The 69,552-nt window shown below is 37.5% G+C and overlaps 11 protein-coding genes and 2 pseudogenes across 14 annotated transcripts; 7 read left to right on the forward strand and 6 right to left on the reverse strand.

Annotated features, from left to right (window-relative positions):
- Positions 1-6,172: 6,172 nt before the first annotated feature.
- On the reverse strand, positions 6,173-6,261 carry BDCG_17079 (annotated as a pseudogene). The gene has a single exon. The product of its transcript is annotated as a tRNA-OTHER (tRNA).
- A 3,108-nt stretch (positions 6,262-9,369) lies between these two features.
- BDCG_17080 lies at positions 9,370-9,450 on the forward strand (annotated as a pseudogene). The gene has a single exon. The product of its transcript is annotated as a tRNA-OTHER (tRNA).
- A 22,034-nt stretch (positions 9,451-31,484) lies between these two features.
- BDCG_05166 (GPI-anchored cell surface glycoprotein) lies at positions 31,485-38,160 on the forward strand. The gene is made up of 4 exons (XM_045420831.1): positions 31,485-32,058; positions 32,273-32,460; positions 32,544-35,816; positions 35,880-38,160. Exons 1-4 carry the CDS (start codon positions 31,985-31,987, stop codon positions 35,927-35,929), a joined length of 3,585 nt encoding a protein of 1,194 aa, XP_045276854.1. The 5' UTR covers positions 31,485-31,984; the 3' UTR covers positions 35,930-38,160.
- Positions 37,429-39,663, reverse strand: BDCG_05167 (tRNA pseudouridine55 synthase). The gene is made up of 2 exons (XM_045420832.1): positions 39,401-39,663; positions 37,429-39,331 (listed from the first exon to the last, which is right to left on the reverse strand). The coding sequence occupies exons 1-2, from the start codon at positions 39,477-39,479 to the stop codon at positions 38,067-38,069; spliced, it is 1,344 nt and encodes a 447-aa protein (XP_045276855.1). The 5' UTR covers positions 39,480-39,663; the 3' UTR covers positions 37,429-38,066.
- BDCG_05168 (uncharacterized protein) lies at positions 39,628-43,142 on the forward strand. The gene is made up of 5 exons (XM_045420833.1): positions 39,628-40,075; positions 40,149-40,414; positions 40,497-40,655; positions 40,733-41,863; positions 41,914-43,142. Exons 1-4 carry the CDS (start codon positions 39,871-39,873, stop codon positions 41,852-41,854), a joined length of 1,752 nt encoding a protein of 583 aa, XP_045276856.1. The 5' UTR covers positions 39,628-39,870; the 3' UTR covers positions 41,855-41,863; positions 41,914-43,142.
- Positions 42,075-43,960, reverse strand: BDCG_05169 (rRNA processing protein). The gene is made up of 3 exons (XM_045420834.1): positions 43,621-43,960; positions 42,916-43,561; positions 42,075-42,820 (listed from the first exon to the last, which is right to left on the reverse strand). Exons 1-3 carry the CDS (start codon positions 43,789-43,791, stop codon positions 42,510-42,512), a joined length of 1,128 nt encoding a protein of 375 aa, XP_045276857.1. The 5' UTR covers positions 43,792-43,960; the 3' UTR covers positions 42,075-42,509.
- BDCG_05170 (uncharacterized protein) lies at positions 43,192-46,909 on the forward strand. The gene is made up of 3 exons (XM_045420835.1): positions 43,192-43,657; positions 43,762-45,473; positions 45,608-46,909. The coding sequence occupies exon 2, from the start codon at positions 44,233-44,235 to the stop codon at positions 44,665-44,667; it is 435 nt and encodes a 144-aa protein (XP_045276858.1). The 5' UTR covers positions 43,192-43,657; positions 43,762-44,232; the 3' UTR covers positions 44,668-45,473; positions 45,608-46,909.
- A 51-nt stretch (positions 46,910-46,960) lies between these two features.
- BDCG_05171 (MFS transporter) lies at positions 46,961-49,771 on the forward strand. The gene is made up of 7 exons (XM_045420836.1): positions 46,961-47,470; positions 47,623-47,981; positions 48,133-48,526; positions 48,596-48,691; positions 48,771-48,791; positions 48,885-49,154; positions 49,280-49,771. Exons 1-7 carry the CDS (start codon positions 47,367-47,369, stop codon positions 49,443-49,445), a joined length of 1,410 nt encoding a protein of 469 aa, XP_045276859.1. The 5' UTR covers positions 46,961-47,366; the 3' UTR covers positions 49,446-49,771.
- Positions 49,772-50,707: 936 nt separating this feature from the next.
- Positions 50,708-52,232, forward strand: BDCG_05172. 2 transcript variants are annotated; one of them, XM_045420838.1, is made up of 4 exons: positions 50,718-50,993; positions 51,089-51,200; positions 51,409-51,606; positions 51,692-52,213. In XM_045420838.1, the coding sequence occupies exons 1-3, from the start codon at positions 50,913-50,915 to the stop codon at positions 51,483-51,485; spliced, it is 270 nt and encodes an 89-aa protein (XP_045281154.1). In that variant the 5' UTR covers positions 50,718-50,912; the 3' UTR covers positions 51,486-51,606; positions 51,692-52,213. The 2 variants fall into 2 exon arrangements, with proteins under 2 accessions (XP_045276860.1, XP_045281154.1); XM_045420837.1 differs by having other exon boundaries at positions 50,708-50,993; positions 51,409-52,232.
- An 88-nt stretch (positions 52,233-52,320) lies between these two features.
- Positions 52,321-53,590, reverse strand: BDCG_05173 (protein disulfide-isomerase A6; the record flags this gene model as incomplete). Its single annotated transcript, XM_045420839.1, has 2 exons — positions 52,321-52,928; positions 53,059-53,590. The coding sequence occupies 2 exons, from the start codon at positions 53,588-53,590 to the stop codon at positions 52,321-52,323; spliced, it is 1,140 nt and encodes a 379-aa protein (XP_045276861.1).
- Positions 53,591-54,156: 566 nt separating this feature from the next.
- BDCG_05174 (posttranscriptional regulation nuclease) lies at positions 54,157-56,819 on the reverse strand (the record flags this gene model as incomplete). Its single annotated transcript, XM_045420840.1, has 9 exons — positions 54,157-54,246; positions 54,303-54,495; positions 54,546-54,777; positions 54,840-55,086; positions 55,147-55,233; positions 55,289-56,134; positions 56,200-56,297; positions 56,363-56,731; positions 56,813-56,819. The coding sequence occupies 9 exons, from the start codon at positions 56,817-56,819 to the stop codon at positions 54,157-54,159; spliced, it is 2,169 nt and encodes a 722-aa protein (XP_045276862.1).
- A 403-nt stretch (positions 56,820-57,222) lies between these two features.
- Positions 57,223-59,656, forward strand: BDCG_05175 (oxidoreductase). Its single transcript, XM_045420841.1, has 6 exons — positions 57,223-57,741; positions 57,833-57,892; positions 58,018-58,071; positions 58,185-58,201; positions 58,317-58,467; positions 58,648-59,656. Exons 1-6 carry the CDS (start codon positions 57,562-57,564, stop codon positions 59,335-59,337), a joined length of 1,152 nt encoding a protein of 383 aa, XP_045276863.1. The 5' UTR covers positions 57,223-57,561; the 3' UTR covers positions 59,338-59,656.
- Positions 59,657-66,804: 7,148 nt separating this feature from the next.
- Positions 66,805-68,688, reverse strand: BDCG_05176 (MYND domain-containing protein; the record flags this gene model as incomplete). Its single annotated transcript, XM_045420842.1, has 1 exon — positions 66,805-68,688. One exon carries the CDS (start codon positions 68,686-68,688, stop codon positions 66,805-66,807), a length of 1,884 nt encoding a protein of 627 aa, XP_045276864.1.
- Between the last annotated feature and the right edge of the window lie 864 nt (positions 68,689-69,552).

The following is a 69,552-nucleotide window of genomic DNA, read 5'->3' on the forward strand; positions in this document are numbered from 1 at the left end:
GAGACAATTACAAGAAGAAATAATCAAGAAACTCATGATTATAAAACATAGAATTATTAGATAGTTTAATATCTCTGATCACAGTATATCAGAGAAGTGTAGTTTTCATAAGAAAGTGAAGAATAAACTCATTCAAGAATGTATTTAATTATTTCATAAGCATTATTAATAATCATTATAAAATTCTGATTATATAAGCAATCACTGAATGAACTGAATGAGACTGATTTTAATCTTCAGTCTCAGTCTCATTCTGATTTTGAAAGAATGATTATCTTTTATAGTTTATTCTGAGAAATTACTCTCATTTCACTATTCTTGAATTAAATCTGGTCATTTTTCACATCATTTCCCTCAGAAATGATTCATTTTCAGACTTTTTTGAAGCTTGATTCTGATGAGACTCATGTCAAGAAATGTATGAGATCAGATCAAATGAGACTAAATGTGAAATTCATGATCTCATCAGTCAGTCTACTGCTGAGATATCACTATGACTATTCTTACTCATGAAATAAGAGAAGTGTATCTGCTTATTATCTATATAGAATAGCTAGATGCTGGCTTCTTATCAAAGAAGTCAGTGATTTATTTTTCTTCTACTGAAATATATATAAGAGTTACTGTGTTTCTTATACAATCTTCTTAGTATACTAAGTATTATATCTGTGATATTCTTGTAATAATTCTGTAGTCTATAAGCTCACTATTTAAGCAAGATAGTCAAGCTCATCTCTACAGCTTCTTAAATAACTATCTCTATATAATATTACTAACTAGTTATCACTTCAGTTCTATTATATTACAATTTAAATTACTTAATTTGATTATAAGTTTGAATCAGTCAAGCTCTATTAATGAACTAATATAATTCTATACATCTATACTTAAACTGATCTAATCTCACTCTCTGAAAAAAACTTCATATCATTCTCTAGAGTGTGTACATCTTTATCTCAGTAGAAGTTCAAGATTTCTGAATCTGCTATATACTTTGATATAAGCTCTTCAACTGCTCTATCATTGTCACAGTCTCTACACATCTACATCTATTATGAAGATAGAGAGATTAAGGTCAGAGATTCTCTGAATTACAAGAGAAATACATTATCTGAATTTTACAACTTTATTCATACTTTTAAACAGAAATTTCACCTTAATCTGAGCTAGTTTAACACTTATAAGATATAAGTAATATATATTATCAATCTTCTTGAAGGCATCTCTGTAACTACTTGAGCTATTAAGAAGAGAGAGCTTGAGTGTATTAATACTATTATATCTTAAGAAGAATTCAAGAACTTTCTACTGTATTAAATCAAAGATTACTGTAACTGCAGCTTCACAGCAGTGTAGTAATTTCACTCATTATATTAATAAGATAATGAGAATTCTTTCAATTTCAATGCAAGATTTAAAGAGTATTAAGAGAAATTAATCAATGATTTAAATCAATTAAAAATACAGCTTTATCTTATAAAGCTAACTGATAAAATATGAATAATAATATTACAGTATCAGAGTGTATTAATCAATTATACTGAGCTTATTAAGTTGACTTCTCAGATCTATTTGAATAATTAATACTCTGAGAAAAAGATTAATAAGATCTCTTCTAAGTAATCAATGATAAAATCTAAATAATACTGTGACAGCTTCAGTGCAGAGAAAGTAAAGAAGAATTTAAGTATTTCAATTCTTCACTCACTGTAAAGAAATATTAAAAAAGATTTAATAAAGATCTCTATTTTAACTGTGAAGCTGATAATCACTATACTAGTAATTGTAAGAAGCTGAAGAAGAGAAGAAACTGAGAAGATATCTTCTTAAAGTTAACTTCTCTTCTGACAAATATACCTGTGAAAGATAAAGAAGAGAAAGAAATGAAGAATTAATAATTCTCATATCTCTGAGTTTATATTACAATTATAATGTATACTCTGAATAAAGAGATATCAGTGAGATATCTACTCAACTCTGAGATAAATACTAATTTCTTATTTCATTTCTTTTCTTTGATAAAGAGTTAAAAGAAGATAGATCAGTCAGATTATATAAAATTTACTGATGAAATGAAATATCACTGTTTTAACATAATTCAAGTGAAGTGTATAATCACAGACTTAGAAGAAATCTTTAAGAAAAGTAGTCTGCTTCTTCATACTGTTAATATTATAGATAAGAATGTTATTCTAGATCTGCTATAATTGAGAGAAAATAATTCTCTTATTAACTGAGTTACTCAGATATAATAATATTATCTCACTGATAAAGAGACAGTGATAGAGAAATCTGAAGAGTTTTATCAGAAGAATCTTGAGAAAAAGATAGAGATAATATACTGTATAACCGTGCCATGCTTACTCACTCTCTGTAGTGAGTGCGCCACAGTGTACAGAAAACCACACTATAAAGAAAATATTTTGAATATAGTAATCTTCAAAAAGTAATTAATAATCATTATCATATCTATCTATAACATAAAGATTATCTATATACTCATTAGAAGATGTAGAATTCACTGTAAGTTGAGATTCTATAGAATTATCTTATTGTGATTGAGTGACTGTAGATTTTATAGATTTGATTTCAATTGATTGAAAAGACTTATTGAATGTCTTTTTCATCTTATCTGCTCTACAGGTTGTGATCTTGCAATTGATATTCTTAATAGTGAGAACTTCATCTACTTGCACCTGTCTATAGAAGAATTTGATAACTCAATATCTATTTACTCAATAATGATCTGCAAGTTCACTCTCACAGTGTGTGTTTAATTCTGCCTGAATCATGCTACTCTTGAAGATCTTGTTCAACTGTCTTGTTAAATCAGGTGTAAGAGTATTCTTCACATCTTCTAAGGCCTTGACTGCTGTATTCATTTAGTGATGTAGTTTTGCAACTGTCTCTGAAGAGATTAATTATAAGAAGACAGTTAACAGTCAATCTGCAGATGACAGAGTAAAGTAATTGCATACATCATTATCATCATTGTATATGTTGAGATCTGAGACATCATCAATGATAAGAGGTCTCAATTGATTGAGAATTATACTGTGATTAACTGGATACATTTCACAGTCAGCAAAGCCAGCTCTCACAGTATCAGGTTTGAATACCTACAGTTGAATGCTCTTCAGATTAGTAAGAAATTATCTGTCATCATACTACTCATATCTGTAGCAGACAGTCTTATTAACTATCTTTGTATGATAATACTTATACTGCTGAAAAGCTATATTATTAAGAGATTATAGAATATGACTTATATGAGATGAGAATCTGAACAGAATAATCTTATGAAGGTCACAGTATTGAATAAATTCTTCTATGAGATGAGAATTATGATTCTTCATTAATAGCAGTTAATAACTGCTCATTTGATGCTTTTTTATCATCTTATTGAATTGCTTGATTCATTCAAATTCAATCTCATCATTTGTAAAGCCAGACTTAGATGCAGTGATGATGTAGTTGTCAGATAAGTTGAAGTATGTATATCAATTCTCTAGATCAATCTTTGATTTCATTATAATTAATGAATTCAATACTGTGTTATCTGTACTGACATACTTCATCACTGTTATTAATCCGCGGGAGTATGATGACTGTATGATAGAATTCATATCTTTAAAGATGATTATAACTCACTGTCTGTATTCTTCTTCTTCTTGAAATTCAATCTCATCAAAGTTGTAGATATCACAGTGAAAAAATTGATATTAATTGAAGACAGCTTCATATTAATCAAATCAGTTGATAATGAAGCTTATATTCTCACAAGATACTCATTTTAAATTCATGAGTTTTTGCTTAACTTATTTGTAATCTGACAGGTATTTGATAAATCAATATATTCATATCTTACTTACTGTGAGAGATGCAGTCTCTGAATCTGTATAATACTGTCTTAACATGCAGTTCACAGCAGCTTTGATATACTCAATGATGAATGAATAAAAATTAATGTTTAACTGATGAATTCATATCTTAATTGTCTCTTTCTGACTGTCATTCAATGCTCAATTCAGTGAAACTCTCATAGTTCTTAATTTCTTTTCATTGATTCTCTTATACAAGGTGGCATATAAGACTTTGAATTCTTATGACAAAGATGTGATTTTTAATTTTGAATTACTTTTATATGTATTAACAGCTCTTTGCAACTACTTCTCAGTGTAATTAGAAGATTTAGACATGATTATAATTAATTGTGACGGGCTGCGCCCGATCAATTATATAGACTATTTCATTACACTTCACAGATTCCATGTACACTCTGATTCTCAGCCATTCTCAATCATCAATTCTCAGCCGTCACTATGATCAATTATATAGACTATTCTGTTACACTTCACAGATTTCATGTACACTCTGATTCTCAGTCATTCTCAATCATCAATTCTCAGCTGCTATAAATGCATGTATATTCTTCTGCTCTGAAGCTTCACCGCGTACATCATCACATATGTGTATAAATATTCATCTTAATTGCTGATTCTCACACTTTCTCTTTCTTTCCTTCTCTAGTGTTTTTATCTTTGTTATATAAGACCTATCAATATTATACTGATCTATTCAGTGTAGGCCTCTTACACTATAAAAACACTCATTGTCTTCTTATTAGAAAACAATTATTCACGCATTGTCTTCTCATCAGAAACAATTATTCATTGAGAGATATCTGAACATGTAACAACGCGTAACAAAGAGAAAACACAGTTAAGTGAATATCAAGTTCTCAGATAGAAGCTTACTCATCAGTTGCTCTGACTCTGTAATAAGATCTTATAAAGAGAGTAAGATCTTACAAAGAGAATATCAGTGAAAGACCTGAGAGTTCTGACACTCAGATGTATAAGAATACAATTACACTTCTTCAGATTTCACAGATATTATACATTCAATGATTGATATAACCATGTCTAATAATAATATAAGAGAACTCTCAAATATAAGCATAGATGCAGTGCCACAGTGACTCTGAGCAATGTTGAAACTATAATAACAATAAATAGCTGATATGCATGCAACTCAACAATGTCAATATGAAGAGATTTAACAATTATCACAAGAAACTCATGTAATTTCAACATCTATAGAATCAAATACAAAAGCACTGAAAGAATACTTAAGTGCTTCTGTATATTTTAATGCTTTCAATCTCACTCTCTACTCATCATGAAGAATGAAAATGCTCATGAAACTGAGTATAAATGAAGATTTCATCAGTTCATTAACTAATCAAGATTAATATATCAATGAATGATTGAAGAATTGCATATAACAGAAGTTTTATTCATGAATGAAAGCATGTGAACCAGCATTGTGAATATCTGATAATATTATGAAATATCTTGATATTCTGTTCTGAGACACTGTCATACAACAGAAAGTATTAGATTAATTACAGAGTGCTTAACAGAGAAACACTTCTCTTATAATATTCATCCCTGACTTCAACATTAAGATTCTAGAAGCAGATGATCAGTCTTGAGAGAATTAAATGAAGATTAACATGCTCAAGAAGGTATTAACTTTTGAACTCTTACAGACTCTTATAAGTACAGATAAAGACCAGACTTATAAAGGCTTCTGCACACAGCTTCAGATAATGAACAACTGTCTTACCAAGCTCAAGAATATACAGAACAGTGGCAGAAGATATTATACATCTGTATTAACAAATAACTCAGTCACTTATACACCTGCACTGATAAATAACTCAGCTACTTATACACCTGCACTGATAAATAACTCAGCCACTCATACACCTGCACTGAAGAACAATCATGATGCAGATATCATGAACTGAATAGATTCAAATACCTATGCATAAGCAAGAGTTTTCACTGTTCAAACAGGCTTCTGAGTCCCTGAAATCACTATTATTATTATTATTATTATTCTTCCATTATACTCATATGCAAGCGGAGCTTATGATGAGTCCTTGCATGATGTTAAATACAGGCCAAGTGTTGATTATACAGGAGGAAATACAGGTGTTGAGACCACGCCAAGATAACAAGAACATAGGAAATACAAAGAAGTGACAATTAGATACATGCGATAATAACTTCCCAGCCCAGGAACATAGAGCGATTTTATTGAAGTGATTTGTACACCTCTGTATTTATTAGGAACCTGAGGTGCTTGAGTTCCGGATTTAATGTATCCCCTGCGGGTTTCGAACCCACACACCTTGGTTTCCCACGCCAAGGCGCTACCGGGTGGCCGCATTAACCATTCGGCCACCGGGGCTCCCTGGAATCACTTCTGAAGAAGTCACTGATTGATGTCAATGTGGAGTATGCATTAATTGTAACTGATTGAGACACATTGCTTTCAACTGCTGATCAACCTATGTGCCTCCACACATGAGAGAAAGATCAAAGAATGGATCAGCGCCTGTCCGCGCCAGCCACGTTACATTAAAGAAAGATTCAGAAGATAACTATGAGAAAGCCTCAATGAAACAGGGAAAAGATTAGCTTCTGTTCAAATTCATAAACACGAGCTTGAAGAGGCCTTCATGGCAACTGCGAAACAAGATCAAGAGGATCAAATCAATGTTCACCGAGACCCCGCTGAATAATATAAGATAGGAGATCTGCCACAACTACCGCCTTGACACATCATCAGAAATTCATGATGTATTCCACACAAGCTTGCTCCGCTGTGCTGTCACTGATCCATTCTCTTCTCAACTGACCTGGACTCTGAGTTCCGCGTTATCTGAAACAGCGGCCCTTGACCAATGAGAACTGCTTCTGGAAAGAAGAGGCTAATGTGACGGGCTGTGTCTGATCAATTATATAGACTATTTCATTACACTTCACAGATTTCATATACACTTTGATTCTCAGTTATTCTCAATTGCTGATTCTCAGCTGCCACTCTGATCAATCATATAGACTATTCTGTTACACATCACAGATTTCATGTATACTCTGATTCTTGATCATTCTTGATCACTGATTCTCAGCTGCTATGAATGCATGTATATTCTTCCATCTCAAAGCTTCACCATGTATGCCATTATATATGTGTATAAATATTCACCTTGATCACTGATTCTCACACTTTCTCTTTCTTTCCTTCTCTAGTGTTTTTATCTTTGTTATATAAGACCTATTAATATTATACTGATCTATTCGGTGTAGGCCTCTTACATTAATGATGATTATTTAAAGATGAAAAATGAAGATATTGAAAATATTTTCTTTACAGTGTGATTTTCTGTACGCTGTGACGCACTCACTACAGAGAGTGAGTAAGCATGGCATGATTAGTAGATAACTGAGACTTGAGAATAAATAAAGAAGTTATCACTCTTACTGTAAGATTAGCAGCAGTATCTGTTATTGAAGATGAATATATATAACATCTCTTTACAGATTATAAGAATGTCTTTTCAGAAAGAAAAGCAGTGAAGTTTTCTAATATCAAGATATAATATAAGATTTGTCTTGAAGATAGTATAACAGCACTGTATAGACTTCTTTATAACTTGTCTGTAAAGAAATTGAATGTTCTATACAAATATCTTGAGAAAGTGTAATTAAAGAACTGAATATACTTATTGAAGAGTTTAGCAGAGATTAGACTGATCATCAGAATCATGAATTTCACATTTAATCTCATTTGATCTGATCTCATACATTTCTTGGCGTGAATTCCACTGGGACTGGCTATCAAAAAAACATGTAAAGTGACTATATATCAGATCTTAAAATGAAACCATGACTTGAAAAAAATGAGAAAGTAATCTCATTTGATCTCATTTAGTTTCATTCATAGTATAAAGTTACTATTTTTAGACATTTTAAGGTTTTTTTTAGACAATTTTTAATTTTTTAAAAAGTAATGCTTTTTGATAACACTCAAATGAGATTTAAAGTCATTTAAAGTAATAAAAATAATTTAAATTGAGAAGTGAAAATCATGGTTTCATTTGAAAAATGTGATAAGAGTAGACAGTAAGTCTCACTGAAACAGTATGAAACTACTATCTAATGTTAAAACCATGTAATGAGATCAGTTGAATTGATAATGAAACTATCAAAAAATCTGATTCTGGTCTCAGACACGGTCACACGGTCAGTCTAGCAGAGATACTCATACTCTTTGTACTCAAGAAGATTAATAGACTATATCTATATATAGACTACAGAGATCTTAATAAGATGATAATTAAGAATTACTATTTATTACTATTAATTAACAAGATGATTAATTAATTATCTGAAGCAAAGATATTCTCAAAGATTAATATATAAGATATCTATTATAGAATCAGACTTAGCAAAGATCACATTTGAAAAACAGCTTTTTATATTAAGTACAGTAATTTTGAATATCTTATTTTATCTTTTAATCTTTGCAATGCTTCAGTTATCTTTCAGATCTATATAAATGAGACACTGTGAGATCTTGTCAATGTCTTCTATATAATATACTTAAATAACATTCTAATCTTCTTAAAAATGAAGAAAGAATATAATACTATTATTTAAAAAGTATTGAGTTGCTTGAGATAGTATTAACTCTATATAAACACTGAAAAATGCTTATTCTATATACAGAAGATTGATTTCTTAGATTATACTATTGAGATTAATAACATTTTAATAAATAGAAGTTAGATCTTCATCATTAAGAACTGATCAGCACTGCAGACATATCATAAGATGCAGATATTTCTAGAATTTGTGAATTTCTACACATGATTCATCTATATATATTCACAGATTACTGTCTCTCTTACAGATCTGTTAAAGAAAAGTGTGAAAGACAGAAAAATGAAACTGTTTACTCTCATTCAAGACATCACACAGGTATTTATAGAATTGAAACAAGCTTTTACAGATGTTACAATACTGAATCACTTTAATCTTAACTTATTCAGTCAGTGTGAGACTGATATATCTGAGAATAAGATCTGTGAAATCTTTTCACTGTTAATATCAGAGACCTTTCAATATTGAAAGAATTAGAGAATAATAATCTCTGAAAATACAGACAATGAAATGCTTATAAGAGAAGACTTTTTTATAAAGTCTATAAGATATTATAAATGAAGATTAGTAATCTTCTTCTTCAAGAAGTTATCAGTTACACAGAGAAGATATAATATTCATAATTAAAAGATATTAGTAATTGTCAAATTCTTTAAGATCTGATGACATTATCTTCAGAGTAGTAAATACTCAGTATAAGTTCTTACTAATTATACAAATCTGTGTTACTTCTTGATAATCAAGAGCTTGATAGAACATTAAGTCAGATGAGTAAAGCTGCTTTCAGAGTATAATTTCTATATCTAATACTGTTCAGATTAACTTAATCTTATTAATACACTGTTTAAACGCCAGCGTGGCCCAGTTGGTAAGACTGGTAATCAAGGCCGCACACATTAGAGGTGTGTGGGTTCGAATCCCACCGCTGACACCTGCCACTTCTTACCCATGAAAGCCTCCATGTAATAGAGGCTGACCCTACTGCAAGCCAAGCCACTAGTTAAGCGAGATCCTGTGAACACCCACCAGGGCCGGCATGAGGTGCCAATGTCCCACTATCCTACTGTGCACCCGTCAAGGTTCTAACAATATAGAGCCAAGCCTAATGTAGTGGTTATACACTACTTAAGTGAGTCCCTAACTAGGGCCGTCATCGGAGCCTAGCTCCCCCCCAAATACAGGGAATGATTTTGAAAATCACCTGACTAGCAGGCCTAGACGCGCATCTAGGCCCTAGACAGGGCACTCTGATAGGCTTGAGTCTGCAAGCTCACTGCCAAGCCCTAATACTGGCAGGGAGAACTGCAGTCATCAAGCCTATGATTAGTCCCTAACACGGGGCGAGGCCACAACAGCTGATTGATAGGCCTATGGGCATCTAATGGGGCCGAGATCAGCAACTGAAAGCTTGGTGTGTACGCCATCAAGTGGGCGGTGGCAGCCACTAACTAACACCCCTGGAAATTAGTGGCTGGCCCGAGAGGACGGACGCGGTGGTCGGTTAATTATAGGGGGTTAAATGTAATTAGCTTAAGATGCATCCTGCGGGTGGCTAGCGCCCGTAGTCTTGATTGAAATGAAAATAATTCTTCAAAGAAAATACCTTCTCAACTGTACAGACTATACTCTCTGATCAAAAATCAATTTTCTTCTTTAAATGTTGAAAAAGTTGATCATGAGAAGTTATCTCTCTGAAGAAAAAAGCTTGAATCTCTTATAGACTTATAAATAAGTGAACTATTAAAAGAGAAAGAATATACAACTCTTCTTTAATGAAATGAAATAAAACAAGACTGAGATAAAAATAGAAGTATCACAGAGATCTTCAATCTCACTCATTTTATTTACAATATACACTGCATATCTATTCAAAAATAGAAATATGAGAATAGTGCAATCTCTGAGTTATGTGAATGATATTGATCTAGTCTACAGCTCAAAAACTATCAAAGAGAATTTGAAAGTAATTGAAGAAGCTGCAAAGAAAATCTTTATTAGAGCAGATATCAATCAAATTCAATTTGATATGAATAAAACTGAGTTAATTCATTTCTTTTCTAGATTCAATGAGAAAGAACTATCTCTAACTCTTTTAAATAGAGAGATTAAACCCAGTGTAAATATCAAATAATTAGAAGTATGATTAAACTCCAAGTTGAATTTTAAATATCACATTTAACAAAGAACTGTCAAGGCAGAAAGACTATTGAATAACATAATCATACTATCAAATACAGAGAGAGGTCTATTCTTCCAGGCTATGAGACAGTTATATATAGTCTGTATTACATCAGTAGCTGATTATGAAGTTCAAGTTTGATGGAATAATCAAGAGAATTTCACTGAACTCTTTCAAAGTCTGTAAAACAGAGTCTTGAGAAGAATTCTAAGAGCATTCAAATCATCTTCTATTAAAGCAATAAAAATTGAAGCTTCAATTTCTTCTTCTGCTATTAGATTTGAAAAGGCCTGTATGAACTATACTCTGAGAGTTGTAAAGATGAGCTTAAATCATATAATCAGAGAAAGAGTCTCTTCTTCATTTTCATCAATTAACTCTGAAAATGAACTGGATTAGAATAGATTTCTTGATTGAAATGAAAATAATTCTTCAAAGAAAATGCCTTCTCAACTGTACAGACTATGCTCTCTGATCAAAAATCAATTTTCTTCTTTAAATGTTGAAAAAGTTGATCATGAGAAGTTATCTTTCTGGAGAAAAAAGCTTGAATCTCTTATAGACTTACAAATAAGTGAACTATCAAAAGAGAAAGAATATGAACAGTATTTGAAGAGAATTTCTACAATCAATGTAAAAGACTCTATTCTGATTTATTCAGATGACTCAAAAAATAAGAACTTGAATAGATTAGGCACAGGCATTGCTTTTACTGAAGATAATATTAATTTTATCTCAGATTTCTGAAACCTAGGCTCTGAATGTGAAGTCTTTGATGCTGAACTATTTACAATAGTGAAAGCTTTCAAACTCATTGAAATAAAATCTCATAAAAGAGGAAATTATTTGAAAGAGACATGAATATTCTCTGATAGTCAAGCTGCTTTAAAAAGACTTAGAAATAGTCAGATTCATAATGATCAAATGAATCTTGAACTGATCTTAAACTCTGTTTTAAAAATTCAAAAGAGAAGAATATTAAAGCTGAGAATTCATCTGCACTGAGTTCCTGCTCATATGAATATTCATGGCAATGAATTGGCTGATTCAGCTGTAAAAAAGAGTGCAGAATTAAGCAGATCTATTCAAAAAATTATGTCCTGGTCTTTTATAAAGAGAAAAATAAAAGAATCTTATTTAGATAAGTGAAATGAAAGCTGGCAGAAACAAAAGAAGAGTATACATTATTCAAGATTTGAAACAAAACCCAAGTGGAAATCTTGTTCAATTAAATGTAAAAAGAAAATATTCTCATCTATAATACAGCTGAAACTAGGACATGGCTATTTCAAATCTTATATACAAAGATTTGATGATAGATTTGACTCAATAGAATGCTCATTCTGCAATATAAATGAGAATTCTGAGCACATTATAATACACTGTGCATTATACAATAGTCTCAGAGCCAGATTGAAAGAGAAGTATGATCTAAATCAATTAAATATAAGATTCTTATTCTCAACTGAGACAGGAATTAAATACTTAATAGACTTTCTATCAGAAACTCAAGCAGCTACAAGAAAATGACTAAATTCAGAATTATCTGAATATGAAGAGAAGGAAATTAATCAGATATAGTCTGTTAAAACAGCTATACACTCTCTTTTAATAATTTGTTTTGTTATAGTCTCTCTTTACTTTATCTTTTTCTGTATCTTTTCCTTTCAATTTCTTTCTATCTATCTATTTAATGTGTCTATCTTTGAGACTGTGTTCTTTCTCTCTTTTCTTTTGTCATGATATTGTCAAATGGTTTCAAAGTATCAAAAGATGTTAAAACACTGCAATTTGTAAACAGTTTTTGTATTCTGAGCTGGAATTTTCTGATTTTGCATATCTGAAATTGATGAATGTACAATAGTTAACTTTACAGACATAGAAAAAACTCTGAGAACTAAAGTTCTCAGGTAGATGTCATAGTCTCTGACTGCATACATCTATAATTGAAGAATAATAATAATAATAATAATAAAATTACTCTCAGAATTGAAATCAATTTATTCTATTTTTCATATTTTCTATTTAAAGCTCTATAAGTAACACTCTGAGATGAAGCTGTCTCAGCTGAATGACATTGAGATCAAGAGCGATACTGAATATCTTATAAAAAAAATATTGAATAAGTGAATGAATTATAGTAAGCTTCAATATCTTGTTAAATAAGACGATTATTCATTGTCAGAAAATTCATAGAAATCACTTAAGTATTTAAAGAATGCTGAGAAAGAGATTATAAGCTATAAGATGACTAGTAGAAACTACTCTGTTACATATCAGAGACATTAAGTAAGAAATACTACTTAAGACTTCTTATTTTTTCTTAAAGAATTTTTTTTAAAGATAATCTTATAATGATAAGCTTATATCTTATGAACTCTGTAGTACTCTTCTTCTATTTTCTCTCAAAGAGTTTTTAGAAGTTTAATAAGATCACACAAGTGTAAAATTTCTAAAGCAGTTAATAAGAAAAGAAAGAAATATTTAAAATTAATAAAGATTAATATTATTAATCTGCAGACTGCTGCTATTTTAATAAAGCTGTAATCTGTAGAAAAAGTAAAAAGAAGAAATCTCAGAGTTGTGACAGTGTCAGTCAGAGACTGTATCAGAGCCTTCTTATAGAAAGAAGATAAAGAAACTGCAGAACTCTGCAGACTTAACTAGACTAATCATCAGAATTATGAATTTCATATTTAGTCTTATTTAATCTAATCTCATACATTTCTTAGTGTGAATTCCACTGAGACTAATTATTAAAAAAACATGCAAAGTGACTATATATTAGATTTTAAAATGAGATCATGACTTGAAAAAAATGTGAAAGTGATCTCATTTAATCTCATTTAGTCTCATTCTTAGTATAAAGTTACTATTTTTAGACATTTTAAGGTTTTTTTTAGACTCTTTCTAATTTTTTAAAAAGTAACACTTTTTAATAACACTTAAATAAGATTTAAAGTCATTTAAAGTAATAAAAATAATTTAAATTAAGAAGTGAAAATCATGATCTCATTTGAAAAATGTGATAAGAGTAGACAGTAAGTCTCACTGAAACAGTATAAGACTACTATCTAGTGTTAAAACTGTGTAATGAAATCAGTCAAATTGATAATGAGACTATCAAAAAATCTGGTTCTATTCTCAGACACAGTTACATGGTCAGTCTAGACTCAACTCAGCAGCATTTTAAGCAGAGCTTGAGTATATCATAGAAGAAGAACTATAGATTAGACTTCTTAGAGTTACTGTTTCTGAAATCAAGCTCTCTCTGAGATTCTCTTTAAATAATCACACAGAGTCATATATTACTGTGTTGATTGAGAGAAAAAAGAGTATTATAATAATAGTGAAGAGAGTAGAGAAAGAACTGAACATAGATAAACTGACTGATAGAAGAGATAACATCTTACTGCAAGATACAGCTACTATCATCACAGCTGTAAGAGATATAGAAGAAGAAGAAGATGTGATAATAAAAGTAATACTTCTATAACTCATTGACACTGCTGTCTCTGTCTTCAAGCTGACTTTCTTAATGATTACAGAGACTGCAGCTTCATTACAAAGATATTTATTATTCACTAGAAGATATCAGAATAAATCTTTTATTATCTTTCAAGAATGATACTCTCATACACTCACTATTATAGATAAGAAGAGAGAAGAAAAATGTGTTACAGAGAAAAGAAAATCTTCTTAAAAAATTCTATTACTACTATTAGCTTTGTCTCTAAAATACACTACTTTTGTAGAGAGTTTTATACATAGAATAGAATATATTAAGAGATATGTAAGTGACTTATTAACTACATTTTTCCTATTTTAATTAATATATAAGAAATTCACTTATCACACAGTTGATTTGAATAGAGATAAGAAAGAGAAGATTTATACAGTTAGCAGAAAAACTTATCTATTTCTTTATATTATATATAGTATATATACTGTTAAATCAGTTAGTAAATGTTATTATATAATAAAGATAACTTCTAATTCAGTAATCTTAAGAGTATCAGAACTAGACTGACTGTCAGAATCATGAATTTCACGAGATCAGATCAAATGAAATCAAATGTGAAATTCATGGTCCCAGCGGCCAGTCTAGACTGGCTATTAAAAAAACAGATAAAGTGACTATATATCAGATCTTAAAATGAAACCATGACTTGAAAAAAATGAGAAAGTGATCTCATTTGATTTCATTTAGTCTCATTCTTAGCATAAAGTTACTATTTTTAAATATTTTAAGGTTTTTTTTACACTATTTTTAATTTTTTAAAAAGTAACACTTTTTAGTAACACTCAAATGAGATTTAAAGTCATTTAAAGCAATAAAAATAATTTAAATTGAGAAGTGAAAATCATGATTTCATTTGAAAAATGTGATAAGAGTAGACAGTAAGTCTCACTGAGAGAGTATAGAACTACTATCTAATGTTAAAACTGTGTAATAAGATCAGTCAAATTGATAATAAGACTATCAAAAAATCTGATTCTGGTTTCAGACACGGTCACACGGTCAGTCTAATCAGAACTATACTTCTAAAGAGAAGAGTATTATTATATCTTTAACTGTATCAAGACTCTGTTATAGTTTTATACAGCTTATTACTTTTATACAAATAATTTCATTTATTCTGCAGACTATTCAAACCAGTTTTCAATCATCTCATGATATTATTCAGATATATTATAGAAAGATCTGATTAATAAATATAAGAACTCTACTTTTATATAAAATCAGTGAATTACTCTTTTATAACAGTAAAATACTGCTGAGATATCACTCTGACTTAGACTGACTGTGTGACCGTGTCTGAGACTGGGATCAGATTTTTTGATAGTCTCATTACCAATTCAACTGATTTCATTACATGGTTTTAACATTAGATAGTAGTTTCATACTGTCTCAGTGAGACTTACTGTCTACTCTTATCACATTTTTCAAATAAGATCATGATTTTCACTTCTCAATTTGAATTATTTTTATTGCTTTAAATGACTTTAAGTCTTATTTAAGTGTTATCAAAAAGTGTTACTTTTTAAAAAATTAAAAATAGTCTAAAAAAAACCTTAAAATGTCTAAAAATAGTAACTTTATATCAAGAATGAGACTAAATGGAATCAAATGAAATCACTTTCTCATTTTTTTCAAGTCATGATTTCATTTTAAGATCTAATATATAGTTACTTTGCATGTTTTTTTGATAGGTAGTCTCAGCAGGATTCACGCCAAGAAATGTATGAGATCAGATTAAATGAGATTAAATGTGAAATTCATAATCTCAGTAGCCAGTCTACTCTGACTATTCTCACTTATAAAATAAGAGAAGAGTATTCACTTATTATCTATATAGAATAGCTAGATACTGACTTCTTATTAAAGAAGTCAGTGCTTTATTTTTCTTCTACTGAAATATATACAAGAGTTACTGTGTTTCTCATACAATCTTCTTAGTATACTAAGTACTATATCTGTGATATTATCATAATAACTCTGTAGTCTATGAGCTTGCTATTTAAGCAAGATAGTCAAGCTTATCTCTACAGCTTCTTAAATAATTATCTCTATATAATACTGCTGACTAGTCACTGCTTCGGTTTCATCACGTTACACTGAGTAATATAAGATAGAAGATCTAATATAATTCAATCTTAAAAATATACAGATTATATACTTATCTTATACACTAAACTATTACTATTATTATTATTATTATTCTTCAATTATAGATGTATGCAGTCAGAGACTATGACATCTACCTGAGAACTTTTAGTTCTCAGGGTTTTTCCTATATCTGTAAAGTTAACTATTATACATTCATCAATTTCAGATATGGAAGATCAGAAAATTCCAGCTCAGAATACAAAAACTGTTTACAAATTGCAGTGTTTTAACATCATCTCATACTTTGAAACCATTTGACAATATCATGACAAAGGAAAAGAGAACACAGTCTTAAAGATAGACACATTAAATAGATAGACAGAAAGAAATTGAAAGAAAAAGATAAAATAAAGAAAGACTGTAACAAAACAAATTATTAAAAGATAGTATATAGCTGTTTTAACAGACTATATCTGATTGATTTCCTTCTCTTCATATTCAGATAATTCTGAATTTAGCCATTTTCTTGTAGCTGCTTGAGTTTCTGATAGAAAGTCTATTAAGTATTTAATTCCTGTCTCAGTTGAGTCTAAGAATCTCATATTTAATTGATTTAGATTATACTTCTCTTTCAATCTGGCTCTGAGACTATTGTATAATGCACAGTGCATTACAATATACTCAGGATTCTCATTTGTATTGCAGAATGAGCATTCTATTGAGTCAAATCTATCATCAAATCTTTGTATATAAGATTTGAAATAGTCATGTCCTAGTTTCAGCTGTATTATAGATGAGAATATTTTCTTTTTACATTTAATTGAACAAGATTTTCACTTGGATTTTGTTTCAAATCTTGAATAATGTATACTCTTCTTTTGTTTCTGCCAGCTTTCATTTCACTTGTCTAAACAAGATTCTTTTATTTTTCTCTTTATAAAAGATCAGAACATAATTTTTTGAATAGATCTGCTTAATTCTGCACTCTTTTTTGCAGCTGAATCAGCCAATTCATTGCTATGAATATTCATATGAGCAGGAACTCAGTGCAGATGAATTATCAGCTTTGATGTTTTTCTCTTTTGAATTTTCAAAATAGAGTTTAAGATCAGTTCAAGATTTATTTGATTATTATGAATCTGACTATTTCTAAGTCTTTTTAAAGCAGCTTGACTATCAGAGAATATTCATACCTCTTTCAAACAATTTCCTCTTTTATGAGACTTTATTTCAATGAGTTTGAAAGCTTTCACTATTGCAAATAGTTCAGCATCAAAGACTTCACATTCAGAGCCTAGATTTCAGAAATCTGAGATAAAATTGATATTATCTTCAGTATAAGTAATGCCTGTGTCTAATCTATTCAAGTTCTCATTTTTTGAGTCATCTGAATAAATCAGAATAGAGTCTTTTATATTGATTGTAGAAATTCTCTTTAAATGCTGTTCATATTCTTTCTCTTTTGATAGTTCACTTATTTATAAGTCTATAAGAGATTCAAGCTTTTCTCTCCAGAGAGATAACTTCTCATGATCAACTTTTTCAACATTTAAAGAAGAAAATTGATTTTTAATCAGAGAGCATAGTCTGTAAAGTTGAGAAGACATTTTCTTTGAAGAATTATTTTCATTTCAATCAAGAAATCTATTCTAATCCAGTTCATTTTCATAGTTAATTGATGAAAATGAAGAAGAGACTCTTTCTCTGATTATATGATTTAAGCTCATCTTTACAACTCTCAGAGCATAGTTCATACAGGCCTTTTCAAATCTAATAGCAGAAGAAGGAATTGAAGCTTCAATTTCTATTGCTTTAATAGAAGATGATTTGAATACTCTCAGTATTCTTCTCAAGGCTCTGTTTTGCAGACTTTGAAAGAGTTCAGTGAAGTTTCCTTAATTATTCCATCAAACTTGAACTTCATAATCAGCTACTGATGTAATACAGGCTATATATAACTGTCTCATAGCCTGGAAGAATAGACCTCTCTCTGTATTTGATAGTCTGATTATATTGTTCAATAGTCTTTCTGTCTTGACAGTTCTTTGTTGAATGTGATATTTAAAATTCAACTTGAAGTTTAATCATACTTCTAATCATTTGACATTTACACTGGGTTTAATCTCTCTATTTAAAAGAGTTAGAGATAGTTCTTTCTCATTGAATCTAGAAAAGAAGTGAATTAACTCAGTTTTATTCATATTAAATTGAATTTGTTTAATATCTGCTCTAGTAAAGATTTTCTTTGCAGCTTCTTCAATTACTTTTAAATTCTCTTTGATAGTTTTTGAGCTGTAGACTAGATCAATATCATCTATATAACTCAGAGATCACACTATTCTCATATTTCTATTTTTAAATAGATATGCAGTGTATATTGCAAATAAAATGAGTGAGATTGAAGATCTCTGTGATACTTCTATTTTTATCTCAGTCTTGTCTTATTTCATTTCATCAAAGAAGAGTTGTATACTTCTTTTAGATATAAAACAGTTAACTTATTTTATTAGAGAATGTGACAGTTTTAATATCTTCAATATCTGAATTAACTTTGACTTTGAAATATGATCAAATGCTTCTTTTATATCAATAAAAACTGCAGTTGAGACCAGACTCTCATGCTTTGCTATTTGAATATCATGAATAACTGAGAGAACAGTGTCAATTGCAGAACACTGTTTTCTATCTCTCATTTATTCACTGAATAAAAGAGAATCATCTACAGAGCTTATAAAAGATAGTTAAGTAGTTATTATCTTTTCTAAAACCTTTTCTAGGCAGTTCAATAGAGATATTACTCTATATGACTTAGAAATTGAAGTTTTTCTATTAGGTTTTGTAAGAATCACTTCAGTGACTTCTCTTCAGCATTCAGAATGATATTCATTTATCAAGAGATTGAAAAAGAGCTCAAAATATTCATTCTTTAAGTAGAAATATGTATTCTGAATAATCAAGTGATTAATTGAATCAGGACCTGCAGCAGTTTTAACAGAACTTGAGAAGATAGCTGACTCTAATTCATCTTATGTAAGATCAGGCCATTCTCAGTCATTTTCATCAATGTAGTTGAGAAGTGATATATTCTCTTTCTCTGAATCTGAATCTGAATCTGATGAGTTCTGAAAGAGAATTCTTATAAAAGCTTGACATTTTTTCTTAAAAGAGTTTACTGTATATGATTCATTCTGAAACTCATATTCTAAGACTGAAAGTTTTGCTACACTTCTTGTTTTAGTATAGTTAAAAGCTTTAAAAACTTTCTTTTCTTATGCTTCTTCAAGAAATTTATTCCAGCAGTCTGTTTTAGCTCTTTTAATATCTGAAAAATATTCATTTTCAACAGCTTTGAACTCTTCATCAGATATTACATCATTCTTTCAATCTCTTCTAGCAGTAGCTAATTCTTTTCTTTTAGATGAGATATTCTCATTTCATCAAGGTTTTGAATACTCAGAAGATTTTCTCTTTGAAATATTATCTCTAACACTTATTAGAATAATAGATGTAATAAGCTTCACTCTATTCTCAAGCATTTCATTTGAGATATCTTGACCAGAATTTCAATATAGCTCATTCTGTCTTTCAGATTTTAACAGTTTTATACTTTCTTCAACTGCTTTTCAATCAGCTTTTTCAAAGTTATACTGATTAGAGAGAAGAGAATTTTCACTCATTTGTTTTTCACTCAGTTCAATATCAAGTTGAATAATCTCATAATCTGATTCTGATGTCTCATTTAAATTAATAAATCAGTTTACAAGTCTTCTTTTCATTAGATTTTATGACATGAAGATTAGATCTATAATAGACTTCTGTTTCATATCTTTTCTAAAGAATGTTTGTTGATCAGACTTATTTACCAAATCTATTGAATGCTCAAAGATTCATTCAATCAGATTATCAGCTCTCACTGCTCTCTTGTATTCTGAATTTCATCAGAAATGATGTGCATTGAAGTCTTCTGTAATTATAGAGTTTCTTGATGAAGTTATGTTCAGAAATCCTCTATCAATTATCCAGATATTGTTATATTTCTTCAATGACTTTTCATTATAGATGTTTATGAGCTGTATAGTATCAAACTCATTTTCTTTATCTATAATGTCACTTATCAGCATATCAGAGTCAGACATGATATCAAATTTTAGATTAAATTGATATCTTGATCTCTTTCTTTCATAGATTACTACTCTTAGACTGGCCGCTGAGATCATGAATTTCACGTTTGATCCCATTTGATCTGATCTCATACATTTCTTGGCGTGAATCCCGCTGGGACTAATCATTAAATAAACATGCAAAGTGACTATATATCAGATCTCAAAATGGAACCATGACTTGAAAAAAATGAGAAAGTGATTCCATTTGGTCCCATTTAGTCCCATTCTTGGCATAAAGTTACTATTTTTAGACATTTTAAGGTTTTTTTTAGACTATTTTTAATTTTTTAAAAAGTAACGCTTTTTGGTAACGCTCAAATGAGATTTAAAGTCATTTAAAGCAATAAAAATAATTTAAATTGAGAAGTAGAAATCATGGTCCCATTTGGAAAATGTGACAAGAGTAGACAGTAAGTCTCACTGAGACAGTATGGGACTACTATCTAATGTTAGAACCGTGTAATGAGATCTGTTGAATTGACAATGAGACTATCAAAAATTCTGGTCCTGGTCTCAGACACGGTCACACGGTCAGTCTAACTACTCTTGACTTTATCTCAGACTTTTGAGGTAAAAAGCAGTAGTAGCTTGAATGAGAAATGACATATTTTTACTCAGCATCAAAATTCAGCTCCTGAAGCAGTATAAAATCAACTTTTTATTCAAATGCAATTTGAAGATAAGAATAAATGCAATTTGAGTTTCTATTCACATTATTTTGAATAAATGTGATTTTTAAAGAGTTTTTAAACTTTTTTTGTTGTTTTTGTTGTATATTCATACTAAAAGAGAGTAGAGTAGAATCTAATCACTATCATCAGATAGTAGATTATAACTGTTCTGAAAAGTAGGAATCTCAACTGCTTACATTATATCTAGTTTATTATCAGAGTCATTTCTCAATTCTCTAATCTTAACAGAAGTTTGAGAATTCAAATTCTGTTTATATTTAGCTGAAGAATTGAAGTTTGAAGACTTAGATAGTTGAGAGTTTCTTCTTTTTGAGCTTGCAGTTGTGAGTTTACTGGCTTAACTATTCTCTTCAGTTCTAGGTTTACTCTGAGCTTCATCTTTTCTCCAGTTCTTTTGAGTTCTTGAAGTAAATATACATTCTTTTAAGCTAGATGCATGTTTTTCTTTGCAATTAGAGCATTTAAGCAGAGTGTATTGACATATTTCATCTCTTTTTAAGCATGTTTCACATTTATGCTCACTAGTTTTGTGATCTCTGGCACAGAATGCATATTTTGAGTCTCTGAAACAGAAGATTGCAAAGTGTTCATATCTTTGACAGTTTGAACACTATGTTTGAGCTTTGAGATTCATTCTTGAGTCTTTGTATTTATGAACTCTCATTTTCAAACCTGCTACTCTTACTTCAGAGATCTTTGACTGTTTTATTATCTTTTTATATACTAGAACAGAGGCATTTCTTCTGCTTTGTCTGAACTTAATTGAATTTAGTCATACAGACTTCTTTCTCAGTTGAATAGAGTTGTATTCTTCTAATTCATTTTTGAGAAGTAGCATTCCTTCTTCACAGTCAAAAATTTCAACTGAAATATCATGAAGAATAAATTTGTCTCACTTTTCATCTCTCTCAGATAGAATTGTTATGTTTAACAAAGATTCTACTGCTGATTTTCAGAGATTCTCATTCTGAATAAGAAATTCAGCACTGAATTCAGACATTGTAGTCAGAATGATGAAGTTTTTAAAGAAGAATGACTCAATTGAAGCTATAACTGATTTTTGAACTTTAATATCAGTTATTAACTGAGAAAAGAACTGCTGATTGATTTCATTTCTAATTCTGAAAATGAGGTTTGAGTTTAGCTTATTTCTCTGCAATATATTCTGATTTGAGACTTTGAGAATAAGTCTTCTATTTCTGGAGATTTGAAGATTTTTCTCTTTTTACATTTTTTTCTTCACTCTTCTATCACTAGAAGTATGAGCAGTATTCTTCTCAGTTTTCTCAGAATTTTGAGCAGGTTTTGAGATAGCAGATTTAGAGATAGCAGGTTTAGAGACAGTAGATTCAGCTGCTTGAGCATATGTTTTCTTCTGATTTAAAGAAGAAGAAGAAGAAGAAGTAGAAAAGAAAGAAGAGTAAACTGAAGAGTCAGTGATTATATTAGAAATTTTCAAAGTTTTTTGAACTGTGTTTGAAATTCTAAGTTTGAACTTGATCATCTTCTATAGTTGTCTAGTCTGAGCATGAAGAATTAACAGAACTTCTTCATTCATCTCACTCAGACACTGCTTTTCAAGAATTTTACTTGCTTTTTCAAGTTTCTGTATTTCAAGAACTTGTTGTTTCTCTATTTCTTCTTTCTTTCTTCTCTTCAGAATTTCAATCTCAGGAATAGCATTTGAGAAAGCATCTTTTTCCACATTAACTGAGTGTACTTTTGAACTCATTGTTCTTACTCAATGAAAAGTTGGTCAGACTAATTCAATTGAGATATTTATTAAACTCTGTTGAATTGAAAAGTTGGTTAGACTGTTTCAATTAAGAGGTTTCTAAGTCTGTTTTCAATTGAAAAGTTGATCAGACTATTTCAAAAGAAGAATAGCAGACTTTTGTGTATAAAACACCTGATTTTTTTTCACACTAGTTCAGTAACTAGGTTAGATTTTTGAAGAGAATCTAATAAACTAAAATTGATTTTTAAGATAAATCAATAAAATCTTTACAATCTCTTTCTTGGAATACAGTGAGGAAAAGTATGATATCAATTAATAGTAAATCAGATGATATGACAGTTTTTGAGAGAAAAACTGACAAAAAATAAATCAATTTTTTGCAGAGAAATTGATTAAAACTATTCAATTTTATTCTAAATTATTCAATTCTTCTCACACAACAAGTGTGCAACTCAAATCAGTTAATAAAGAGTGTAAAAAAGAATTAAGTATTAATGAAAGCTCTTCAGCCACTGAAAAAGTAATTCTTACTTAAAAGAATATAAAATTATGACAGAAAACAACTCTGTTTTTAATTCTTTGTAAGAATATTGTATAAAATCCAGAGAAAAACATCTTACTTTTTCAAGAGAAGTAAAAAACTATTTCTAAGATCTTTTTTTTTTTGCATTAACTGCTGCAGAAGAATGAGATAGAAACTACTAAGATATGTACTACTGTATACTCTCTATCAAGACTTTCTCTCTTCAGAGTCTTGATATTATAGAGAATATAAGTCTGTTTCTATATGATAATATAAATATTGCCAGCGGGATGTAGAGAAACTGGTTATTTATATCTCAAAATAGAAGACTTTGTCAGTGATTATATCAATATAGAGTTAATTCTCAAATTCAATAGAAATCTAGTGTTGCTGTTCTCAATCTCTTGCAGAATCTATTGAATATTGAGGTATTAAAACTAGATTTAATATATCTCACTGTGCAGGGATCAAAGGCTCAGTCAGACCTTGAGATATACTGATTTTATAGTTGTTGATGTGCTGTTGACTTGTTATCTGTTGATTATGTGCTTGATATTATCACCGAGGTATCTTTTTGTATTTTTCTGCCGGGGATGGGCCAGATTGGGAAGGGCGGTACGAGGGTGGGACTTGGCATTGGTGTTTTGGAACATCAAAGATGGACAGGGTTTTCGCGGAGGTCGCTTCTCAGATATCTCCACAACTACAGATCAGGGATCTTCCAAAATCAAGAAGATTGGTGCATACGGCTAGGTCTCTTCACCTTACAATTTGTATGGCAATTTGGTCCGGGGTTGTGGTGTGGTAGGGGAGAATGGGGGATAATCCCACGCAGGAGTTCTGAACGACGTCTGGTTCACATTTGACTGGATAACTTCACCACCACACGGGGTATGCGGTCGGCGATGGGGTCAAAATGCTCATATGAACGAGGGCTTTTCAATGGATCTATCGGCGGGTTCTTATTCGAAAAATCGAGCGAGTTCGTGGTGGAGCGGTTGTGTTGTTTTTTTTTTTTTTTTTTTTTTTTTTTTTTTTTTTTTTTTTAGAAGTTTGAAACTATTACTATATTAAATACAAAGTAATAGAAGTTCTAGACAGTTATAACTACTATTTTAATACATTATCAGAGATTTACAATAGCTTTTATACAAGCTTACTCTGCTATACTATAACTGATTTATTCTCTTTCTAACTGACTTCTGACTACCAGTTATCAGAGATCATAGAAGAAGATAATAAACTTAAATATAAGATTGAAAATATTCTTGATAAGAGACTCTGCAGCTGCAGCTGATAATATCTTATAAAATAATTAGTTATAATCACTTAATCTGAACTCTGAGCTTTATATTATCTGAGAGAGCAGCTCTTGACTGATAAGAACTATATATAATCTCACTTCTGAAAAGAGAGAGTTAATGTCACAGACTGTATCTGATCAATTATATAGATTATTTTATTACACTTTATAGATTTCTACTGAAAGCTTTAATTATTAGTTGCTAATTCTTAGCTGAATAACTTATGAAATTTCTATTCTTTCACTCTGAAGCTTTATTATATATATATATAAATATTCACTTTAATCACTGATTACTGTACTTTCTCTTTTTTTCTTCTCTAATATTTTTTACTTTTATTATATAAGATCTATAACTTAATACTGATCTATTCAATGTAGACCTCTGATAAAAAGGTTTAATTTATTATATATTAATATTTATAATTATACTTTTTTTTAATTTAACTTTTTAATAAAATATTAAATTAATAAATAATAATATTTTTGAAAACAATTCTATATAAAAATAGTAATTATTAACTAAATACTCTACATAGAGTTATATAATTTATACATTTATAGAATACTATATAGTTAGATTAGTATATAATTAATTAATCTTGTATTTTTATTAGATTATAAGCTCTTAATCACTCTTATATTATTTTAACTACATACTTTAAAAAGAGATTGATTCTGTAAGTCTTTTATAATAGTGAATAAAATAAGAACTTAACAGAATAGCTAGTAAATAACTAGAATTTACATTTAAAAATTAATAAAGCTTTTAAAATACAAGGTATTGAAATCTCTTAATAAGAGATATGAAAAAGTTCTTTATAAAAGATATAATATATTTTAATCTTCTTTATATATAATTAAATCCGCTTTATTCTTAAGTATAATTAAGTAATTCATTTTATCAAATACTTAAGATCTATTTTATATAAATATTCAATTAATTCTTTGATAATTAACTAAGACTGTTTATTAAAATTATATCAGAATTAATAGTTAGAGTTAGAAGTAGATTAATTATATAACTATTATCTATATCTGAGACTAGAATCAGAATATTTAATAATCTTATTATTAATTTAACTGATCTCATTACATAGTTTTAAGATTAGATTCAAAAATCACATTTATTCAAAATAATGTGAATAGAAACTCAAATTGCATTTATTCTTGTCTTCAAATTGCATTTGAATAAAAAGTTGATTTTGTACTGCTTCAGAAGCTGAATTTTGATACTGAGTAAAAATATATTATTTCTCATTCAAGCTACTACTGCTTTTTACCTCAAAAGTCTGAGATAAAGTCAAGAGTAGTGATCTATGAAAGAAAGAGATCAAGATATCAATTTAATCTAAGATTTGATATCATGTCTGACTCTGATATTCTGGTGAGTGATATTATAGACAAAGAAAATGAGTTTAATACTATACAGCTCATAAATATCTATAATGAAAAGTCATTGAAGAAAAATAACAATATCTGGATAATTGATAGAGGATTTCTGAACATAACTTCATCAAGAAACTCTATAATTACAGAAGACTTCAATACACATCATTTCTGATGAAATTCAGAATACAAGAGAGCAGTGAGAGCTGATAATCTGATTGAATGAATCTTTGAGCATTCAATAGATTTGGTTAATAAGTCTGATCAACAAACATTCTTTAGAAAAGGCATGAAACAGAAGTCTATTATAGATCTAACATTCATGTCACAAAATCTAATGAAAAGAAGACTTGTAAACTGGTTTATTGATTCAAATGAGACATCAGAATCAGGTCATGAGATTATTCAATTTGATATTGAACTGAGTGAAAAACAAATGAGTGAAAATCCTCTTCTCTCTAATCAGTATAACTTTGAAAAAGCTGATTGAAAAGCAGTTAAAGAAAGCATAAAACTGTTAAAATCTGAAAGACAGAATGAGCTATATTGGAATTCAGGTCAAGATATCTCAAATGAAATGCTTAAGAATAGAGTGAAGCTTATTACATCTATTATTCTAACAAGTGTTAGAGATAATATTTCAAAAAGAAAATCTTCTGAGTATTCAAAACCTTGATGAAATGAGAATATCTCATCTAAAAGGAAAGAATTAGCTACTGCTAGAAGAGATTGAAAGAATGATGTAATATCTGATGAAGAATTCAAAGCTGTCAGAAATGAATATTTTTCAGATATTAAAAGAGCTAAAACAGACTGCTGAAATAAATTTCTTAAAGAAGCACAAGAGAAGGAAGTTTTTAAAGCTTTTAACTATACTAAAACAAGAAGTGTAGCAAAACTTCCAGTACTAGAATATGAGTTTCAGAATAAATCATATACAGCAAACTCTTTTGAGAAAAAATGTCAAGCTTTTATGAGAATTCTCTTTCAGAACTCACCAGATTCAGATTCAGATTCAGAGAAAGAGAATATATTACTTCTCAACTACATTGATGAAAATGACTGAGAATGACCTGATCTTACACAAGATGAATTAGAGTCAGCTATCTTCTCAAGTTCTGCTAAAGCTGCTGCAGGTCCTGATTCAATTAATCACTTGATTATTCAAAATACATATTCCTACTTAAAGAATGAATATTTTGAGCTCTTTTTCAATCTCTTGAAAAATGAATATCATTCTGAATGCTGAAGAGAAGCCACTGGAGTGATTCTTGCAAAACCTAATAGAAAAACTTCAATTTCTAAGTCATATAGAGTAATATCTCTATTGAACTGCCTAGAAAAGGTTTTAGAAAAGATAATAGCTACTCAACTATCTTTTATAAGCTCTATAGATGATTCTCTTTTATTCAGTGAATAAATGAGAGATAGAAAACAGTGTTCTGCAATTGACACTGTTCTTTCAGTTGTTCATGATATTCAAATAGCAAAGCATGAGAGTCTGGTCTCAACTGCAGTTTTTATTGATATAAAAGAAGCATTTGATCATATTTCAAAGTCAAAGTTAATTCAGACATTGAAGATATTAAAACTGCCACTTTCTCTAATAAAATGAGTTAACTGTTTTATATCTAAAAGAATTATACAACTCTTCTTTGATGGAATGAAATAAGATAAGACTGAGATAAAAATAGAAGTATCACAGAGATCTTCAATCTCACTTATTTTATTTACAATATACACTGCATATCTATTCAAGAATAGAAATATGAGAATAGTGTGATCTCTGAGTTATGTGAATGATATTAATCTAGTCTACAGCTCAAAAACTATCAAAGAGAATTTGAAAGTAATTGAAGAAGCTGTAAAGAAAATCTTTGTTAGAGTAGATATCAATTAAATTCAATTTGATATGAATAAAACTGAGTTAATTCATTTCTTTTCTAGATTCAATGAGAAAGAACTATCTCTAACTCTTTTAAATAGAGAGATTAAACCCAGTGTAAATATCAAATGATTAGAAGTATGGTTAAACTCTAAGTTGAATTTTAAATATCACATTCAACAAAGAACTGTCAAGGCAGAAAGACTATTGAATAACATAATCAGACTATCAAATACAGAGAGGGGTCTATTCTTCCAGGCTATGAGACAGTTATATATAGCCTGTATTACATCAGTAGCTGATTATGAAGTTCAAGTTTGATAGAATAATCAAGGGAATTTCACTGAACTCTTTCAAAGTTGATAAAACAGAGTCTTGAGAAGAATTCTGAGAGCATTTAAATCATCTTCTATTAAAGCAATGAAAATTGAAGCTTCAATTCCTTCTTCTGCTATTAGATTTGAAAAGGCCTGTATGAACTATACTCTGAGAGTTATAAAGATGAGCTCAAATCATATAATCAGAGAAAGAGTCTCTTCTTCATTTTTATCAATTAACTCTGGAAATGAACTGAATTGAAATAGATTTCTTGATTGAAATGAAAATAATTCTTCAAAGAAAATGCCTTCTCAACTGTACAGACTATACTTTCTGATTAAAAATCAATTTTCTTCTTTAAATATTGAAAAAGTTGATCATGAGAAGTTATCTTTCTGAAGAAAAAAGCTTGAATCTCTTATAGACTTATAAATAAGTGAACTATCAAAAGAGAAAGAATATAAACAGTATTTGAAGAGAATTTCTACATTCAATATAAAAGACTCTATTCTGATTTATTCATATGACTCAAAAAATGAGAACTTGAATAGATTAAGCACAGGCATTGCTTATACTGAAGATAATATTAATTTTATCTCAGATTTCTGAAATCTAGACTCTGAATGTAAAGTCTTTGATGCTGAACTATTTGCAATAGTGAAAGCTTTCAAACTCATTGAAATAAAATCTCATAAAAGAGAAAATTATTTGAAAGAGGTATGAATATTCTCTGATAGTCAAGCTGCTTTAAAAAGACTTAGAAATAGTCAGATTCATAATAATCAAATGAATCTTGAACTAATCTTAAACTCTGTTTTAAAAATTTAAAAGAGAAGAACATCAAAGCTGAGAATTCATCTGTACTGAGTTCCTGCTCATATGAATATTCATGACAATGAATTGACTGATTCAGCTGTAAAAAAGAGTGCAGAATTAAGCAGATCTATTCAAAAAATTGTGTCCTGATCTTTTATAAAGAGAAAAATAAAAGAATCTTGTTTAGACAAGTGAAATGAAAGCTGGCAGAAACAAAAGAAGAGTATACATTATTCAAGATTTGAAACAAAACTCAAGTGAAAATCTTATTCAATTAAATGTAAAAAGAAAATATTCTCATCTATAATACAGCTGAAACTAGGATATAACTATTTCAAATCTTATATACAAAGATTTGATGATAGATTTGACTCAATAGAATGCTCATTCTGCAATACAAATGAGAATTCTGAGCATATTATAATACACTGTGCATTATACAATAGTCTCAGAGTCAGATTGAAAGAGAAGTATGATCTAAATCAATTAAATATGAGATTCTTATTCTCAACTGAGACAGGAATTAAATACTTAATAGACTTTCTATCAGAAACTCAAGCAGTTACAAGAAAATGACTAAATTCAGAATTATCTGAATATGAAGAGGAGGAAATCAATCAGATATAGTCTGTTAAAATAGCTATACACTCTCTTTTAATAATTTGTTTTATTATAGTCTCTCTTTACTTTATCTTTTTCTATATCTTTTTCTTTCAGTTTCTTTCTATTTATTTATTTAATGTGTCTATCTTTGAGACTGTGTTCTTTCTCTCTTTTCTTTTATCATGATATTGTCAAATAATTTCAAAGTATGAGACAATGTTAAAACACTGTAATTTGTAAACAGTTTTTGTATTCTGAGCTGGAATTTTCTGATTTTGCATATCTGAAATTGATGAATGTACAATAGGTAACTTTACAGACATAGAAAAAACCCTGAGAACTAAAGTTCTCAGGTAGATGTCATAGTCTCTGACTGCATACATCTATAATTGAAGAATAATAATAATAATAATAATTAAGATTAGATAGTAGTCTTATACTATTTCAGTAAAACTTACTATCTACTTTTATTATATTAAATAAAATCATGATTTTCACTTCTTAATTGAAATTATTTTTATTATTTTAAATAACTTTAAATCTTATTTTAAGTATTATTAAAAAGTGTTACTTTTTAAAAAATTAAAAATTATCTAAAAAAAAACTTAAAATGTCTAAAAATAGTAACTTTATACTAAGAATGAGATTAAATAAGATTAAATAAGATTACTTTCTTATTTTTTCTAAGTTATGATCTTATTTTAAGATCTGATATATAGTCACTTTACATGTTTTTTTAATAATTAGTCTCAGTAGAATTCATATCAAGAAATGTATAAAATTAACTTAAATAAGATTAAATATGAAATTCATAGTTCTGACAGCTAGTCTAGTTAGAAGTTATATTAATATCAGAGTTAGAAGAGTAAGAGCTAGAGTTAGAGCTAGAATCAGTGCTAGAATCAGAGTCAGAACTTATAAGATGAGAAAGATGTTTTAAACTATATAAGTAGAATATTATTATGAAGAAATTTCAGAGAGAAAAGAAGCAAAGAATGAGAGATATTAAAGCTAGAAGTTAGAAATCAATTGACATGATATAAGAGATCTTTGAAGAGAAAGAATCAATGAAATAACTAGGCAAGATTTGTATGTAATATTCACACCAGCTAGCAGATGCTTGTGTAGGCTACTGGGGCAAAAGAGCTCGATCACCACCAGCGCACTGCTGGTAGAAGGGCCGATCAACTGCGGGACCCTCAACACCCCCTCTCAGACCAGCTATCACAGAGTACAGTACTTTCTCTCAGTGACTCTCTTCAGTGATCTCCTCACAATGGCTTCTTTTTAATAATGGACTCAGTCAGTCCTAGGGCTCACAGGACTTCTAGGGCACACTCCTGGAATGTCTCTTGACACTGTTAAAATGTCCAGGGTATTTGTTAGGAATTTTTAAGTCCATTCTGGGATTGAACCCATGCATGTTGATCACAGCGGGGCTCACGCTTAACAGTCTCATAACCTGTAGGCTACTGGGGCAAAAGAGCTCGATCACCACCAGCGCACTGCTGGTAGAAGGGCCGACCAACCGCGGGACCCCCAACAGCTTGAGTGCTTGGCCGGATGCTCTATATGAGGCCATGTAACCCACACACCTATAGAATGCTGCGCGGCTAGATTAGTGTACAATCAACCAACCTTTCACCTTCATCAGTAATTATATAATTTTATTTTACTATCTTTTTTGTGAAAATAAAAAAATTATTAATAAATAAATCTCTTTACTTATAAGTTAATTAAAATACTTTTACTTTATTACTAACACTACTTAAATTATAATACATAACAACTTGAAAAATGTATAAGTAATATATGCTATAATCAGTATTTTAAAGGAGCAACTAAGCAGAATGTTTGTTTGCATCTAGAAAAGTGGGTTCAAAGTTATCATTAGTCCCTTGTTTCAAGTCTCTCCTTTCTTCCTTTCTTTGCGTTCTTTGCTCTCTTGTGAAATTTTCCCCTATCCCTTCGCTAGGGCCTGCCAGGGTCCGTGGTTTTCGCCCTCCCACCGGCCAGATCAAGACTTGTGCTACTTGTCGACCCGGTTAGTGTGCACGCTGCTCCCGTCCAGTCAGTCCCTTTTCTCTCGAGACATTGCTTGACTCCGCCAACTCTCCTGCTCCCGCTCGTTTTGCGTCTTCCTCTCGCTCTTCGCTCTGCTATTGCTAGTGCTGCAGTCACTGCTCCCATATCGCTTTCTGCGTTCCCTCCATAGGGCCTTGTCCTTTCCAATGCAGCTCCCGTCATGTCTCTCAATGGGTTAGATGATCCCGCTGTCATCGAGTCCTACCAGTCTGCCCTCGCTGAAGCTGGTGGATGGTGAGTTCAATCTCCTATTTTCTTCGTTTGCTTGCTCGACTCTGGGGGTCCGATTACCGTTCTCATCCTCTCTGTTCGTCCCTCGAGAGCTGAGATCCAATTCGGTCGTATTTGTGCATGGGTTATATTCATCATCCTGCAACACTCATTGTTAAATAACCCTGCGCTTCGGGAATGATTTGCGCTAATTATACCTTTGCCTTTTTCTTTTTAGGTTTCTGGTCAAATATGTCAGTCGGGATACTGTCGCCCTCCTTGCCCGTGGATCGGGGGGAGTGACCGAGATCAGAATCACCATCGATGGCTACGAGGAAACCTCTCCTCTCTACGGCTTTCTACAGTATCGCAGGAGGAAAATAATATTGAAATATGTCCCCGAGGGAATTTCAAGGTTGATTCAAGGTACTATCCCTCTTAGAAACCGAGGTTTGTTTTCTTTATAATTCCGATGATCAAGAATCTAAAGATCACGGCGTCTCCTACAGCTCGAATCACGGTTCAATTCCAATCGATACTGGACAAGTTCTCCCCCCATGATACTGTCTTCTCCCTAGCCCTCTCGTCGGAGTTGACAGAGAGTGCACTCTCCTCCGCCTGCCTGCTCCATACTGCGTCCAGTTCCATGACATCGTCGTCAAGCTCCCTTCGTCGTCGCAGATTGGGTGAAATTACTGAGGATGCTGAGGAATGTGCGAGCCCTCGTGAAGAAACATATGGGCAGTTCGACAACGGTTATGGAAATCGAAGGGAAAGCGTTTTCAGTGGGACGTCGGATGCAACCGCTGTACCCAGTCACCACCAGCGGGGTCAAGGATCGGTCGATACTTCCGGAACGGATCTCTCAAGGCCTCCACAATCTGACCGTTCCGAATCCACAGCTGAGAAACCTTTACCCGCTGTGCCCCGAAATCGCACCGAGAGCCAGTCAAGTGGCCATGCGCAGAGGCATTTCCTAGACTCCCTTGATCGCTCTCCTACTGATTCGCGCAAATCTTCTCAGTCCACTAGACCATCACTGAGAGATTTGGATTCAATAAGCATGTATCGCCCAAAGGTTAAGTTAGGGCCCCGGCCCTCAATGGACCCAAGTGGGCGACCACGGACCGCAGGATCGATAGGGAGATCTAGCGATACTCGCCCAGTAGCCTCACTACCTGCAGGTGTACGAACGTCAGCCCGAAAGAACAGTCCCTCCGGGGGGCGTCCCAAATCCCAACCTGACATCCCGGTCCCACGTCTTCCACCATCAATGGCTCCGCCTGTACCCCACTTATTAATTCCACCTCCCCCGCTTAACCTTGGCCCAATGTCCAGACATTCTCCGGGTTCCCCCAGATCAGTAATGAGCGTGCCAAGCTCACTCTCCATAACACCCGAAAAACAGAGATTAATGCGGGCGCTGGAATTACGAAAAAGGCAAATGGAGAAACGTGTGGAGGAGACTGAAAAGAAAAATGATGAGCTTAGTAGTGGATCGAAGCAAGTAGTGAAGAAATTGGAGGTTGAGGGAAACAAAGAAAATATTGAGATTGTCCAAATGGAAGTGGCTGCGAAACCACAACAGACTGAAGTTGCCTCATTTGAATCGGATGCGTTGGCTCCACTACAACTCACTCCCAGATCCCAAGAGCCGCAACACCCGCCGTCTATATATCCTGTTCAGGAACAGAAACAGACACCCCCGTCGCCGGATCCTTCGAATCCAGACTCAGCTGTAGATGTCGGCACAGTGGAACCCAAAAACATTGAATCCGCATCTTCCTCCACATCTGTTAAGAGTATTGTGTCGTCGGAAGTAGAGGAACAACATTCCTCCCCAACGATCTCCGTTACCAGTCCAGACGCCTCAAAACACCGTGAGGAAGATGAGGCTTGTGAGGCGTCGGAACCTAGTCAGGCTAATCCACAAATTGTGGAGACCGATACCACAATTGACACACAACAACAAACACAGAATAATGACGCGAGTGAATCAACACAAGATACCCAGCCATCGGATTCTCCAACAGATGATCTTAAAGTCTCTATAATTGAAGTCCCATCTGGCGTCTCTTCCCCGAATGCCACTCCCAGAGCAATCCCAAGAGATTGTCAAGCTGCGCCGCCTCAAACAGCAGAAATGACACCTACAGACATACCCCAGGAACCTTTACAATCTAACAACATCCCTGTAGCATCGCCCATCTCGCAGAAGCTCATAGAATGTCTCCCCGTGGAATCAATATTCGCCGCTGGTGATAGTGATGTGCCCAAATCAGGCAAATCCTCTTCTGAGACAGAGCCATCTGAAGCTAACAATCTCAAGAGCAAGCACAAAGGGCCCGTGGACCCTATCCATATTGTAACGCAATTCGATCAATCGGACGAAGACAATCTCTTGTCCGATGATTCTTTTATGGAGGAATTGGGAAGTGCTACATTTCAAGAAGCCAAGCCCATCGCAGTCCCGAAGACCCCGACTGCGTTCGCCAAAAATGGAGATTTGGACCCAGCCGCGGATTGGAAGAAATCTAGAGTATTCTCTAACCCGCCTAATGCAAGAAATACTGGACACGATGTGCAAGCACTCCCAATTGGCAGATCTCCTTCTGGATCTTTTCTCGAAAGCCAAAAAGCAGTCCCTGTACTTGTTGCTAAAAAAGTGAACGTCTCCTCCGGAATCTCAAAACGAATCAAGGCCTTGGAAATGTTTTCCAGCCGCGAAGGCCCAACACCTACGGTGCCGCAGCCTCCCCCGCCAACAAGTGCGGCGTCATCCCCTTTTGAAAAATTCCGCAAACGGGCCTCTATGTCACAGACTAGCCTACCCCCTGCTTCCACGCTCAGAAGCAAGTCTCCTTCCTATTCCCCATCACCTTCACCTTCAGAAAGGCGTGCTTTATCTCCCAATCCTTCAAAACGGGCCGACAGCCAAACAACAAACACCCAGTGCCGAGGAAAGTCGAATTCAGTCTCTGTGACAGCCCGCATCATTCGGGATCCAGCTGCTCCACCCAATGAACCTCCAGCTAACCCTTCGGAACCCACCGTCCTTAATCTGCAGCGCAGCCCCATTATTGTTGAGAGCGATACCCCCCAATTATCTCCTCGTCCTTCCACTTCAGCGGCAACCCGTCCAGAGAAACGCAGTCTATCTACTTCTTCTAGCACTGGGTCAGGGCGCTTATCTACCTCCCAAGGTATCCCTCGCTCCGATTCTACGCCGAGCAAGATCTCCGCCTCATCTCGGTCTAGACATGAAGCACATGGTCCACATCCCTCACCTGACGTATCGCACAGTCCCCTGAACCGTGTTGATGAGTCAAAGGAAGAGAAGAGGGAGTCTAGAAAATCGCGCATTATTCGCCGCATGTCATCTATCACTTCAAATTCTCGACGGGGTCTAATAAATGCTCTAAGCCCGACCTTGAAAGAGGAAGAATCACAGCTGGCCTCTTTAAACGATGAAAGCAGTACCCCTGAGCCTCCTCAGATGGTTGATATTGGCGAGGTCAACGTGCAATTTCCCGACACTCTTCTGTGGAAACGGAGGTTCATGCGCATCGATGACCAAGGCTATCTTATTCTCACTCCTGGTACCATCGACGGGACTGCTCGAAATCTCGTCAAGAGATACCATCTTTCAGAATTCCGGCCCCCATTTTTGCCGGATCAAGATAGGCAGGAACTCCCAAACAGCATCGTGCTTGATTTCCTGGACGGGAGCAGCTTACAGTGTGCATGCGAGTCAAGACAGGGACAAAGTGGTATCCTTCAAGGTAAAACTTCTCTCATTTCATTCTCTTCCTAGGAGCTTTGCATGCTGACGGACTTTTATACAGTACTTCTAGAAGCCCACCGGGCTTACGAGCACGTTTTCCCTCAGCAATAATCGAGATGATCGCCCACTGAGCTGAAATTAGACAACACTCGCGCATCCTCTCATAGCACCTAATTTCCCCTGCCGGTATCCCACAGCTACCTAGAAACAACATCCTTCGATTTATTTCGTTTGTAGAGGCGACTTTCTCTCGCATTCCATACACCAACCTCGAACAGTCGTTTTAAAACTCTTTCTTTTATCCTTTATTTTCATTTGTTTCTATTTGGGTGACAAAACATTGCCTAGGAAAGATCCACTTGCTTCTCTTTCTCTCTCTTTCTCTTCTGTAATATTTCATGATTTCTACGATATTATGATATTTCATTTTGGCCTTTCAACAACCACCACGCCGCCTGGTCAACCCCTCCCGATAAGTTGACCTACCGATAATGCGTAATATTTAGTCTCCTTCTCTAATTGCGCCCACCAGCACTGTCAACTCGCGAGACCCGGAGCCTCGTTCCCTGGGGTAGATAGTCTGCCACTTGTAGAGGACGATATTTGTTGCCAAGGAATAAGCCTAATCAGCACTCCCCTTTCACCAGAACCCGGTGGACATGCGCTTGGATTGTGCGAGTATTGGTCGACCATTGGCCGGAAAGAACAATATCATCTTCTTTGCTGTCGTTTCACGGACGACATCCTCACCGGAAGACTTCGCTGAATGGGCGAGATGAGCCATACGTTCTGTTGTATGGTTTCTGAGGGGCTACTAGCTCGTGCAGTCTTCGCTTTCTCGCACGGGGCATATAAAAAAATACTTCACCCTTCATATCTATCGTCGACAGTGGAATTTGTATTTTGGCGGAAGTAACGCTGGCCTCTTTCTCCTTTTCTATTTTTCTCTTTTGTCCCGTCATTTTCTTTTTTCCCCTATTTTTGCATCTTAATTGTGGTTGTTGGCATGTCGCAAATATATACCCCGCCCCTCCCCCACCCTGATTCTCTGAAAAGCATTTTCACACTGCCCTTATTCTCCTTCCTGTTGCCCTCCACCCCTTTTCTTATTTACACGCATTATCAATCACTCGCTTTTGATATTTCCCTCTCCTTTCTTCATTACTTTTCTATCTAGGTACTCGCCTTCCTTTCTCGTCCTCCACTTCTTGCTTGTGTTGGTTTTTAATTATTATCCCTGTTCCATGTCTTGATTTCTCTCGCAGGAGTATCTAGTTTTTCCTCTTTCCCCTTGTTCTAGCCTCTTTCCATTCGAACCCCACACTACCCATTGTCGTTTTTTTCCCTTACCAACACTCTTTGGTTGTTTCCCGGTTCTAGCTGTGTCTCTTTTGTTTTGGTACCCTTCAATTCCAGATGTTCCACTATTTTATTTGCCTTCTTTGATAACTTTTCTTCACCTCTTTTGACGGATCCCTTTTCCCTCTTCCTTCTTTCTTCTTTCTCTTTGGTTTTCACTTCATGCCCACCTTTCCATCTCCTTTTTGCGTCGATTGATATAACCTCTTAGTTTTCGATTTTGCATTTCTCCCTTTTCGTTTTTCGTTCTCCATCGTTTCCATTTTTACCATTTTACAAACTTATTCTTCAATTTCTATTGTTATATTAGCTTCCTAGTCGCATATTCCACCACTTAACTTCTACTATCTAACAATACATCCCCCTCCATTTTTTTTCTTCTCCATAGCTGAACCCCTTACTTTCATTTCACCTTGGAAGCCATCGGCTAGTTACCATGCCCGCCATAGAATTCCCCCGTAGGAAGTGACCCATCCTGGGTTTTAGTACCCGGCTGCAAAGAGATGGAGATTTTAAATTTGGACGATATATTGTTTAATCTGTAAATTAGCGCAATTCTACGGTGGCCAGATTCGACATTTCTTCTCTACTCCGTTCTTCCTTCTCGGCATCTGATTTTAGAATGATAAAAAGAGATAATTGTTAACAATCGGGGGAAATATACTTATTTCACATCAGAAGAAGTGGGGAAAAGTTCACGCATATTTGTACATACAATGTCTATATCAACAGGAAGTAAAAATGGAGAAAGTTTTTACCAAGCCAGCGCTCCGAGACACCCCTAGATTATGAAGGGGGGTAAGGTCCCGGGAACGTAGTAAAAACCCTTGATAAAGCAAACAGTCATTCAATCACTTCGAGTTTCCTCTTCTACATCAACCACCTCTCTCTACCTCTCCTCCTCATTAGAACCCTCCTTCCTACCCTCGCTTGCGCCATTCCCCTTCTTCTCCCCATACCTCTCTCCATTCCTCTCCGCCCACTCATCCAAAAAGCCTTGTAACTTGGGGCCCCACACCTCCTCCCCCGCCTCCAAATCGCTATACTCCAACACCTTCTCCGGCTCGAGTGTGAAATCGCCTTGGCGCGTGCGCACCAGCAATGACATCATCGCGTTGCTGCCTAGGGCCAAACCGAGGTCGTGGGCGAGGGAGCGGACGTAGAAGCCGGATGAGACAGTCATGGTGAGCCTTACTGCGGGGGGTTGAGGAGGTGGTGTGGAAGTGGAAGTGGAAGCGGTCGAGGCGGCATTGGATGCAGTGGGGTCAGCGGCGGGCGAAGGGTCTCGGGTAATGGAGGCGTCGACGGTGTTATCGGTGGTGGGCTTTTGGCGTTTCGGTGACGGAGGTGTTTTTTCTTCTGCTTCTGGCGCTGGAGGTGTGGAGAGCTTTCTCTTGATACCTTGTGATTCCCCCTCTGGCTGTGCGGTGGTATTCTGCTGTGCTTGTCCTTCGGCAGTAGGAGGGGTGGGAGCAGACGTTGTCGTATCAGTAGTCGGGAGCGCAGATGATGTTGGGCTTTTAGACAGCATCTTCTGCGCGACAGATTTCTCCGTGCTACTCGCCTCTTCCGTCGGCCAGGCATAATCATGCGTGCCACCTTCATACCAATCCAGGATCTCCAAATTCGTCACTTCAACAGGCCTCTTCAAAATTTCCACAGGTGGCTCAAGCCCCTCCCGCGCATACTCATACAATTTCTTCCCCTGTACCTTCAGCGCTGAAAATATCGACGGCCGCTGCATGATCTTGCCTCTGAAACCCTCCAGCGCCTTCTCCACCTTTTCGCGCGTAATATGCCCGTACGGCGCCCGACTCACCACCTTACCGACACGGTCGTACGTATCCGTCGCAGCGCCAAATAGTACCACAGTCTCGTATGACTTGGTGCACGCCAAGAAGTTATTCAGTTCCTTTGTGCCTTTGCCGACACCTGTGATTAGTACACCCGTCGCCATGGGGTCAAGGGTTCCCCCGTGCCCCAGTTTAACCTGTAGACGCTTGTCGCGCCATCTGCGGCCTTGGCGTTTGTTCCCTGCATGTCGCCGGCTGCGCTCAGTTTCGATCCATGGCTGGAAGAACTGAGAGGGAGTGAAGTGCTGTTGTAGGTTGCGGAGAACTTCGGCGGAGGATATGCCAGGGGGTTTATGAACGGCTGCATTTGAAGTAGGTGAGAGTTAGTCTAAAAGTTTCGTTCGAGCGGCAGAGAATATGCTCGACGAACCGAAAACGCCTTCTATATTTCGGTTGTGATTCATTATAGCTGAGAAACCTCTGGTGTGGAAGTGAAAGCGGATGGTCATGAAGGGGGAATTTTTGTTCGCGGCCGAAGGGGGGAAGAGGGAGGAAAAGGTGAAATTCTGAACGCGGGGTTGACGTCGGGATAATAGATTTCGCGGTCAAAGCTATTATAAATAGTAACTACTCATTGTGCAAAAAAGGTGAAGATGAGAGAACAGGACCCTGAAGCGGGCGGAGAGAAATATTTTATAAGATCTGAAGCTGCGATTACATCAAAACGCGGGTGTATTTCAAATACCGTTCCGCTGCGAATCGTACCGTACTGTAAAATACCAGTATAGAAGCTGCTTGCTCTCTGCCGCATTACCTTCCCCGATCTATCCTCAACATGCGCGATATCCATCGACTTGATCTCATAGTTATACATCAAGGCATCATGATGTTTTTGGAGATATGACAACGCGAATCGAGAATGTCCTTGCTGCTAGAAACGCTTCCCTTAACGATGAGAATGACTGGGAGGAGTTTGCCCTGACGGACGTTAAGGTTCTTGTACCTGGCAAGACGCGATATGCGAACGTCTTGTCTGCTTCGGCAGACAATCCTGTCCGTGTCACAGGCCAGCTGGAAGTGGTAGAAAAAGAGCAGGAAGAGCTTGGTAGGAGAATAATACGTCTGTCGTCGAGTTCGCTTTGTGATGGTTGTCCTAACTCAGCCTTCCATTTCAACAGTTCTTGATGATTCCTATCGAAACAAACGAGTCCTCATTGATAATGTCACGCACTACGCCTACGGTCAGCATGACGATGGCGAGATCGGCTTATGGGTTGCGGGCGCGGCAGGCTGGTTCTCCATCGCGCCCGCCAGAGGATACAAACCGATGTTCAACGAGATGGTCGAAGCCATTGACCTCCTATATTTCCTTGCGGACCAGCACCAAAAGAGCAGGCGGCGGGGTAGAAAATGGAATCCAAAAGTAAATTATCTATTTGATGAGGTTCGTCTAGAAAATATCTTGGTTGACGACGTTGCGGGGTTGAATGGTGCAGAGCGCTTACTCTTCACCCCTCTCTCGATAGTACACGAAACATACCAATGGGGCGTGCGAGGATGCGGAGGACTCAGCGGAGGTGTTCTACAAGCACCATGAGTTCCTTATCAACCGAATGGTCCAGGGTAAGGAGAATGTGGATTGGGCTTCGACTCCCATTTATGCTCATCTACGGGAGTTGTATTTGGTATGACACCCTGTAACAGGTCTCTCCTTATGAAAATTGGCTTCGCAGAAAATTCCGAGATCTAACCTGGTTTCAAGGATGTATTCGAGCGGGCAGAGGCGGCTGCGAATGAAACCCAAGAAGAGGTTGAATCTGACGAAGAATCAGAGGTTTCTCCCGATGCCGTGGACGTGGGGAGAGCCCAGGCTGACACGATATTTGAGGTTGTTTTGGACATGAAAGAGTCGGGGCTACTCTCTAAACGGCGACTTAATGTTACGACTGTTGCGGAGACGCTTTTGAAACGATATGAAATGAGCTCTTTGGATTATGCTCTGGATTTGATTCGTGCGAGAGCTGGTTTGCTTACAGAGATGATGGACAACGCACAAACGGCGACTTTTGACTGGTCTTCAAAAGCCATATATCGACAGCTAAAAGAGCTAGAGAGTTCAGGATGCTTGAAAGGTATTAGCGACACCCCGCTACACCCCAGGGCACGAAGGGAGGACGGTTCTTCGTCTCCCTTGGCGGAAGAAAGCGAAGATGATGATGAAATTCCTGTTCCGAAGGGGCGAAGGCGTAAGGTACGAAAATCCCTGCTCCGCCCGAAGATGAGCTCGGTTTCGGTCAAGGCGGCTGGTAAACGCAATCGACAAACAGAAATTGGGAATACAGATTCTGAGGATGAATTTAACGAGCCTCCGGAATCGGATGATACGCCTTCAAAGAGCCGCGGCCACCGCCTGGTTCATGACCCATTCTCGTCAAGGGTGAATGAAAGCACCCGCTCGATAGTTTCTGGATCAGACGTCGCTTCAGTAAGGAAAACACCGATGCAAGAGGTCTTCGAGGGCTTGATGACGGCCAGCCCAACCATCAATAACAACAGCGAAAACATAAATCAAGCGACAGAGCCCCCTGATCTCGCTGATTTACCTGCGGATACATGGATTTGTTCGGTCCAGGGATGCGGCAAAACTATATACAAAGCCAGTTCGAAACGGTCGAAAGAAGCTATTCTCGACCACTCCCTCGTCCATGCTGAAGACACTCAAGCCAAGCTGAACCTTGTATTCGCAGAACAGCGCCATAATGTCAACGCCTCTGTTAGCCATCTAGTCAGTCGCATTCGTGATTTCGGCTCCCATCAGGAATCAGCGGGAACATCTGATGAGGCTCCGTCCCTGCAGCGAACTCAGCACCCGGAGGTAGCGTAAAGGGTTAAGGTGCGTCATTTTCCATAAAGCCCAAATTAAATTAGCTAACTTCCTGGTAGATTGTTTACCTACCTTTTGTAGTAAAGGTGGCGAAGAATTTAGCCATGAAGACGCCTCACACCGTGTATGCGGAATAATATATCCCTGGGTAGGGAGTCATTACGATATCCATTCTCAACGTTTTCCACGTGGTGATTTTCACTTCAAAATACCCATTGTACAGTACATATATATATATATGATATATGTATTTTTATATTCCATCAGGCGATACCACATGGCATGATTCTGGAAGGCAACTTTTTTGGTGTTATTGGATCCCTATAACTTTAGTGATGAGTAACGAAGAATTTACGACCTATTAACAACTTTTAAGTGTGATCCAGCCTTGCCCTTCAAATTGACTGACATGGCTGCAAATGGAGGATTCTATAGGATAGCCCTTGGTGTTCTTGCAGTGTATAGGCAGATACATAACTTGCCCTGAATCCCTATTCCTTCATAACGAGGAAAGACTTAGCGACAGCTTTGATAAACAAATCAATTCTATAGAATTTAGGGCGGGAATATAAACCCATCCGCTCCCTAGCATACAGAAATGAAATGAGAAAATATCACAAACGTTTGCAATTATGTGCTCCCGAATGCCGCACTCTCAAGTCCTCTTGAAGGTTGCCCTTCTGCTCTTCCCCGGCCTCTGCGCGCCTCCTTTTTTTTGTCCTTTCATCTTACCCACTGAAAACCCGCTCAAATCGCCGCTGGACATCGCATCTCCACTCTTCGCGAATCGCTTCTTGCCCCCAAACCCAAACTTCTGATCCTTCTTTTGTCGCTTGCTTTGAGCACCCGGACCGTTGCGGCCACCCTTATTGGCTCCACCCCGTGAATGGGATTTGCCTTCGTCTTCTAGGGTAACGTCGAAAAGGTCTGACTCTTCAGTGGGAGCCCCATCACTCGCTTTGCGTTCTGCAAGGAGAGTAAAGGTATATATGTTAGGTTTGCAAATTTTACAAAGAGAAATGTAGAGTAATACGATTGGACAGCAGAAGTTGAGAACTTACTCCGCTTCAGACTATTGATCTTATCCAGCGTCTCCCGCTTCTCTTTCTGTCTCTGTTGTAGCTTGGCAACCTGGACTTGTTTTCCGAACTTTTTAAGATCTCGCTGTCGTTTAGCTTCCGCGCTTGCCTTCTTCGCCGCAGCTTCGTCGAACAATTTCTTCTTCACTCGGCCCATATGCTCATCAGACTTGACCATTTCGGCAAAGTAATCTGTCGGTCGTGAAAAGGGTATCCCTTCCTTCTTCAATTGATCTCTCGCGGATTTCGCGGCGGAAACGCAAACAGTGTAGAAAGCCAATTCACGTGTAAGATCATCGTTGGGATCTGGGACATCGATGGGTTCTGTTGATGTAAGGCTGTTGTGTTCTGAGAATGGAGTCTGAGGCGTGAGAAACGAGATGCGCTTGAGCGAAGAGAGGATGGCGGCGGAATTGTTGATAGTGAGGCGTTGGTGCGGTATTACGTCTGTGGCATCTTCCTCTGAAAGCTCTGATAAGGGAATGTCCTCTTCCTCTTCATCCTCGTCCCCATCTTCATCTTGCTCTTCTTCCTGATCCGTCCGTCGCTCCTCTTTAGCTTGGCTCGTAGGAGTGGGTTTTTCGTCTTCTCTATCTCCGGTACCATTTTGCTTTAGAGAAGTGGGATCCTAACCAGTCAAATGTCAGTAGTGTAAAAGCGGCATTCAATGGTCTCCCGGACACATACAGTTTGTTTAGTTTCTTGCTCCTCATTATCATTCAGGGTATCTTTAGAATCTCCCGCCGGTGCTCTTTTTCTCCTCTCTGCAGCCTTCTGCAACTTTTTCTGTCGCTCTAACTCATAATTGCGTCCTTTATGGGCATCTAGCGCCGATAGCAACTTACTCTTTTTCACCATTGTGAATATGCGAAGGGTATAATGCCGAGAGCAAGAAACTGGTAAGATGGTACTTGGTGTATTTCTCTTTCAACGGGCGGCCAAAGCGAAATAAGCTTGGAGAATTTTTTGGGATAACGCCTGCCCATATGTGGCTAGCGGTTTGAGCATTCGGCTCCAACAACCTTGCCGTATATAGATTAGCGTTGAACAGCAGATATCTTATCAACACGTGACACAAAGTTGCACCTTTCCTAATTAGGGTATCCTACTTTCAGGCATCATCTTGCCTTGAGATTCTGTTTCGTCTCCATTTCACCGTCATTATTCATTTAGGTCTTAAGGTCCCCGCAGGTCCTGTAAATCACGAGGATTACCCAAAAGAATTCTCTGAAGCTGTTTAGTTCCTCCCAGGGCCACCAAGCCTCAACTTGCCCTGATGAATCAGACAATGGCCCAGCTATGCCCGATATACTACTCCTGGCCCCTGAGAAAACGTTGAACGGCCACATTTTGACCACGTCGGGCAGGAAACTGTGTTGTAAACACGGCTGCCAAGTTCATGTTGGTCACGTGGAAGATCTATCTCCTCTTCAGTCCTTAGCCTTTCCCCAAAAAGGTTCGGAACAATCCAACCATGAACTCTCTGCAACAGACAATTTGGGTACAGCATCGCCGCTCTCGGGGTTGGTCTTGTTTGCGCATGAAAATCCGATCGTGGCTGGATTTGCCGATGATGTGATGTCACTGGGAAACAGACCCTTCCCTCAATTTTACTTGATACCTTTGGGTCTGTGGTTACTTGAATCCCCCCCCCCTCCCACGGCCACTGTTCCAGATCTGCTGGGTGTACCAGATGCTCGTACCGTTCCCCGGCAGAAATGCAGTCCAACATAGGCAGATGCCAAGACGGAAATGGCGTCTACTTCTAGCATGAGGTATGGAACTGAGCTACCCCTCTATTTACAAGAGAACTGCAGATGTGCCCCGATTCCTGTCCCAATTACTATGTCATTAAAAAAGGCCAAATTACTCTTGACAGCAATTATGTCAAGAAACGACTCTTCGAATTCAAGGGACTCAAACCAAAACCCGATCGTCTGGTTCGGAAAAAGCCCAATGGACGGTTAGGAAAGCTGTGTTTCACTGCCGAGCACATCATTTCATCAATCGCCTAGCACGAACAACGCATGTCATCATGTCAACGGGGAATGCTGGCGCCCATCACATGATACGAGATCCCGTTGGAAGCCTTTCTTCAAGAGATATACGCAATTGGGTAGAGGAAGGAGCTTACATGACACACATCGGTGTGCCTATCTCCTGTGCGGACGGATCTACTCTGTCGTAACTACCAAACACCGTTGGAACGCTCCATTGGAGCCCAAATTGGTCAAGAATATTACCCGTGAATCCCCATATAATCATATATATTGACTTCGGCCTTCTTGGCCATGTCTCAAAGAGACCTTTACTCCATTCAATATTGTTACTCGCCGCCTGCTGATAGAGCAGAAGTCAGACCATCATCAGTCTCGACACATCTTATGCTTGCTTTTTTATCACACATTGGGAGAGATTTGTGTTAATCGTACCTATTTTTCGCCAACATCCATAAAAATATGACACCCAATAAATTTCATCACAGCTCCGCCGCTCCTGGGGACATTCCGCCTTTGTAACCTGCACGGGTGATTGGCCAGGTGAGTCACTTGAAGAGGAAAAAAAAAAAAAAAAAAAAAAAAGAACTTTGGTTCCTTTGACTCGAGATTCCATGTGCTTTGATGGCAAACAGACTGAATAACGCTGACCAATTTTTGTGGTGGCCCTGGCACAGCTGCAAGAACCATATCACCCACCAATCTTGGGCCAATATTAATACCCATCAACCTGCGCGGAAAGATTGAGACTCCAGGCCTGGTGGCGACCAGAATAGACGCTCGCACGAATACTCTGCCCAACCATTATCGACATCTAGGCTTGGCTCGGACGGTTTACCTCATTAACTATCACTTGTAGTCTTTCGCTCCGATGGAAAAGAAATACCAGGATGACACTGGTGGGTGTACAAGTTTCCTCGACATTGCATGAATAAAGAAGAAGTCAACGAGGCGTGTCGCGCAACTACTTCTTCAAACAAATGAGAGACCTAGTCATTTGTGAAGCCTTCAATTCATAGTCCTCCTCATACTTATCCTCACCCGTTACCCTACCCGAACAACCATTACGACGGGGAGCTTAGCCTGAGGAGTCATCACGTTCCCAGATAATCCCTTTAAGCTATTATCATGGGGCAGGCATGATTGCTGGGATACATCACGATATAAGGACATGAACCTTTTCCCGGCCATGTCAAGGTAATGAAAGTGATAGACGTTAATCAAAGTCGCTAGGGTTTACTGTCGCGCATGGTAAACTATAGGAAGTGCTGATCGCGTTACAAATAATTTGATAAATGAAAGAGCTTATGTATCAAGACCCTAGTGATTGGGTACGCAATATATGACACAAACAATGACGCATATACCTGTTTGTGTTCCCAACATGACCCGAGGTTGAAACCTCTGGATTAGCAGGTCAAAAGAGAGACAGCGGCAGTGCGGTTGACTCGGATAGTGGCATATCTTGTGATTCCGCTGCCAATCAAGCTATTGCCGGGTTGATGGAAGTCACGTTTTGGGGAGACTTGGGCTTGTCATTAGCTGTTTGGAAGTTTTCGTACAGGTATTATCAGGCACTTGCTCTCGTGGAGGGGTGGGGAGGGGTGGGAACATGTGTTGAGCCTAGACAAAGCTCGATCAGTTTGCCGGCCCTCTAATTGGCTCTTTCTTTTTGTGATGTCTTTCATTTATACTCAGATCAAGGATGCGGTGCACAGCTCTATAATGCATATATGTCTATTGCGTGGAGCTTTGCTTTTGAGACTTGGACTCTTGTTCACGGGACATCAGCTTGAATGGCGGGGTCCCTGAGTCTTTTTCTCCTCAATCAGTGTCATGGCGAATAAGGTATATCACACCTACCTATTGACCTCATCCCCCATGTATAATGAGCACAGTCTGCGCGTGTAGACGCACACATCCCGCTACAGGTTGAACTGGCAGGTACCCCAACCAGCATCTCTCGTTTTGTGTTTTTTTTTTTTTTTTTTTTTTTTTTTTTTTTTTTTTTTTTTTTTTTTTTTTTTTTTTTTTTTTTTTTTTTTGTTGCACTCCCGAGAGAGGGAGAATAGGGTCTGACCGTCCGCAATTTTTTTCTTTTGTACCATCAATCCCTTGAGGTGGAAATTGTTTAAATGGAGCCTTCATTCTCTTGAATTCGCGGAACGTAAAGGATGGACCTTTTGTTTCGAGTGGACCGCAGTATTGTCTACCCCTTTTGGTGGAGGCTTCCAAAGGCAACTGTTCAATAACACCACAATCTCAAACGCACAAAGGCAGTAGTCAATCCTTCTCAAAAATCCCTCTTCACATTAAACTTCTTAAGAGAAGCCCATCCTCTTTTACGTCAACCATCCTAGTCTCCTCTCTTCAGTTTAGGACTCCTAACCTTCCCCCAATTTCCACTTCTCGTCTCAAGCACTCGTATTCCTCCAAATGGCTTATATCCGACCGGATCCACCCAATGGAGGAGTGAGAGCGTGGTCGGTTGTGGTAGGCTCGTTTCTCCTTCAAATGTCTTCTTTTGGATATCTCAATACGTACGTATCTGCTCCTTACCAAAATAATATTTGGGTTGCTGTTTGCCCTTTTTGGTAAAATCGACGCGGCAGCATCTCATTAATGAGCAATTTCACCGGAGCTGATAGCAGAGTTGATTTGCTGACTGCTTTCCTTATTGTGGATTTGCCAGCTGTGGAACTTTCCAATACTATTATCAGAGTATCATGTTGCCCAGCAAGAATTCATCCCAGCTTGCCTGGATCACAACGCTTCAAATCGCTTTCTTTTTCGCGTGCGGGCCAGCCGTGGGCAAACTTGTGGACGTGTACGGCTCTCGGCCTGTCATTGCTCCCTTTGCTGCCCTGGCGGTCATATCGCTTGGTATGCTGAGTCTCTGCACTCAGTACTACCAAGTGCTCCTAGCTCAAGGGGTTGCGTTTGGAATCGCAGTTTCTGGAACTTGCCTGCCAGCCATAGTTACGGTATCCCAGTGGTTCTCAACCAAAAGAGGATTGGCCGTCGGTGTTGCGAGCTGTGGAAGCAGCGTTGGTAAGACATTTAGTTTATCACTGCCTTCTTGTTATTATTTGTCATGCTCAGCATAACCGCAGCGCACTAGACATGCAGAAAACATATCTTTCATTGGGTATTAGTGGAAGTACTTGCTTGTTCAGCCATTCATGCTAACAAAATTAATTAGGGGGTGTCATTTTCCCGATTATGGTTTCCAGACTGATTAAATCCCACGGCTTTGCGTCCGCTATCAGGTGGTCAATGGTTGTAGTTGGCATAACAATGCTGATTGGAATATTGCTATGCGACACTCCCTTTCCACCACTCTACAAATTGAAAAAGCTGCAAGGTGACGAAGAAGCCGGCCAACCCACCGATAGAAAGAACTCTCAGGATATAGAGCCAGGTGATGCTGAATCGGTTGGGAGCAAAGCCAAGGAGGCTGAATTGGATTCCCCTGTGCTCGAAGCTGCGATACCACCAATCAACGAAGAGGAAAATGCAAAAGGACTACTGAGTGGGCTGCTGCAACGGAAAGCACTTGGATGGGCGGGTTTTGTTTTAGGCACTTTCTTCTTCATGTGTGTGACAACTGGCCCCAAGATATGTACAACCATGATACTGACTCAAAATGTTCTGTTACTTCATAGGTGGTCATTCTTGGCGCCCTTTAACTACCTCCCTCTGATGTCGGTTGCCAGTGGAATGTCCCCAGATCTTGCACAGTACACTCTCACAGTAACCAAGTAAGTGCAATCTCAAGAACCTCTTGGAAGCGAAAGTAAATATGTAAGGCAATAAGTATGGCTAACTCTCGATTCCTAGTGCCGGTTCAATGTTTGGTCGGTGAGTGTGACACCTGGCCCCGTTCTTGATGATCTTCCTTGCTTTTACTCCTCATGTATGTTCGTTCCGTTTCTCTAACCAACGACAATTCAGCGTGGGCCTAGGAGCTGTATCCGACAAAATGGGCGCATTTAACGTCATGTGCATTGTCACCACCTTCACTGCTACAACAGTTTTAGGGTTTTGGTTGCCTCTCAGCTACAACCCCTCCACGGTTGGCATTTTTATGTTTGGGGGTATCTATGGTGTTGCTAGCGGCGGTTTTATCAGCTTGATCGCGCCTTGCGTTGTATCTCTTGCCAACAGCCAGCTAGAGAACCTAGGCATTACGTTTGGGCTCGTGTGTATAGGCCTTGCCTTCGGGTATGTTGGCGCTCTTCTGCCCCTTCTCTCACTATCTTCAAGAGATTATGTGTTTTACCCATCCTTTTCAAGCAATCATAGATGGAAGCTAATCAAAAAATTTCTTTTGCGTTCTAAATATACAGAGCACTTGTCGGATTACCAGCAATGGCTGCCGTGAAAGACAGCGCAGCCTCTCACAGCTTCGAAGACCTAATTATCTTCACAGGAGTAGTATTGGCTGTCGGTTCAGTCTGCATGGTCGTTGCCCGCTACATGAAAGGCGGCATCAATTTCCGGACTAAAGTCTAATGAAAGGCGTAGCGAACTTCCTATTATTTGCCACGCGAATGCACATGTCCATGCCAACAAGGGAAGGGTCATAATAGTTTTCTTTTACACATTTCCTTGTTCATCAGGGTAACCCACTACTTTTTTTAGTACAGCACGTTTAATATTTTAACGGTGGATTTGGCATAAAGTAGGAATTTCGAAGGAAACAAAGAATAACCAACAAGTGAGGAGGAAAACCTGAGGAGAGATAAAGCAAAAGCGAGAGAGAGAAGTAGTACGGTTTCACAGGTAGATAGAAAAAAAATAAAAGAAATCCCAGTTCCTAGATACACATTTTATTATTGCTTAGAAGTACATCAGAGAACAATCCATCTATGAGAACTGATCGCTTGCGTTGCTCGGCCTTTGAGGTTCCCCCAAGATCTCAAATTATGCTGTGTTGCCTAGGAAAGCAGGGTGAAAAATCCAGAACATACATGAAAAAAGGAACACTTTTCATGCTTGATTGTGTGGAAGACATGAAAGAAAAAGGATGATTGACAGACAGAAGGTTCATATTTTTATTTTCTTTTGCTCATCAATGTTTCCCCTCACCTTAACCTCTTGAAGAACGAACTCAATAGGTCTAGCTGGACATGGGCCATCCACTCTGTCAAAGGCAAGACAAATGTTACATTCAGGTCAAACCTAGAGGTCGTTGCTTTGGAGGGTGGTGTGATGAAAGTCGTCCACTGGAGTCTTAACATCTAGGAGATCACGATGTTTAATCGCCTACTTCCTGCAGATATCATAAGACGTGTGACGTAAAGTAAGAACAAGGAAATAACCGCATGCGTTTGGCAATTGCTAGGTATCATGTTTCCCCAGCACCGGATGTACACCTACCTGTTGTACATATACATGTACATGTACATGTGCATGTACTCAAGTTCTTCCTGATGTCACTTGCGCAGTACAGTACCTCGGCTGTGGAGTAGTTACCATTTGCTCTACGCAAAAGGTGAAGGACGTCCCTCTTGAAAATCAGGTAAGGACTCATTTATCCATTCATCCATCCCCTACGACAACGATAATAAAAGACTAGCCTTGCTGACCATAACTTACTCGTAACATTTGATATAATCTCACCTCAAGGAGATTTGAATAGAAATGCGGCTCAAATACTCTTCCACGGAACCAGTGGCTTGCTTAAATCATGTTCTGACCAATAGTAGGGCGTCTCGGGATGTATCCACAACCTTAAATCCACGGAAGCAAACTGGTACAAGATCACATTGTTGTTTCGAACAGCTAGCGAAGGCCATGACAAGCATGTTGCATGGCAAAACACGAAACAAATCCATCGCTCCTCTCCCTTTCCGCGCATATATCTCTTACTATTACCGGGTCCGAAGGGAATATACTCGAATATACACCCAAAGGGCCCACCAACGCACATATCTTCATAGTCAAGAGCAGTCTAGACGCATCAACACGTTGTGAACAATGTCCACTCTAAGCCGTAGACCCTCGCAGCTCCGCTCAAATAGTGACACGGACAACAATAAACGTTCGTCAATACAAGCGGTACGCTCTCGGCTTAAAACTTTCCTTAAAAGTCGGAACTCAACGCGAAAACGAGTCGCTTGCTAATAATGGGTTTCCATTGAAACGAACACCAGGCAACTACCGCCGGAGATGAGAGCTCAAACCAATTGGTGCAAGCGGTCGACGAGTTGCTAGACCAACTACAGAATAAATTCGACAAAGTCTCAAAGGAGATCTTTGGAAAATGTGAGTTTCATGCTTTTTGGATACTTTGCTTGCTTTTGACTTTTGTTTTCGCGAAATAAAATCGTTGTCCCGCCCCACTGGACATGCCCCGCCCTCCGCCGCTTCGTCTCCATTCAATCCTCACCTACAAAAATGGACTTTTTCATACGCATGTGTCATGCACCCCTGTATACACTCAATCACTAATTACAAACTCCCTTCCCATTAGTGGATGATATGGCACGAAGACTCGACCAACTCGAAGCCGCTCTCGCTAGTTCCCCTGAAGCAAACACGACGAACTGATACGCCCCTCCATTCATAAAAAATGGTGGTTTTGCCTCATTTCTCTCTTTCCCAAAGCATACAACGACTTGATTTCCGATTCTTCCTTTTTCATCTGGATTCACAGCACTATACAGCATATGTATGATAAGCTCAGGAATTCCCAAATCTCTGCATTTTTTGCGCACATACGGACCCCCCAACAGCCGAAGCTGAATAACCCACAGAACCACATCCTTGGCCAAAGTTAACTCTCCGTCGAAAGTCAGGAGAGAGCGGCGGTATCATATGCAAGATATTGGCGTTGTCGGACCTTTTATTTTATATTCTATGTTTGCTGATCAATTGAGCTGTTTCTGTTGTCTAGTACAAGACTGAACGGTCGCAGAAGCTCTATCGTCTTCTAAGTCCTGTTTCTGAAATGATATTGTAATCCCTCTTTGTATTTTATTTTGTTTTCCTTTTTATATTATATGTATTTATTTTATGTTTTCGCAGCCTGGAAGCTTGTTGGTTCTTTTGTCATACCCCCTTTTAAAAAAAATTAGGTCCTAGAAAGCTTTATATTTCCTCTCTTGGATTTATTAAAGATACCCAGTCGATTCTATACATTATTTTCATGGGAAATTGAATGTGTCCAAGGAATGAAATGAACAGCAAAAACTGAAATCTATCAATTATACACAATGCAAGGCATAAATCATACACTACATATTTGCCTTTCTAGGGGATAATCTCGTTCACCATCACCCTTGAACCCATCGGCCACTAGGACCCCCCCACACACACCCCCTCCCAGCCACAAACCAGCTTCATCCCTTAGGGCCCTAAGAAATCCATCCTACACACCGTTCGCTCACAGCTCATCCTTCCCTTTTTTCTCCTCCTTTTGCTCCTCCTCGTCCTTCTCCGCAATAAATCTCCGCAGAATATTACTCCTCGACATCAAATCATCCATCTTCTCCGGCGCCAGGCCTCCCTTGCTCATCACCCTCTCCAGCCTCGCCAACTCCTTCGTCACATAATCCTTGTTCTCAAATAACTTCACCAGAACCTTGCTGTAGTAATCCACATACGGTCCCTCAACGTTCTTCAAAGCTTTAACTTCGCGTAGGATCTTCTGAACACTCTTCACGCTGCCAGTAGCGTATTTGGCGATGATGGCATCCAGTGCCTTAATTGTGCCAGCATCCTTATCCAGGCCGCCGCCAACAACGCGGTGGGTTCCGGACTTCTCGTTCACGTACGCAACGAAATCCTCCTCTGAACGACCGCCATCGTAGCTTAATGGAGCCTTGGAGCCGCGGGGGAAGAACTTGATGGTCGGATATGACTTGATATCCTGTGCTTCAGCGGTTCTCTTGGAGTTTTCGGCGTCTGCGTCTACTTTGGCGATTGCGACGTTGGGTTCGAGCTTGAAGTTGTTGGCCAGCTTCTCCCAGATTGGGGCTAGGGTCTTGCAGTCTGCAGGATTTTATTAGTCCAATTGAAGAAGAAAATAGTAAAGGAAATCATTGGAGAATAAACCAATGTCAGGAGGAAACTAGGGACGGAAGCGGAAGAAGAAGGAGGGGAAGGAGGGAAGGGAGCTTACGTCCACACCAAGGAGCCGTAAACGCTACAAAAACATCTTTCTCCCCTCCAATGACCTTGGAGAACGTCGCATCCGTCAACATCTGTACATTGCTTGGAGGCTTCTGCACACCCTTTGGCTTAATCCCCGTCTTCTCCGTCACAAACTTCGTCAGACTCTCCAAGTCCCGTCCACCATTATAGTCCTCGGGCTTGTCGCTCTTCCCATCAAACCACTTCAGCGTTGGGAAGCCCTGAACGCCAAACTTCTTGCCTAGCGACCTATGCTCGTCCGCATCCACTTTGCTGATGTGTACCTTGTCGCTGGCGAAAGCGAAGGCGTCGGCCAGCTCATCGTAGATGGGGGCTAGGTTTTTGCAGTGACCGCACCAGGGAGCGAAGAATTCGACTAGACCTGGTTTGCCTGATTTGAGGGCAACGGAATCGAAGCTATCTGGGGTTAGGTCTAGGACAGCGGATATGGCGCTGGCGGGGCCGATGTGGTTGAGGAGGACGGAGGCGGAGGCCAGGAGGAGGTAGCTTAGGCGAGCCATTTTGGGCGATGGGGCCTGTTGGGAGTGCGAGCGAGATCAAATTTCACACCACAATCTGGAATATCCTGAAGATGCGCCGGTCTCTAGGAGCATGTGTATGTTTTTTTTCTTTTCAAGCGAGGTTGTTATCGTCGCAGGCTCGCTGGCATGTCAGCTGCTAGCCGTTCGGTGGAATGGGCCAAATGATATTGAGGACAGCTGTTGCCGGCGCGATTACTAATGAGGGAACTAGATCGATAGCCGCAGCGCTAAGGAGAACAAACCACGGCAATTATTTATTAGCGTAACTCTGTAGCTTGGATGGAAATCCTGAGTTGATTGAAATATATTTAAAGCTTGGTAGCAATTGCTATCCTACGCTTGACTATTCCGATGGTTGGTTAAACTATCACAGGATGGGTCAGCCCAACCGTTAAGGTTGGGTCCAGTACCATATTGATATATTGATACCAGATTAGGGTATTGGTAGGGTAAACACCGAACTGAGTTCTACGATTGCTGCCAGGGAATGCAGCGCCAGCTTTTTGGCCACGCCAAAGCAAGAGTTAAGAAAAACACACCCCCAGTTATCTCCGTTCCGTCAACCATTTATTGGTCTCGTCCCACAATTTCGCATCTTTGAACTCCTTCCCAGCATTCTGAGATGCTCGATAAACCTAGCGGAAATAATTAGTTTAATTTTCCTTTTTCACAATAGTGGGTCCGAACATACCGCATCCCAAAGTGTGAAGGCCATGTCCAGGTTTCCGCTGAAGCTATCGCTATGTTGGAACCACTCTTTGCCCTTGGCCTTGACCTCAGCCCGAACTCTTGGCGATATTGGCTCCGATTGTTGTGGCAAGTCGTCAAGATACGTCCGAACAGCAATTCCAAGTCCGCAATTGTTATCATCAATAAAAGGAAGACTAAATTGCAATTAGTATTGCGAGGTTGATAAGTAATTAGCTTGACTAACCTGAGCCCCAAATCAGTCCAGTCATCACGATCGCGGTCCGCTTCTCCGTTCAACAAAAGACTTGCTAGGACGACCTCAACCAAATCTCTAAGGCTCGACCGGACAGCGCATATTAGGGAACGGAACGACAGGAGCTGTCTACTCAGAGGACCTGAATAGCCAATGGATTTGTGGCGGATTTTGCCAATGCAGGCAACTTGTGACACCAGCAGATTGAACTTTTTCTCCTCATCTAATGGAAAGCTTAGTACAGCAAACAAATGCAAAACCCGCGAGAATTTCAATATCACTTACCGGTACCCCTCATTGGGCCACCAGAGATATTCGCAAACCAATCCTTAGAGCTCAGAACCCCGAGACGCAAAAGCTCCACGGCAATAAAAGTCGGTTCTTCCAAGTTCTCCGCAGGGTCTAATGACGACATGGCTACTTCCAATGCTTGTCCCCATTGAGTGAGTCGGTGCTTATCATTGACATAGCCCCGTAGTTGTAATAACCTCCACATTACATTTGCAAGAATTTCAGTTTTTGATGATAGAGGCTATTAAATGTTAGATAATGAATGATACCTCCGCTATTTTATGAAACATTGATTACTTACAGGCGCATCCCGGGTTGAGAATGAGTTGGAAACAAACTCCTGATCCTTCAAAGCTCGAAGGGCGAAAGTAAATGGGAGAGAATCGGCCTAATGGAAAATGAGCATAAACGATACAAAAGGCGACAGCCGTAGTGTACCATACCTGGAGTTGCTTGACACTTTCCGGGAATTTATCACTTCGAAGTTTCCACGAGATGGTAGACTCCTTCACTGAAGGCAAATCTTCCTTAAGGTTGATAGAGCGGGTAGATTTCGGCGCATACCATGTACGAACATTGATAGCTTTAGTCTGGTAGAAGCGATGAAGAGAATTGGAAAGCAGGCACAAAGCCTGGGTTCGAATAGGAGTAAGAAGATCTCCCTGGAGACGACGATAAATCTCCGAGTCCTCAGCGCCTAGTGGTAGCCTGATCAAGAGCTCGCCCGAAGTCAACCAGTCGGGAACTTGAGAACCAAGAATACCCTTGGACATGTAAAAGTAAAGTTCCTCTGGCAGTCGCTGCCCGATGAGTTCATGCAAGTCGTTGGATACATTCTCAGCATCCATAGGGCCAACCTTCCCATCAATATCCATAATTATATGGTGTTTCACCGTCATGAGTGCGCGCTTAAAATGTTCAACGTAGGGCAAGTCATTGATTCGATGGTCATCTTCAATCTGACCACACAGAACCAAAGCATTTCGCCCGGCGCTATTATACGCGGTCATAGCCTCTCGGATATTAACATTCTTTCCAGGGAATGCCACGTTTTCGAAAGGTGGGAAGGCTCGGAGAAATCGGGAGCCAAGGAGCAAGCAGAATTCGACGAACTGCTCATTTGTTATCCTTCCCAGATCATCTTGGCATATTTGCCTAGTGATCCATGTGAATTTAGAAAGGTCGGTATCCAGTCTCGTGATGACTTTGTCTATATCGAAAAGGAAGAGGTCTGATGGGCCGAAAACAGCGTCGACGAATCGGTTGGGGCCTTTTTCAAGGTAGGCAAGCTGCAGAAGAAAAGTGTCAATTAGGCATAAATCCAAGCCGCGGGAGAGACCGATCACAAAATTACCTGTGCGGAAGCAGCGTAAGGTGCAACGAGAAAGTCGATTCCTAGTTCATGTAGAATTCTTTGCAAGAACTTATAAAGAGTCTCGGGTTTTGCGCTCCCTACCAGTCGAATATCAGCACATGTTAAAACTAGGAATGTCTGTCCCAGAAAAAAATGAACATACCGGCCGAACTAAAGGCATCGACGACCTGGTCCGCCTGTTTCTGGTCATACAACTCCCATGCCTGTTCCAGAGCGCGAGTAGAGTTAGCTTGAGCAGAGAAATCGGTTTCGCGTTTCCCGAAATCAAGCCCATTGAAGACAAAGACGCAGGTAATGTTCAAGTTCTTCAGGGCTTGGAGCTCCTTTTCGATATTGGATTTCAGAGAAAACGGGAAGCCTCCCAGGGCAATGAGGAGGGGTTCTTTGGTCGCATGGTGATTCAGGTGTTGGTCAAGATAGTGGGAGGCATCGATGCCTATGACAGCACCTTTAAGGGCGGAAAGAGGGAGAGTCTGGGCACGGCCGCTGGCCCACTCATCAAAGGCACAAACTAGAAAAGGGGACCCAAGGGTTTTGTGTCAGTTGCGGTCTATGAGAACAGCAGTAGTTGGGTGGCTTGATTGATACATACTCGGCATAGTGTAGAGAGCTTTGTTCAGCTAGCAAGCAATAGGTGGTTGAGGGCAGTGGTGCTCCGCCAGTCGTTGGAGCTTGTTTGGGCGAAAGGCAAGGGGGAGCTCCAAGCTAGCTAGCAGAGATGCGCGCGTGCGGTCGGATGGAATACACTGCGGCAAACCCTTGCAATGGCTCACGGTTGGCAGGAGGAACGCTGATGCTGACACACAGCAGTAGAGCAGCAGCAGAGGGCCGTGGTTGGGATGTCAAGGAGTCGAAGGGGATGTGAACGAGTTGACGTTGAAATCGGAAGCAGCAAAAGTGAGAGCGCGGGAGAACAGGCGGGCAGTGGCGGTAATGGAGTGGGGCGTGGCTGTAGACACGGCATATGCATGGGTACCAAGCAAATACCAAGATGCGCGTGCATTTTTCCCTAGGAGAGTATGTCCCTTCGGTTGAACAACCATGGATATTGTTTCATTAATCTCAAAAGATCAAAAAAGGTTTAAATTCTATTTAACCGATCTAATTTTAATGAATGCATCATACTCCTCGCCGATGTTCGGCTTTTTACTCGTCCCCGTCAAGCGGAACTGACCGAAGCTCCTCCATGTCAAAGATTGCCTCTTCCCCATGCAACCGATCCCGGACCGATATGATATGGTGTGGTACAAGGCGAAAAATCATAAATACTTTCAAAATCCGGATATAACCTTCCACTCTATCAAACAATCGTATATCATCGCCATCATTGACTGATTAGCAATGGTCGAGAATAAGCCCGCCAGAGCGGCTGCCGTGCAGCTGCCAGTGATCAACATCTCAAAAGCCACACCCGCCGTTGGAAAGGCTATGATCGATGCGGCAACTAAATATGGCTTTTTCTATGTGGATAGTGCCAGCAGTTATTTCTCAAGTGACGATGTAGAGGGCGCGTTTGCTATGGTATGATTATACCCAATTGCTTTCAGCCTCTCGTTGCGCAGGCCAGGTAGATAAATATTGGCAAAACCTGACATTGGAACTCAAAATTTAGGCCCGGGAGTTCTTTGCTTCTCCTTATGAAGAAAAAGCTGTGGTTGCGATTGGTACAAATGTATGTAGAAGCAACATACCTGTATCTTGTGCATCGCCGGTTATGCACGACTCTTCACCATTTGAAGAAGAGATGATCAGACGCTCTATAAACCCGTCAGTTGATTGAGAATTTTGTGAAAATAGAATAGGGGCTGGTCTGGCATGCATGCGGAAACGCTTGACCCCAAACATCAACAGGTGCGCTTTGCCAAATAGCTCAATATTCCCCTATTGTTGCTTCGTTCGCATACTCATCTGGACGAGCATGACGCTAACAAAGCATTATTATCGTATGGCTTTGCTTAACATAGAGAGGCGATTTCAAAGAGTATCTATATTCTCCGCTCTAGATCCTGACTCGCTCCCTATACGCACCAGGCACCCCTTTTCCTCCATACAATAGATATATAGAAATGGATTCTGGCTAACGATCGTCAACCCAGAGCAATGAACTTTGGCGAATTCAAAGATAACAAGCCCCAGCAGGAGCTGCCTAAATCGCTTGTTCACCACGAAGCCGAGTTAGCATGCTTCATGGACCTATGTCGAAAGACATGTAATCGGATTCTCGCCCTCCTAGCCCTAGGCTTAGATGTAAGCATATTCCTCAACTAATCCCCTGGGGTAGGATGACATAGAAACGAGGAAAGAACAAGGGCGTTACGAATTCCACGCCACTTCCCTCTTTATATATAAGTATATAACTATATATATACCTCGAACGATCCAACTAACAAATCCCCCCTCCCCCCACCTTTTCCGCCCCGAAACTAGATCCCCGAAAACTGGTTTACATCCCGTCACGACCCCGCCGTCGGGCCGTCTGGCTGCACCTTCCGCTTCCTCTACTACCCTTCAATCGACTCACCTGCTTCCTCAACCTTCAAGCACGGCGTTGACGTCCGCGCCGGGGCCCACAGCGACTACGGCAGTATCACCCTCCTATTCCAGCGAGATGGCCAGCCAGGGTTAGAAATCCTTACGCCGACGGGGGGATGGGCGCCTGTACCTGTTCGGCCTGCTGTTTCTGGCAGTGACAGTGGCAGTGGCGCGGATGCGATATTCCCACCCATACTGATAAACATTGGTGATCTGCTGAGTTACTGGACGGCTGGGCTGTTGAAATCTACGGTACATCGAGTTGTGTTTCCACAGGAGTTGCAGCAACAGCAACAGCAGCAGCAGCAGGGAGTTGAGATGGATGAAGGCGACCGAAGCCGTGATAGGTATAGCATGGCATATTTCTGTCATCCGGTGAATAACACGGAGCTTGTGCCTGTTCCTAGCCAGCTCGTTGAGGAGCGGAGGAAGCAGAATATGATGTCTACGACGGACGGCGGGCAGCGACTGGGAGATAATGGTGGTAATAGTGGTGATGCTGGGGAAGTTCCTTTGACTGCGAGAGAGCATTTGGCGGGGAGGTTGGCGGCGACATATGGCGGGTTGAAGGAGGAGTATCAGTGATTTTTATCTTTTTTTCCTCTAACATCTAGCGTCTCGGGCTATGATTGAATGGATCTGCTTCTTTCATCCTGTAGCTCAGAGTTTCTATCTCAGTACTCATAGCCCAACTGCAACCATCCCAAATCCATACGACATGGCTTTTCCCCTTTTCTCGCACACGTCCTTTCGTGGCTTTTTGGAAATTGTGAAATACGACAATAAAATCTATCCAACACGATCTAAATCTGTAGATGCATTTAGAACCCCATTGCGGCCAAGGCGACAAAAGCTTAATTTTAGTAGGTTTGCCATAAGAAGCCATTCATAATCTCAGTACAACTGCTCCAAAAATGGAAAATCTTGCGTAGTTAAGTTAAACGAATGGCTTATATAATATAAATTGTACCCGTTCCAGCATGCCTCTTCATCTTCTGGCTATTAGGACTTGGTTACATGGATATCGGGGTGACAGCAGCTTCATATTAGGATGTAATATTACTGATTCTTGAAGAAGAGAACTAGATAGTAGAGAAGCAGAGAATGAGTATAAGATGCTGCAGCTTCTGTGGGTCACATGATGTGTACATAAGCATGCCCTAAGTCCTAGGCCTTACACTCTGCCTCCTCACCTCTCTCACCCCTTCCCCAGAGTGGTGAGGTTATTATATTATATATGTGATATAGATAGTAAGATATACAGATAATTAGACAATTAGAGTATACAGTAATGAAAAAAAAAGAATAGCTTAAAGAGTGAAATTAGTGAGATATATTCTACTCTATTCTGAAGTTCTAGTGAGATACACTCTGTTCTAGAGTTTATATAAAGTAGTGAGAGTCTTCAGTCCTACTTTTGAAACTTATAGTAGAATATATTCTACTCTACTTCTTAGTAGAATATGTTCTGTTCTATTAAGAATGAAGAGACTTATTATAGATTATTCTTCTAATAGCAGTTAATACTGTAATATTATATCTGAAAAGAATTAAGCATGTCAGTATATACAGAGTCTGCTTATAAAATATCTGATACTGAGTTTGTTACTGATAGTTATTAAGATCTTATTAAATAGCAGATATAGAAGATATTAAGATATAACTGAATATTAGAGAGATAGTTATAATCTATTTATTTATTAAATTAAGAGTTATGACTTACTTAATATACTAGATATTTAATTCAGTTTCTCTGAATGAGCTTGATATTGAGTATCTTTTAAATATTATTATTATTATTCAGATCAGAGTGTAGAGTCTCTGAAGAAATATACTAATTATTAAGAATAAATAAGTGATATAATTCTAGAAGTGAGACATGAAATAAATTATATATATAATAGAAAGATAATAGATTAAGTTGATATATCTGTATACTGATATAAATATATATAGTGAAGAATTCAAGAAACTGATAATTTAGCTTATAGTTAAGATAACATATTTTTATATTCTCTGTATTAAGAAAAAATAAGATTATTTATCTGAAACTTACAGAGCTTATTATAGATGTAATACTATATAAGATTCTGAGAGTGAAGAAGATAATTATAAATCTCTTACTAAGTATCTTTGATAAGAACTGTACAGTGTTCTACAGCAGTGTTATCTAATTCTGAAAGAGAAAAGTTAGACATAATAAGAGATGTGAGATAGTATTCTAGATTTATGAAGAATGAGATAAGATTATGAACAGAATGTACTGAATTACTGTAAGCAAATTCAGCTAAGATAAGAAGATCTACTCAGTCATTCTATAAGTAGATAATATATAGATGTGTAGCGGGCTGCGCCCGATCAATCATATAGACTATTTCATTACACTTCACAGATTCCAACCACTTCATTCTTGAACGCGTACGCTCCGATTCTCGGCCATTCTCAATCACTGATTCTCAGCTGTCATGAACGCGTACACTCCGATTCTCGGCCATTCTCAATCACCAATCCTCAGCCACTATGAACGCGCGTATATTCTTCCGCCCTGAAGCTCCACTGTGTACATCATTACATACATGTATAAATATTTATCTTGATCACTGATTCTCACACTTTCTCTTTCTTTTCTTCTCTAATATTTTTATCTTTATTATATAAGATCTATTAATATAATATCAATCTATTTAGTATAGGTCTTTTACACTATAAAAACATTCATTGTCTTCTCATTAGAAATGATTATTTATCAAGAGATATTTGAATACATAACAATATATAAGAAATAGAGAAACAGTTAAACAGTTAAGCAGACACTGAGTTCTCAGATAAGAAGCTTGCTTATCAGTCACTCTAACTCTGTAATAAGATCTTACAAAGAGAGTAAGATTTTATAAGAGAATATCAGTGAAAGACTTAAGAGTTCTAATACTCAGATATATAAGATAATTATATAATTACATATCTGATAATTGATATAATCATATCTAATAAGAATATGAAATTCTCAAATATAAGTATAGATATAATATCACAGTAGCTCTGAGTAATATTGAAATTACAATAATAATAAATAGCTGATATGTATGTAACTCAACAACTTCAATACAAAGAGATTCAATAATTAATTTATACAATTTCAATATCTACAGAATTAAATATAAAAGTACTGAAAGAATACTTAGATACTTCTATATATTTTAATACTTTCAATCTCACTTTCTACTCATTATGAAGAATGAAAATACTTATGAAACTGAGTATAGATAAAGATTTCATCAGTTTATTAATTAATCAAAGTTAATATATTAATAAATAATTGAAGAATTGCATGAAACAGAAGTTTCATTTATAAATGAAAGTATATAAATCAGTGTTACAAATATCTGATAATATCATTAAATATCTTAATATTCTATTTCAAGATACTGTTATATAATAGAAAGTATTAGATTAATTACAGAGTATCTGACAGAGAAATATTTCTCTTATAATATTTATCTCTGACTTTAACATCAAGATCTTAGAAGTAGATAATTAATCTTGAGAGAATTGAATAAAGATTAGCATGCTCAAGAAGATATTAACTTTTAAACTCTTACAGACTCTTATAAGTGTAAATAAAGACTCAACTTATGAAGACTTCTACACACAGCTTCAGATATTGAATGATTATCTTATCAAGCTCAAGAGTATATAGAACAGTGATAGAAGACATTACATCTCAGTTACTTATACACTTACATTAAAGAATAATAATAATGCAGATATTATGAACTGAATAGATTCAAATATCTATATATAAGTAAGAGTTTTTACTGTTTAAACAGGCTTCTGAGTTTCTGAGATCACTCTCAAAGAAGTCACTGATTAACATTAATATAAAGTATACATTAACTGTAACTGCTCAATACAGTTTCTGATAATAAAAAAATACTCTTATATACTGTCTCACTTAGACTGGCTGCTGAAACCATGAAGTTTGATCTTATTTGATCTGATCTCATACATTTCTTGGCGTGAATTCTGCTGAGACTGGCTATTAAAAAAACATGTAAAGTGACTATATATCAGATCTTAAAATGAAATCATGACTTGAAAAAAATAAGAAAGTAGTTTCATTTGATTTCATTTAGTCTCATTCTTGATATAAAGTTACTATTTTTAGACATTTTAAGGTTTTTTTTAGACTATTTTTAATTTTTTAAAAAGTAACACTTTTTGATAACACTCAAATGAGATTTAAAGTCATTTAAAGCAATAAAAATAATTTAAATTGAGAAGTGAAAATCATGATCTCATTTGAAAAATGTGATAAGAGTAGACAGTAAGTCTCACTGAAACAGTATGAGACTACTATCTAATGTTAAAACCGTATAATGAGATCAGTTGAATTGATAATGAGACTATCAAAAACTCTGATTCTGGTCTCAGACACGGTCACACGATCAGTCTACTTGAGAGAAAGATCAGTATCTTCTCATTTAAAGAATGAATCAGTATCTGTTCATATTAATCATATGTAAATAAATACTTTTAATTGACTTATTTACATAGTTTATTGATAATTACACTCTCTTTATATAAGTTATATAATATAATATCTCTATATTATAAATCATATCTACTCTGAACAATATTACTCAGCTTCTTTAAAACACTGATATACTCACTCTCTCAGTTATAATAGACTTAGAAGCAGAGTTCAATATTATTATTTCTGCAGTTGCTGAAGCTCTAAATGTTATAAAAGTTCTTATATTATATATCTTCTTAAAAGATCTCTAAGACTGAAAATATCTTACTTACTTCTATATTTACAAGATAATCTTATCAAATTCTGATAATCAATCAATGAAATACTACTTCATCTCAATACTAATATCACAGTCTCTGATACTGAAAATACTCTGACTGTAATATATTAATTCAGATATACACTGAGATTCTAATTATCTCTTTAACAGATTTCATATAAGATAGCTTGATAGTGATTATCTCTCATGAGAGTTAAAGAATCTTATTCTCACTGATAATATCATTTCTGTCATTATATAATTATAAATCAGTCAGAATATCTCTATTATATATCTATCTTCAGAGTTAGATGACTTCAAGAATGTCTTTTACTTACTCACAGTCAATACTCTAGTCTCATACTCAGAGACAGATATGAAGATTACTTTTATAGATAATAAGTCTCTAAAGAAGAGTCTGCTCTATAATATAAGTTAATCAGAACTACAACTTCTAAAAAAATATATTGAAGAAAATCTTAAGTGTGAGTTTATATACTTAAGTAAGTCAGTATATATCTTTTCAGTACTCTTCATATAGAAAAAAGATAAAATCAAATGATTTTATATAAATTATCAGAATTTAAATACTATCACAGTTAAAAATTAATATATAATATCTCTTATATCAGAGCTTCTTGAATACTTCACTGAAATATACTGAGTTATAAAACTAGATCTAGTTCATACATTTCATCTTCTGTGAATTACAAAGAAATATTATATCATTATTAATTTATATGTATTAAATATATTGACAGATTTTAAGAGCTAAGTAGCTAGACTGACTGCTGAGACTATAAATTTCATATTTAATTTCATTTGATCTGATCTCATACATTTCTTGATATGAATCCCGCTGAGACTGACTATCAAAAAAATATATAAAGTAACTATATATCAGATTTTAAAATGAAATCATGACTTGAAAAAAATAAGAGAGTGATTTCATTTAATTTTATTTAATCTCATTCTTAGTATAAAGTTACTATTTTTAGACATTTTAAGGTTTTTTTTAAACTATTTTTAATTTTTTAAAAAGTAATGCTTTTTGATAACACTTAAATAAGATTTAAAGTCATTTAAAGCAATAAAAATAATTTAAATTAAGAAGTGAAAATCATAATCTTATTTGAAAAATGTAATAAGAGTAGACAGTAAGTCTCACTGAGACAGTATGAAACTACTATTTAATGTTAAAACCATGTAATAAGATCAGTTGAATTGATAATAAAACTATCAAAAAATCTGATTCTGATCTCAGATATAATCACACAGTCAGTCTATAAGTAGCTAATTATAAAGACTATTTTAGAGATATCTGCAGTGATAAGATGTTCTCTAATATTATTATTTATATTAAATAATTAAAAGCATATATCTGTAGATTTATTAAATATATTAAATTCTTATAATTTAATTTTAATTGAATGAGATTGAGAGTTTAGTAGAGAGAGTTCACTAGTAGAATATTTATTCAGAGTATCTAAATATTGAATAAGATGAGTGTTTTCTTTCACTATTATATGATTTTACTCAGTCACTTAATTGACTTAATTAATAAGACTTTGTATTTAATGAGTAAGTGCTATGATGATTGTTAGTCAGATATAGAAGCAAGAGATGAAAATTTTCATGATTTTATAGCTACAAGACTGTGGCTGATATTATAGAGAAGAAGAATCAGTATATTAGAACTTGATTACATGAATATTGAGGTGACAGCAGCTTCATATTAGAATGTAATATTACTGATTCTTGAAGAAGAGAACTAGATAGTAGAGAAGCAGGGAATGAGTATAAGACACTGCGGCTTCTGTGGGTCACATGATGTGTATGTAAGCATGCTCTAAGCCTAGGCCTTACACTGGCCATCCCATTTCTTACTCCAAAGCCGTATCGGTCCTTTCAAGTGGATAATTTCAAGAGCACGTCATCAAAAGGCGGAAAAGCAGAAACATCATCATCACACTACTGTCACAATCTCTAAGTCTCCCAAAGTCTCCAAAGGATTTTTCGGCGCTTTATCATGAAAATCAGTGGGGGGAGGGGATGGTTCAGCAAAACGAAGAGGAAGCCAGCCATTGCGAGGAGATGATATACGTATTTTTATTCCATGATTCAATCGGAATACATAACAAAAATGAGAGGGGAATAAGTGGTATATGCACTGACTACTCAGAAGAGCTATATATAGAGAGAGAGAAGGGGGGGGGGGAAGAGAAAGGTTGAGTTGTTTATTCGTTTTGTTTAAAAGAGGAAATAGAGAGCAATGCGGAGCGAAGTAGAGCAGAGCAGAGCAAACACAAACGAAAAAAAAAGAACAATGTTAGGCAAGAGAGTTGCTGTCAAAGCAGTGGGGACACAGATACGAAAATAAAATAAAAATAAAAAGGAGGAAAAGCTAAGAAATCACAAGTTCCCTAAGAAAGGCTTGTTGGAAAAGGCGCAGTGGGTAGCGGTAGAATGTACGAAAAGAAAATGCCACAATGGAATAAAATAGACACATAGAAAGTGAATGCAAAAACAATGGGGGGTACAAAAGAGGGATATAACTAACAGCGAAAAATGATAAATATGCAGAAGTTTTCGCCTAATATACGTTAACTTACGTCACTACCAACCTCTCTCTTTCCACCCCCCATCCCATTCCCAACCGTGAATAATGTAAAAGAAGATTGAAAAATAGAAGTTAATATTAAGAAAAAATGGAAAACTAAGTTAGGACCGTCAAAAGGAGGAGGTAGCGGGAAGGAAACGAAACGAAAGTAGCGCACCCAGAAGCCCATGTTAGCAAGCCAGCTGGGTGGAATAATATAGCGCGCTCAAGGGAGAGAGAAGAGAATTGTCTGTGGAATGCACTTTCTTTCTTTCATGAGCCAAAAAGCAAAAAGAGGAAGCTCAATATGAAGAAGGGTTGACAGCAAGACTAAGGAAATTCGTCCATATGATTCGAAAATTAAGAGTGAAAGTTATAAGTGTATATATAAAAGTAGTCAAGTGACATCAAAGATGATGGCACTCGCAGAATGGTTCTGACTCTAAGAGAAAAACAAGATAATAAAAGAAACAAAAAGAGAAGGAAAAAGAAGTGTCATAAAAACGGTTGCTTGATTGTAAATAATCGGGGAATCGATGGTGATTGATAATGCAAGTCTGCTATGATCTCGGATGGAAGTGGTTGTTGAAAATGTTTCTGGCAACTTGACTTTGAGACAGTCTAGAAGAAGGGGGGAGGTACGATGCATATTTCAGTGTATTATGGCGCCTGCTCAGAAGGTTGTGGCTGCTCAGAAGACTGTGCCTGCTCGGAAGGGCCTGGGGTGCTATGGCACCAATGACGATGGAAGGCCCAGGCATTCTTCTGGCAATCTTTGCTACAATACTTTGTCCTGCGGCATCGTCTACATTTCGCAAATTGGCGTTGGAACTCCTCCCATTTCCCACACTTGTAGTATGCACACTGGCGAATACCGCCCCTGGCATCATCCTTGCGGCATAGATTTCGCATCACAACGCAGGCCCAGTATTGCATATCCTTGGTGTGGTGTCGAATGGTGAATTTTTCAACAAGTGGGAATATGTTGAAATCATCGGGTAGTAGGTATTCCTCTTCCTCTTCCTCCGGCTCCAGCGGAGGTTGAGACAGAGCATTGGGATCGTCCAAGAGGTGAATGTCCTTACCCAACTTCAATCTTGGAACCAAATGTGTCTTTTGGAAATACGAGCGTAAATTGCAATATTTCGAGACATATGCTAGAAGTTGTAAGGCCATCAAGACATCTTCATCTCGAGGCATCGCAGTCAAAACACCGGGAGGTACTTGGCGATCTCTCAGGTAGAAAGGATAGAGGTTTTGCTGAGGAACAGGAGACGCAGTGTTTAACGCAGTCGGGCGGACGGGTGAAAGGCCAGCAACACCATTTCCGGGCTGCGCTGTTGTGTTTATGATGCCTACGTCAATTGCAGATGGGTGAGTGATATTGAAAGTCTCCGCTTCAGGTGTATCGGACGGGTTTGGAATCGTGATTCCATGGGTCTCGGAGCTACCGTCAAGCATGGAGCCGCTTTCGCCAACATCATCGATTTCCATTCCGTTCTGCATATCAACTATGGGCTCAGTAACGTGGTGTGGAGAAGGGTCCTCTCCCATGACCACATCATCTCCATTAGCATCGTCAGACTCTCCCGATGCCGAAGGCTGCTGGCGAATCGATGGGCGTCGTCTCGCTCTCGCATTCATGGGAGCAGGGTTTTGATGTTCACCAACGCCGTGGGGCGTCGTTGGTGACTCTGGCTGAGAGTTAAGTCCCGGTTGCAGGCCTGGAAGCATTGGCGGCAACCGGTCAGCGTCACGAACAGGACGAAGCCCAAAACCAACAGTGCCATCCACAGGAGGAACAGCTGTTGCAAGAGGTTGCATTACTCGATGACGATGTGTTCCTAGCTGATGGCGGCTCTCGATTGTTCTATGGCTGCGTGCATCACGGGAAAATATCGTGCGATCTGGAGGAGAAGTTAGGATGACTTGAGGGGACGGTGTGATTTCCATCGCGCCAGACTCTCCGTGTTGGGCATCTCGAGAATATGGATGAGGAATCTCAATCGACGGGGGTGGGGCTTGTCGGCGAGTGGTGCGGTGGTCTGACGATGCCGGAGCTCTCTCAAAGAAGGATGAACGATTGCTCTGATCGCGTGAACGGGATGTTTTGGAAACTCTCGTGTTCCGCTGTGCTTCTGCATCGGCACGTGCCCTTATTTTATCGACCACACGAATGTAGTTATCGAGGATTGTGGCAACTACCGGCACAACATCTGCCTCAACAACTCTCGTCCTCACATTCTCCGTGCCACGGACTCCAATATTGACCACACACTGGAAGGCAAGGTTCCATTTCCACATCTCCATCAAGTCCTTGCTCCTCCCTTCCTTCAGAATGCATACTAACTGCTCAATTCCTCCATCGACGGTAAGTATGTCACGAATTCTGGCAGAGGATGTGGTGAGGTAGGCAAGGTGGTTCAGGGAGTTCATGAGAGGAAGCGTGGAAGTGCAGTCAAGGGCCCGTCGGTCGTAAAGCGTAGTTGTGATGTTGACAGCCGCCTTGTTGACGTTCGGAATGCTGAAATTTACTTCCCTCATGACGAATGTTGTCAAATACTTTCTGACTTCGAACCGGAATTAAAAGGGGATATAAGGGTTTGTGAACGCTGATAAAACTTTAGCACGTTGTGACACAGGAGCAAAGCTATCACTCCGTTCGGGAAGTCATACCTATTTGCAAAGGGTGAAGATTCCTTTGGGTTGAATAAAATATATCGGGATGAACAAATGGATGGCCCGATCTACATCAAATTACAAAAGGGTATTGTGGTAGAAAACCCGATTGATCCAATAACGATAACACCAGAGCGGGGGGTATATGAGCCGTGAAATGATGGGACGATGATCAAGGTCTCTTGTTTTTTTTTTTTTTTTTTTTGTTTTTTGACACAAAAAGCAGAAACCGACCAAGGAAAACGAGGCTCTAAAACCCAAGAAGGAAAACTATGTGAGCACGCAACGAGGGAGCTTTATACGGAACGGCAGACGGCTTCAAAATCTGGCAGCGAGGGTCTGCACATGGGGTTGAGTCGATGTGGGAAGGATGGAAGCCTCTATTGAAGATGTATTTAGTACGGATTGCTGCATAACTTTCTGATCAGATATCAGGCGTCTGATGGCACAGAGCTATCGAGTCACGAGGAATGAGACCTCTTTAAACAGTGGGACGTGACTTGAGAGATAAAGGTCGAAATTGAATAGTGGGAGCAATGGGGGGGGGATACTACTAACCTTGGATTGTAAATGATACAGAACGGATGGGGATGAGGCTCGCGATGGGGATGCAAAACTGACGGGGGGGAGAGGAGGGGGCTTGGCCGTTGTAGAGCCACAAAAGCGAGCAAAGAGAAACAACCACCACGACGCAGACGTGGAGTAGGGTATCTGAAGAGAGAGCCAAAA

The sequence above is a fragment of the Blastomyces dermatitidis genome (assembly GCF_000003525.1).
Source record: "Blastomyces dermatitidis ER-3 genomic scaffold supercont1.5, whole genome shotgun sequence".
In the NCBI taxonomy this organism is placed as follows: Eukaryota; Fungi; Ascomycota; class Eurotiomycetes; order Onygenales; family Ajellomycetaceae; genus Blastomyces; species Blastomyces dermatitidis.

Coding starts and splice junctions, on each gene's coding strand:
- BDCG_05166 (XM_045420831.1), top strand. CDS start 31,985: ATGTCTCTCAATGGGTTAGATGATCCCGCTGTCATCGAGTCCTACCAG. Junction 32,059..32,272: donor CTCGCTGAAGCTGGTGGATG/GTGAGTTCAATC, acceptor TTTTCTTTTTAG/GTTTCTGGTCAAATATGTCA. Junction 32,461..32,543: donor AATTTCAAGGTTGATTCAAG/GTACTATCCCTC, acceptor CGTCTCCTACAG/CTCGAATCACGGTTCAATTC.
- BDCG_05167 (XM_045420832.1), bottom strand. CDS start 39,479: ATGACCATCCGCTTTCACTTCCACACCAGAGGTTTCTCAGCTATAATG. Junction 39,332..39,400: donor AAATATAGAAGGCGTTTTCG/GTTCGTCGAGCA, acceptor CTTCAAATGCAG/CCGTTCATAAACCCCCTGGC.
- BDCG_05168 (XM_045420833.1), top strand. CDS start 39,871: ATGACAACGCGAATCGAGAATGTCCTTGCTGCTAGAAACGCTTCCCTT. Junction 40,415..40,496: donor TAAATTATCTATTTGATGAG/GTTCGTCTAGAA, acceptor CTCTCTCGATAG/TACACGAAACATACCAATGG. Junction 40,656..40,732: donor ATCTACGGGAGTTGTATTTG/GTATGACACCCT, acceptor CCTGGTTTCAAG/GATGTATTCGAGCGGGCAGA.
- BDCG_05169 (XM_045420834.1), bottom strand. CDS start 43,791: ATGGTGAAAAAGAGTAAGTTGCTATCGGCGCTAGATGCCCATAAAGGA. Junction 43,562..43,620: donor AGCAAGAAACTAAACAAACT/GTATGTGTCCGG, acceptor TTGACTGGTTAG/GATCCCACTTCTCTAAAGCA. Junction 42,821..42,915: donor GATCAATAGTCTGAAGCGGA/GTAAGTTCTCAA, acceptor CTCTCCTTGCAG/AACGCAAAGCGAGTGATGGG.
- BDCG_05170 (XM_045420835.1), top strand. CDS start 44,233: ATGCCCGATATACTACTCCTGGCCCCTGAGAAAACGTTGAACGGCCAC.
- BDCG_05171 (XM_045420836.1), top strand. CDS start 47,367: ATGGCTTATATCCGACCGGATCCACCCAATGGAGGAGTGAGAGCGTGG. Junction 47,982..48,132: donor GAGCTGTGGAAGCAGCGTTG/GTAAGACATTTA, acceptor AAAATTAATTAG/GGGGTGTCATTTTCCCGATT. Junction 48,692..48,770: donor TACACTCTCACAGTAACCAA/GTAAGTGCAATC, acceptor CTCGATTCCTAG/TGCCGGTTCAATGTTTGGTC.
- BDCG_05172 (XM_045420837.1), top strand. CDS start 50,913: ATGTCCACTCTAAGCCGTAGACCCTCGCAGCTCCGCTCAAATAGTGAC. Junction 50,994..51,088: donor AACGTTCGTCAATACAAGCG/GTACGCTCTCGG, acceptor AACGAACACCAG/GCAACTACCGCCGGAGATGA. Junction 51,201..51,408: donor AAAGGAGATCTTTGGAAAAT/GTGAGTTTCATG, acceptor CCTTCCCATTAG/TGGATGATATGGCACGAAGA.
- BDCG_05175 (XM_045420841.1), top strand. CDS start 57,562: ATGGTCGAGAATAAGCCCGCCAGAGCGGCTGCCGTGCAGCTGCCAGTG. Junction 57,742..57,832: donor TAGAGGGCGCGTTTGCTATG/GTATGATTATAC, acceptor CTCAAAATTTAG/GCCCGGGAGTTCTTTGCTTC. Junction 58,468..58,647: donor TCCTAGCCCTAGGCTTAGAT/GTAAGCATATTC, acceptor CCCCGAAACTAG/ATCCCCGAAAACTGGTTTAC.